This window comes from Apodemus sylvaticus, chromosome 10 (assembly GCF_947179515.1).
Source record: "Apodemus sylvaticus chromosome 10, mApoSyl1.1, whole genome shotgun sequence".
NCBI lineage: Eukaryota > Metazoa > Chordata > Mammalia > Rodentia > Muridae > Apodemus > Apodemus sylvaticus.
The window spans coordinates 23500991-23572757 of NC_067481.1; the positions used below are offsets into that span (position 1 = coordinate 23500991).

At 41.6% G+C, this 71767-nt stretch overlaps 6 protein-coding genes across 7 annotated transcripts; all 6 read left to right on the top strand.

Moving 5' to 3' along the window:
* The first annotated feature begins 3902 nt into the window (after positions 1-3902).
* LOC127695317 (keratin-associated protein 3-1) lies at positions 3903-4199 on the top strand. Its single transcript, XM_052197375.1, has one exon. The coding sequence runs from the start codon at positions 3903-3905 to the stop codon at positions 4197-4199; it is 297 nt and encodes a 98-aa protein (XP_052053335.1).
* Positions 4200-10991: 6792 nt separating this feature from the next.
* LOC127693682 (keratin-associated protein 3-1-like) lies at positions 10992-11291 on the top strand. Its single transcript, XM_052194717.1, has one exon. The coding sequence runs from the start codon at positions 10992-10994 to the stop codon at positions 11289-11291; it is 300 nt and encodes a 99-aa protein (XP_052050677.1).
* Positions 11292-13739: 2448 nt separating this feature from the next.
* On the top strand, positions 13740-14039 carry LOC127695321 (keratin-associated protein 3-2). The gene has a single exon (XM_052197379.1). It carries the CDS (start codon positions 13740-13742, stop codon positions 14037-14039), a length of 300 nt encoding a protein of 99 aa, XP_052053339.1.
* Positions 14040-19452: 5413 nt separating this feature from the next.
* Positions 19453-19752, top strand: LOC127695322 (keratin-associated protein 3-2-like). Its single transcript, XM_052197380.1, has one exon. The coding sequence runs from the start codon at positions 19453-19455 to the stop codon at positions 19750-19752; it is 300 nt and encodes a 99-aa protein (XP_052053340.1).
* Positions 19753-28469: 8717 nt separating this feature from the next.
* On the top strand, positions 28470-34739 carry Krt40 (keratin 40). Of its 2 annotated transcripts, XM_052195782.1 has the most exons (7): positions 28470-28916; positions 30366-30448; positions 30739-30895; positions 31883-32044; positions 32120-32245; positions 33311-33531; positions 34640-34739. In XM_052195782.1, the coding sequence occupies exons 1-7, from the start codon at positions 28470-28472 to the stop codon at positions 34737-34739; spliced, it is 1296 nt and encodes a 431-aa protein (XP_052051742.1). The 2 variants fall into 2 exon arrangements, with proteins under 2 accessions (XP_052051742.1, XP_052051743.1); XM_052195783.1 differs by lacking the exons at positions 30366-30448; positions 30739-30895.
* A 14353-nt stretch (positions 34740-49092) lies between these two features.
* Krt39 (keratin 39) lies at positions 49093-55633 on the top strand. The gene is made up of 7 exons (XM_052195736.1): positions 49093-49533; positions 50415-50497; positions 51123-51279; positions 51908-52069; positions 52163-52288; positions 53577-53797; positions 55387-55633. The coding sequence occupies exons 1-7, from the start codon at positions 49093-49095 to the stop codon at positions 55631-55633; spliced, it is 1437 nt and encodes a 478-aa protein (XP_052051696.1).
* The last annotated feature ends 16134 nt before the right edge of the window (positions 55634-71767 follow it).

The window sequence follows — 71767 nt, forward strand, 5'->3', positions numbered from 1 at the left end:
AAAGACCTAGGTTCAGTTCCCAGCATCCACATGCTGCCTCACAATTATAATTCTGGTTTCCAGATCCAATGTCCTCTTCCAATCTCCACAGACAGCAGGGTTACATGTTACACATACATGCATGTGGGCAGAACAGTCATATACATAAAATAAATAAATCTAATATATATATAGATTTATTTATGTATGTATTATATATATATATATATATATATATATATATATATACATATATACACACATATATATACATACATACGGTTCCCTTCCATCTTCTTTATAAAGAAGTAAAATATCAGTGACCAGGAAGGTCACGTAATTCAAGTAAGACAGACCTACCTAAATGTTCTTTCTCACAGCCACTTTTATTAGAATGAGACACCTCAAAGATTTCTACTACTACGGTGAAGAGATAAATTCCTCCTCCAAACAGTTTCAGAAGTACTCAGTGCCCCACGAGTGGGAAACTGCTTAGTACAGCAGCTGATTCAGGAGATGCTGGAGTGGGAGGGTTCACCCAATATCAACCCGGAAATCCACGGTGTTGTGGGTTAGGCACAGGGAGGCGCACAACAAAGTGTGACTAACACATATAAAAAGCATCATGAGTCTCCGTTTGGAAGGCAGTAAGCAACATTTCCATCTGCGTGCTGGAGCCTCCAGCGCTTCCCTCCAGCCCTGCTGGGTGTCATGGGCTTGACTCTGTCAGCCTCAAACTGAAGGCAGCAGTGACCTCTTTCCCTATGCCCCAGGCAGCTTTTGCTTAGGCCCCCTTCCCGTGAGTAGATCTGAGACCTGAACCTATAGGATCCTGGGGCTCTCTATACACAGCCTCTCAGTCAGCACATGTCACCCCTCCTTTCTAATGTCACCCAAACTCTCCCTTCTCATATCAGTTGCTCAGTGTCTACCCTCTTGCCTGGCCTCTATAATTCAGCCTGTTTCCATGCCAGCCCTGGGCAGATCATTTTCCTTCAAACATAAAACGTATCACTCTCTGCTCTAAATCACCCGAGTAGAATAAATAACTTCTAAATGTTTATGGCCCAGTAGGATAATGATCATGGTCAATTAATTGAGTATGTCACAACAGCTATCAGACGTGAGTTTGAATGTTTCAGACCCAAATGTCATATCTGAGGTCCTAGATGTGTCAATTATCCTGGTCTGGCTATTACACATTGAATGCGTGTATTGAAATGACACAGTGTAACCCATAAACATATACAATTGGTACAAGCCAATTAAAAATAAATTCAAAACATGTAAATCATCCAGAGAAGTTTTCAATATCCTTAGAATACAATCTAAATTCTGTAGACTATCCTCAAAAGCTCTGCCTGACCGGCTGCTGACTGACATCTTTGACACTCTCTCCTATCATAGTTCTTCAGCCGCCCTGGCAAAGAAGACCTCTGACTTCCCTAATCCCAGTGGCCACAGTCCATTGCTATCTCCCTGTCACTCCATGTGTCGTGTTTTCTTTCCTTCTAGCACCTGTCACCATCTAAAGTTCTTACATGTTCAATGGTTTATTTTGTGACTGTCAGGTCGTCATCACTATGATGGTCACTGTAACAAGGGGCCGATCTGAATGTTTATTGATGTACTTATACATATACATATATATATACATACACATATACATATATGTATATATATGTGTATATATATATATATATATATACATATATATATATATTCTGCAATTATATAAAATTTAGGACCAAAGATATAGCTCAATGGTAGAGCACTTGCAAAACCCTATGTTCACTTCCTCAGTGTGGGTATGTATGTATCTCTGTGTGTGCCTGTGTGTTTGTGTGTGTGTGTACACATATGTGTGTATCCATGAACTATGATGTCAGATAAGTCATTCTTCATTAGTTATGTGACTTCATACTCAATAATATATCTATGCTCTTTTTATCACCAAGAAAAGGGGCATAGCTTGGTCTTACAGGATATAGAAAGAAAATGAATATTAAATATTTAGTATGCCCTGGACACTGAATAAATAAGTGCTAGGTTTAGTGGAGGATTGGTGTTGCAGTTATTTTAAACATATGAATACAAACCATAAGAACTGATTGCCACCTAGAAAGTGGTTGCCCCAAACTGAACAGTGTGATGAGAGATCCAAGGTTGTCTTCCTATCCATCCCCATTGTTCAGGTTAGTGTTTGATTGTTGGTCAACTTGACACAAGCTGGGCTCATCTGGGGACAGGGAGCTTCAACTGAGAAAATGTCTCCATCCTATTGTCCCATAGGCAAGTATGTAGGTCATTTCCATGATTGATGATTGATGTGAGAGGTCCCAGATCATCTGAGTAGTGTCACCCCTGGGCAGGTGGTCCTCAGTTGTATGGGAAGCTATGGGAAGCAAGACAATAAGCAACACTCCTCCATGTCCTCTGCTTCATTTGCTGCCTCCAGTATTCTGCCTTGAGTTCCTTCCTTGACTTTCCTCAGTGGTCTGTGCCACGGGCTATGTAAGCCCAGGAAACTCTTACCTCCCCAAGTTGTTCTTGGTCATGGTTTTTATCACAGCACTAGAAAGCTAATTAAGACACCCATCCATACCTCCCTGCTAATATCCTCCTTTACACAAATATTTCCCCAGTCATTTCCCCTACCTTCAATCATCTTGATTTTATAGCATAGTATTTTGATTAAGAAACTAGTATGTAGAGTCAACCTTCTCTTATGGCCCCAGGACTTTCGACAACCTGAACTCACGATTCCTAGCTACATTTGCATATTGAAAGCCTTCCTCATTCTGGTAGGAACAATGCCCCCACAGCTGGAGGACATGTGAAGTAGTAAAGAACTTGGAATGTGGAGACACACAGTTGACTTCAAATGCCAGCATGCTCCAAAAAATACTGAACTATCAAGCAAATCTATGAACATAAACAAAGTAAATGCAGTGGTATGGTCAAGCAGGTTTGAGGGAGATATACATTATATCACCTTACTGAAAATATCCAGAGCCTCTTAGCATATTGGAGGCCCTGAGAAACCCTTAGTATTCCCCACTTTTCCTCAAGACCTCATGTTGTGTGCCCTGGAGCAACAGTTCAAGGACCTCAGTCTAGGAACACAGTACCCTTTCATTCTTAAGTTCCAACAAAACTCATGTTTGAGTGATAAATAATCTAAGTGCATAGTGCAATCAGATGAAGTTATAAGGGTACTTACTGGTCCTTGTCACCCATACAGCTCTTACTGGCCATCCACATGGCCCCTCCAGAGTCATCATTCAAAGCATGTACAAATGGACAGAAAATGAGAGATTTTCTAGAATTCTATAGAAAAGTACTTCTTCACCCATTCCCCAACCTGTTGTTTATTAACTCTATCTACTCCTTTTTAAGTCAATGCCTTGATACCACCAGACATAAATCTAATTTTTTTCTTACATTTTTAGTCAGAGAGTCTAAACTATCTCATAGAAAACCATGGTTGCTGGAAGAAGAGAAATCCAAAATGCCTATGTAGTCTTCGTCTGTAAAGTAGACATGGAGCACAGGGAATACCTGCCATTCCAAGCTACTATTAGTGATGTGGAATGATTAGAAGATAATGGCTCAGAGTCTTTGAAGACCAAAATGATGAAGCTCTCTGTGCAATGACAACTGGCCAATGTGAAGAGTCCTTACTTGACAACAAAACAACCTGAATCCCTTTTATGAGGTAAGGAATGTGTCTTAGGTAATAAACACTTAAGTAATTAGATGGATTTTATGGAAGCAGCCATAAACTGAAACATGGGGAAAATATCTTGGCCATAGGTTGACGCCCAGGGAGGCAGGTATATAAGAGCCAGGGCAGACGACAGAGCATTCAGACATCAACTGACTTTTCCTCTCAACCTTACCACAACCCAACTCCCAAAGCCATGGCTTGCTGTGTCGCCCGCTGCTGCAGTGTCCCCACCGGCCCTGCCACCACCATCTGCTCCTCTGACAAGTCCTGCCGCTGTGGAGTCTGCCTGCCCAGCACCTGCCCACATGAGATCAGCCTCCTGCAGCCCACTTGCTGTGACCCCTGCCCCCCACCCTGCTGCCAACCTGAAGTGTACGTGCCAACCTGCTGGCTGCTCAACTCTTGCCACCCAACTCCCGGCCTGAGTGGCATCAACCTGACCACCTACGTGCAGCCCGGCTGTGAGAGTCCCTGTGAGCCCTGCTGTTAAACAGTCAGTCTTCTTCCCAGGTTCAGTGGCCTGGCTGCTCAGCGTTCTCCCCATCACCTGCCCTTCATGAACTGCTTCCAGTTGCATCAAAGCTTAATCAACCCCAAGGCCCAAGAACAGGGGCCCATGGACATGCTTAAATTCTTAATGCTTTATTCCTTTGGGAACAGATGGACGCCTTCTCTCTTTTAGGCTCTGTCCCTGCCTTTTTGAGGGAGAACCATTTGGACTATTCATTAATAAACTTCATTCTGGCTTAGCATTCATGGCCTCATAGCTGTTTGTGTCTGTGTTTCCTCTTAGGGAAAGTGGAATGCCTATCTTTGGTCGGCAGCAGGTTCTTATACAACCCAATACCCATCCCAGCACAGTGAGAAGTCTTATGTGTGAACAGTTTTCCCCTTTAGAGTGGGAGAATAGCAAATGTGTAAAAGCTTTAGCATTTAGAACTAGTTTGCCTGGAAAAGCTTAAAGGTAAATAAATAGAAATTACATAGCATCGAGCATAAAGGAATTGGAAACCAAAGGCATGTAAGTCAACAATATTATAGATCAAGACGCTTGACATGAAACTGCTTTCATTTTTAGGTATTTTTTTTTTACCACACTGTCTTATGATAGCTCCCTAGGCTGTAATTTACATCAGCCAAACACTTATTACTCTTGTATTTATTGCAAAAAGAAACAAGCAAGAATTCCCACCCTTGAAGGATCCTATAGAAACGGCTTGGATGAATGCGTCTTGCCGAATAATTGGTTTTATGTAAATATCACATTTTTTGTTTCTTGCTCCAGCCAGTCAGGGCTCTGTAAGTTTACAGAATAGCCCCAACTATTCTTAGAAGTTGATTGGTTCAAGAGGCATACGCATGCTATCATGTCACTGAAATATCTGTAATACATTAGAGCAAAACGAAGTATTCTTTATACAACAGAAATAGCCATGACCTTCTGATAGCACTAACAGACATTTCTCTTGGGGTAAAAAACACCTCTGTGTTGACCATTATGTTATTTCCTTAGTTGTGATGGGGAAATCTACGTACAGTAAGATCTTCCAAGAAAATACTCAGAGTGCTACAATCTAGTAGCATGGTTAAATATTTTCTTACCTGGGACCCTCTCTGTCTTTCTATCTATCTATCTATCTATCTATCTATCTATCTATCTATCTATCTATCTATTTCTTCTGAAATCTGTAGCCTGGCATCACAACATCCTAGCTGACCTTGTTATGATCCCATTCTCCGCTTATGTCTCAGAACTGCTATAAGAACTGAATGACCCAAAGGACAGAGACCACTTCATTTATAGCAGTGAGCTGTCCCAGGAGAGCCTCTTGCTGTGACTTCTACCAGATATTCCCAGCTTTCACTCCAAAAGGACATTCTTCCATTTGGAAAAACATGCATTTTTCCCCAGATGAATTTCCTAGATATTTTTTCAAAGTTCTTCATTTTTCATTTTTTGCTCATCGATGTGTTAAGTATTGGTATACATGTGGTGTCAGCATTTATATTGTAACCATCATACCCATTTGTCCTTATAAGGGATAAATGTTAGTCTTCATTATTTTATATTAAAAATAGCCCTAAATGTGTTACTACAATTGATAGCATTTTGTATAGGCTCTGCCCCACAGTTACCTGGCAATAGCCAGGTGTGCCTAACTCACTATAAAAGGGAATGCTTGCCCCCTCCTCCCTCTCTCTCTCTCTCTCTCTCTCTCTCTATCTATCTATCTATCTATCTATCTCTATCTCTCCTTCTTGCTCTTACTCTGTCCTCTTGCCCCTTTGCCCTATCTCCCCATTCCCCTCCCCACACTTTCTGTGTGCTCATGGCCAGACTCTACTCCTCCATTCTCTCTCTTTCTTTCTTTATGTCTACTACCCCTTCAACTCCCCTCCCCATGCCCTGAATAACCTCTATTCTATACTTCCCTCAGGGAGGGAGGGAGGGGGAATGGATGCCTCAGCATTGGCACCCCCTTCCCCCACACCTGACTGTACATCCACCAAACATATTCCTTCTCTATTTTTTAATAAAACGCAATAACAACAGCCACATGGTTTAGGATGCAAAGGCCCCTTGGATCAGTGCAAAAAGCCTGCTGCTTCAGGCTAGGCTACTTCTGTGGCCCTGAACAAGTTTCATAAGCTTTCTGGGTCTGTAGCCTTAAGTTAGTAAAATGGGTTTGTTAACCAGATCACATTTAAAGTATCTTCCAGTTTAAACACACTGCATTGTAGATTTTTCCAGAAACACTTCGGATAACAAATCCTTTGTGATGGTTAATTTTGATTGCTAACTTTACCTAGAAGACAACTTTCTGAGCAAGTAATTAAATAAACTAGATTGGGTTAAGAGGGTTGGAAAGTCCTATCCTAAACATAGGCTGTGCTATTATTATCCCATGGGCTGGGGGGCTGGACTCAATAAAAGACAGAAGCCAACTAGAACCTCAGCCCCCCCCTCTCTCTCTCTCTCTGTCTCTGTCTCTCTCTCTCTCTCTCTCTCTCTCTCTCTCTCTCTCTCTCTCTCTCTGTGCATGTGTGTATGTGTGTGTGTGTGTGTGTGTGTGTGTGTGTGTGTGTGTGTGTTTCCTGACAGATACTCCACATTTCTGACACCACACTGTCCCCACCATGATGTTGTATTCTCAAAACTGTGAGCCAAAGTAAACCTTCCCTTCCTTAAGTTGATCTTATTGGGTGTTTTATCCCAGCAAGGGAAAAAGCAGCACATTGTCTATCCCCCTTGCCACCCCCACTCTGCCTGGCTGCCTTTACTGCTTTCAACTGTAGTTACTAAGGCTTGGTGATTGTCCTGGATGCCCTAGCAGGTAGATATCATCCATGCCAGATCTTATTTGTCTTTTAACAAAAATATCTCTAAAGGATAATAGTCATTCCCCTCCTCCCATGTATAGATGGGAGAAACCAAAGCTAAGAAAGACTAAGCAACTTCCAAAGGTTCCAAAACTCACTAATGACAAAGACATACTTAAATCCATAATCTACCAGAACCCCAAATTCCTTCTTTTTCTACCATGCTAAATCCACCCACCTTCCTTCCAGATAAGAACAAAATGTTCTTGTAGATGGCCCCTAATTCAGCAGAACATATATACCACTTGATACACACCTCTGCAACCCCTTGAAATTGTAGGCTTGGCTCTGTAATATCAAAGTTTTTCAGCTTTCTTCATGGGTATAACAAAACAATATAAGTAGAAAATATAAGAGAAAAGTTTCTAAAGTAAGAACAAAACATATTTTTTTTTCAGTCGGACATAAGGACTGACTGGTATCATCAGTACTGTTTTGCTGTCTAAGTCATTCAGCTTGAGTTAAAGTGCAGACTATTCGGCAAATATGATAGTAACTTTCTTAAGTGAATTTCAAGGACCCATAGCAAGGCAAAAACAAACTGCCCACAAATTAAGTAACTATGTGTTGATGACAACAGAATAAAGAGCCAAGGAGTTGCATCTCTTCTTCAGATTGTCCCTGACACCCAACTTTTCCTTCCATTCTCACTGATTCAAGACTAATCTAGACCTGTTCTGCCAGAGGGCCCCAAATGACCTTGATTTACATAATCAGTGCTCCTCCTACGCAAGTTGTACCTGTACTCTGATACCCTTCTTGTCCTTTTAAGTATTATTTCCACTGAATTGCTCAAAATACTGTGATGACTCAAGATTTCTGTTTTTACTGAACCATGATTCAGCTCTCCGGGGAGACAAATGGGACCCTCTATAGCCAGTGCAATCATTCTCACAGAATCTGGTGTGCACTCTACTCTACTGACTGAACCATCTTCCCAGCCCCAGCCATATGAATTTCTAATAACTAATTTTTCTTTAGATTTATAGAGCCCAAGATATCCAGTGACCTACAGATAACAGTAGTCAATATATGTGTTAATAAATCAGATAACTCAAAAATTATAAGAATTATAAGTACCCGGGTGCTAGTCAGTTGCATATACATTCCCATAACTCCTCACAAAAGCCTTGCTCCTGAAACCCCTAGAACAGTGGTTCTCAACCTGTGGGGCTTGATCCTTTGGGGGTTGATTGACTCTTCTACAGGTGTGGCCTAAGGCCATGATAAAGCACAGGTATTTAAATTATGATTCATAGCAGTAGCAAAATTGCAGTTATAAAGTAGCGATGAAATAATTTTATGTTTGGAGGTCACCACAACATGAAGAACTGTATTAAAGGGTCATGGCCATTTGTTCCAGAGAACCACTGCTCTGGGACAATAGCCTTTCTAGGACAAAATTTCCAGTCTTCTAACCTACAAGCTTGTGACTGGTAAAGCTCTCCCCTCTGCATCACTGCCTCAGGCTTAATGGTTTTTTCAAGTACCCCAGGATCAGAACTTCCATGGTTATAAGAATACTGCCATTCAGCACCCAGAAGGCAAAGCTCTGTTCTGATGCCCAGCCCCCAAATCTCTGTTCAGATAACAATAATACCACGCCTATTCCAGACTTAGAGCTGGTGGCTGTTTCTTGTATAACTCCAACTTCCCCTCTTTGGACGTTTCAATCCTCTGATAGCCACTTAGCAAACATTCTAAATTAAAACTCTCCCTTTTGAAGTACCTCTCACAAGGCTGAACCTTCGCTTGCTTCCTGAGTCAAGGTGCTACACGATCACCACACAACAGCTGCCACTCACCATGGCTTGATACCTCCCTTCCTTTACTATTTACTCACGTGTTCCAGCCTCTACAATCCACCACATCACCTCGACACTCAGCTAGGACTGGAGATAACAAAATGAATAAGATGTCCTTGTTTTGAAAGGGATTGTAACCTAGGGGGGAAATTGTGAACAAACTATGCAGCAAAGCACTATGGGTAAATATGGCATTCAACAGAGGCACAAGAGTAGGAGTGACCAATTTAGTGAGGGTTGAGGGCTGAGGGTAGGGCAGGGCACAGTTTTGATGGGGAAGCCATTGCTTTTCTTTTATGAAATGCACTTCTTTTTAAACACTTCTGATAAAAGGCCTCAACATGGTTCCTCCACAAAAGCCTCTTCAGTCACGCCAGCCCTCCATTATAGAATTTTCACCTATGGGACTTCTCACAGCAGCCTCAGGAGCATCTGCCATGCCTTGAATAATATTTTTCTTGCCACACACAATGCTGGAGGCTTTTATCCTAGTAATGAGACTATAGTGGGTATTTACTATTTTTTCTAGACTTGCGGTTGAAAAACTGAAGTCCAAATAAATTAAATAACTTTATGTAGGTCTGACAACTCTTAAGATATAATGCAATGAGCTCTAAAACTTCCTCGTCGCTTGCTTTGAAACTCCACAGCTTTACCAAGTTCTTGATTAAGTGTCTTTAGGATCATATGCTAAAATATTAATAATGGCTTCCATCAGATTGTGTTCCCTACAAGCACAGGGACCATCTATATCTTCTATTCCCCTGCCTCCACCTCACCCTTGAGGACATTGTAGACATAATGTTATTGTGTACTGTGTAATGATTATCCTTGTATTACTCACATACTGATTTCTCCCGTATCTGGTTGCAGTCCAGGCATGGCATGACAATGCTTACCCCAAGGATCTCCTGCTTGAATGTTGGGTAGACATCGCTCTCCATTTATTCTCTGACTTGTCAATAAAAGCTGAACAGCCAATGGCTGAGCAGAAGAGAGAACATGGCTGGACTTCCAATCCCAGTCAGGGGAGGGAGAGAGAGAAAGAGAGCGAGAATTTGCCACAAGGAGAGAGGGTCAGAAAGACTCCATGGGAACATAGCTGGGGCAGAGAGAGTCAGACCAATACTAAAATGCAAATATCTCAGGGATTTTGCCTGGGAGGTAGCCAGATAAGTTTAGAGGAATAGGATAGATTAATGAATGCTCAGTTACTATGCTTCAAAGATTATCAAATAAATCTTATAGTCTCTATCTCATTTATTTCGGGAGCTAGCCTGAATATAGAAAAGCTTATCATTTTAAAAAATAATTTTACAGGACATACTAGAGATTCAGTGAGCACATGACTTCCAGTGAATGGATTTGCTAACCAATGGCCGTTACTGTGGTCACACACTGACTTAAACCATGAAGTGTTAGCACTCTAGTGGAATTACAGTGGAAGGCACTTACAAAAAGGTGTGCATCTGCCTGATCACTGGCAGCACTAAACATGACTTCGAACAATGGAAGAGACAGGTCAGTAGGTTCGCTTTTGTGAAAAGCAAAACCTTTTCATGCTGGTTTGCAAAGAAATGCAAGCGCACATTTTTCAGACTACATATCATCTCAAAACCCTGTATTTTAATCCACTTCAATTTGTAGTTAAAATAAGCAGCACCTTGTAAAACTAAAGGCTTGTTCATGTTCATATTTGCTTGCATGTCTAGATGATGTCATGGTAAAACATAGAAAATCATCTAGCAAGCTCTGCTGTCTCTAAGCACAATCTCGTTGTGTGTCTTCAATATTCATTTATTCCCTCTGAACCATGCAAAGACACACTATGTGACTGGAAGAAAGAAGAAGAAAAAGCTGCAGCAAGAAGCAAGTTTGAGAGAAGCAACACAACAAAATAAAACTTCAAGAGTGCTTGTCCCGTGGCTGATAAAGAAGACACTGCGTTATTTATGTGGAGTTGTACAAACACCAACAAGGAAGCATACTGAGGGCTGAGGCCATGTTCCCTGAAATAGGTGGGTATAAAAGGCCCTCCAAGGGCAACTTCGTGGAAGAACACCTTCCTCAGCAACAAAACCTGCTTCACTGTCACCATGACTGGCTGCAATTCCTGTCTGCAAGGATGCCGTACCGTCCCCATTGGCCCGGCCACCACCCTCTGCTCCTCTGACATATACTGTCCGTGTGCAGTCTGCCTGCCCAGCACCTGTCCACACAAGATCAACCTCCTTCAGCCCAGCTGCTGTGACACTTGCCCCCCACCCTGCTGTGTGCCTGATTCCTATGTGTCATCGTGTTGGCTGCTCAACAAGGGCTACTCTGCCCCAAACCTGAAAGGGATCTCTGTTTCCACCTGTGTTGAACCGTGTGAGTGTGACCCCTCTTGCTGCTAAATGAAAGCATGTAAAAAGCTGCCCTACCTTGCCCTAAGGATCTACAAAGGTTGCCACTGAGGGCTTCTTAGCAAATGGCTTTAGTGAGGCACCTTGGAACATGCTTTGACCCTGAGACTTCATTTTTACAGAAGTATTCTTTCTGTGTTTTGAACAATGATTTCAGATAAATGGAAAAAGATGTTCTAGATCTCCATATGTTAAAAGTAAATAAACGCCACTACTCCCCAAATCTTGTGTTGTCTCGGCGCCTAATGCTATAATTACCCAAGGACTCTTGACACAGGCATCATGAAGCCATAAACGTGTACAGCAGAATTATACTTTCTGATGACACCAACATAAATCTCCATAGCTGAAAGGAAGTCACACTGGGATACGCAGATACACGCAGAAGACTGCCTGACTCATAAAACACATTCATACTGAGCTTAAGAATTGTTTTTAAATTCCAAAATCAGCACCTACCTTTAACTTTTGTTTTCCCTGAATATGCAAACAAACTCAAATGTGTCCTTGAAGGCACAGCCAAGCTGGTCATTAGACATGCACACACTCACATTCCAGGCATGTCTCAGATGCCTCTGATGCCCAGGTATCTTCCCAAGTGCTTGAAGGAGATAAGCAAGACTAAGGACACATTTCCCAACATGGAAGGGCCCTGTGCAGGCATAAGAAAGAGATATAAGGGAAATGGCAGTGTGTGGCAGAATGAGACAGGTCTACTTGAGACAGCATGGAAAACTATGGAAACATCTAGAAGAATGGATTTATAAAGGAGGATGTGAGCCAGAGCCTAGAAAATGAGTAGATCTGAAAAGCAGAAAATGAGGACAGAACATTAGCAGCTAAAGTAGGAACCTGAGTGGGATGACAGACAGCACATCTTTCTTCACAGCAAAAGCACAGTATACAAACATTAGGCAAGCCACCCGCCCTTCCTACAGACCAAACATGGCACTTTACAGTGGCATTGTGTTCTAAAGCTTTCTCAGTTATCCTTCTTCTGTTAGACATGCGATGTTGGGTAAAACAACACCTCACCAAGGAATCTGTACCCTGCGCTTAATCAAAAAATGATTTGCCATTCAAAAAAAAAAAAAAAAAAAAAAAACTCTGTGCTTTCAATTCCACTGTCTGAGTGGTTTGTGCTGAAGAAATATGTGAAGATGTCAGAACCATTGCACATTAAGCATTGTGTGTCTCGCCTTCAGCCCGTAAGAAGACAAACCAAGGCCAGATGAGGTGAGGGATCTTAGAAGGCCTCTCAAAGGAATGTACTATCCAGTTAAAGCTCCAAGGGGGAAAAACAAACACATATGCAGATAAACATTCCTAACAGATGATTTTTAATAAAGTCCCTCATTCTGCCTTGTCTTGCCTTCTAAAACCCGCTGTTAACTCTGTGTATCACGTGATTTCTCTGATGGGAGCCCATTCTGCCCTATTTTAAAATGCAAGCGTCACTCCTGTGAAAATGAATGATGACCAGGTTAGTTTTCTTTTCATGACATCTGATCAAGGAGAACTGCAGAATTTTTTTTTTATTCTTTCCAATGGTTTTTATACGTAGGCTCATTTTTTAAGAATAAGAAGCTGTGGGAAAAATAAAATGTAACACACCTTTGAAAGGTCTCCAGACAAACAACAAAACAGAACAAAACATGTACTATAGATTTATTTTAAACAATAAACAAAAACAAAAGAAAATCTAACCTCGCAACATTGTGCTCCATTGCTTGCTCAGGAGCCTGAATTCATTATCAATAAATAAAGGAAATGTTTGAAATATTTAGAGACAAGTGGCCATATTCTTGATGGTTTCATTGAGTGGAAAAGTATCCAATTAATCCTTTGAGATAACATCATATAATGCATTCTATTGAAAACTAAGAAGAGCTGAGAAATTTTAAACCCTAAAGTTGTCCATGAGGGGCTAGAGAGTTGGCTCAGTGGTTAAGTGCACTAACTGTTCTTCTAGAGGTTCTGAGTTTAATTTCCAGCAACCACATGGTGGCTCACAACCATCTGTAATAGGATGTGATGCCCTCTTCTGGTGTGTCTGAAGACGGATACAGTGTATTCACATTCATAAAATAAATAAGTCTTTTTTTAAAAGTGCCAAAATGAAAGTTTGTCATTTGGTCAAATTACACACAACTTGGGCATGCCCAGAATTCCGTAAACTATGATGGTCTTATGACAAAATGACAGGTCCATGAGTCAAAACTCCAATTGAATTAATAAGGGCAGGAACTTTTAATAGTCAAGAAAATGCCAAACTGATTAGATAATCTCAATGGGAACAAAAACAAGACAGGAGGGAAGCTTTCTGATTGGACGCACACCCACTGGGGAAGGTATAAAACAGTCCAGACAGAGGGGACACATTTGAACCTCAGAAACTTCACCTTTGCAAAGGACTAAAGCCAACCAGACTCCAGCACCATGGCTTGCTGTGTCGCCCGCTGCTGCAGTGTCCCCACAGGCCCTGCCACCACCATCTGCTCCTCAGATAAGTCCTGTCGCTGTGGAGTCTGCCTGCCCAGCACCTGCCCACACACCATTTGGCAACTGGAGCCCACTTGCTGTGACAACTGCCCCCCACCCTGCCACATTCCTCAGCCCTGTGTGCCCACCTGCTTCCTGCTCAACTCCTGCCACCCAACCCCAGACCTGCTGACTGTGAACCTCACCACCTATGTGCAGCCAGGCTGTGAGGAGCCCTGTGTGCCAAGTTGCTGCTGATCTGTGGCTCCCCTGCTCCGCACCTCATGCTGGAAGACCCCAGGAGCTGCACAGCCGCTGTCCGCTAGTCTCAGCAGTTATCCCAACGCTAAAGTGGGCAGATGGCATAGCCGATGGAAACCCTATCTTTGTTTTTAAGGGCAAGAAATCAAGAATTTGCTTATGCAATCCAGATGAATAGTCATTTGATTGATTTCAACAGGTAAAATACCTTCCATTATGAAAGTGCTACCAAAATCTTTAAGATTTCAAACTATGGGAGTTCAGGCCATGATGCTTCTGGGATCTTACTTTCTGTATTGAATATTTTTAGAGGCAAAATAATCTCCTGATGGGATTTCTAATAAATTCTATTTCCCTGACCATAAGTGTTCTTTATTTATGTTAGTGTTTGGGATATTTTTCTTGTGTTTAATAGGTTATCTTTTATCATCATCATCATCATCATTATTATTATTATTATTAAAGGTTACAAATGAAGGCACCACCAGAACTAGCTTGCTGGCATACCTTCCTTACTTGTGGTCTGTCTTTACTATCTGTCTTCTCTCCTTTCTCTCAAACTCATCGAATCCTCAAAACAACACTACATAATGATATGGGCAAAACTGTTCATTTGTCATTAAATGTTCTCAAAATTACAAAGTTAGTTACTAAGGCAAGCAGAACTTAACCGCTGGCATGTCTGATTCAAAGGGCCAATTTTTTCCCACATCATAAGACCCCAAAGAGATGAAGAAACCAATCAGCAGCTTTGACACATATTCAAAACATGCTTGAAAAAAATGTAAAAAAGAAAAAGAAAAAAAAGTAAGATTCTTCAACAAAGTCATAACATCCAATTTTGACCAAAAGGGGGTAAATTGGCTCTAATCAAAATTGACAAATATTTAGCTATAAGAGCTAGATCACTTCAATCTTATTTTCAACTCTAGCATCAGGACAGGAACACATGCCACCTGTTATCACAGAAGTGATAGTCTATTAGTCAACAGGATGACAGCTGCTTTGGGATGACAGACTGAGAGCTAGAGGAAGAACTTCCATCAAAGCCTGGACCTCCAAAGATCGGGAGCCTGAGGCAGGAGAATAGAGAGGTTAAGACCAAGCTGGGCAACACAGGAGAGTCTATCTGAGAAAGAAAGAAAGAAAGAAAGAAAGAAAGAAAGAAAGAAAGAAAGAAAGAAAGAAAGAAAGAAAGAAAGAAAGAAAGAAAGAAAGAAAGAGAGAGAGAGAGAGAGAGAGAGAGAGAGAAAGAAAGAAACGAAGGAACGAAGGAACGAAGGAAGAACATTGGCTAATTAAATCCATTAGCTGATTGTATAAACATATATAAACTTATATGATAGAGAAAATCCTTTTTCTGGGCCTAAAAAGAAAGTGTGGATGGATATCACACATGTATTGGGTGTGTAAACTTATACTATACAATATAGATACACATACAGACAAACAACACATATAGAAAGACAGATGTCAAATCTGAAAAAGCCCTGAGACAAAGCCAAAGGAATGTTTGTGTGAGAAAAAAATCCTTTATTTTTACAAATAAAATTTTACAGACATGGCAGCTCGTTGCCACTGGCTCCTATATTTAGTCTTTAGCGAGTGAGTCGGCAGATGATCTCAGGATTATGTCACCTCTCTAGGTCTCACTGGCTTCGCTGACAAGTGTAGTAGTTGCCATGTCTCTAGGCCACTGAAGAGAAAAGACTTTCATAAACTTCTGCATCTCTCCTCAATAAGAATGGTGATCATCATATATTTGTTATTTAATAACTGTTTTGTCTATTAAGATATCTTTAAATCTCATTTATGACTAGAGAAGCATGAAGTCCTACATTCACAATAATAAGTCTTTTATCATAGATACAAAATACATTCTGAATACATGAAAATACATGCCAAGAGATTGGCATCTTTCAGCCATGAAAATCTGATGGCCTACACACCATTTTTTTTCTGTCTCCAGAAAATGTCAGAGTAGCATCCTGCCCTTTGTTATTTGCACTAAGAACATAATCTTTCCTTCCCCATTATGATTTATAATATCAGCAGTTTAAAATATATGTGTCATAAGTCTTTCCAACAGACTGTAAATTCCACAAGGACAGAGATAAAGTTTATTTTGCTTACTGAGCCTGGCATTATTCTTCAATAAATAACTAACTATGTCATTATTTTTTTAATGAATGAGATAGAGCTGACAAAATAGTTTAGTTAGAAAAGTATTTGCCTTGCAAATACAAGGATTTGAATCTGATTGCTAGAATTCACCTGGGTGTTGTGGCACACGCTTGTAATCCCAGTGCTGAAGAGGTGGAGACAGGGGGTCCTTGATGCTCACTAACCAGCCACATGTCCTCCTTGAGCAGTTCCAGACCAGTGAGGGACTCTGTCTCAAAACCAAAAGGTTGAAGCTTGGAGAGACAGCTCAGAAGATAAGTGGACTGCTATTCTTGCAGAGGATCTGCGTTCAGTTCCCAGCACCAACGTGATAGTTCACACACATGACCAACTGTACTTCAAGATGTCAAGGACATCAGATGTCTGATGCCCTCTTCTAGACTCTGTGGGCACAAGACATGTGTATAGTACACATGCATACAGATGGACAAAACACTCATGCACATAAAAATTAAAATAATAAATCTTTTTTAAAAAGAAAGAAAAGGAAAGGAAAGGAAAGGAAAGGAAAGGAAAGGAAAGGAAAGGAAAGGAAAGAAAAGAAAAGAAAAGAAAAGAAAAGAAAAGAAAAGAAAAGAAAAGAAAGGGTAAATGATGTGTAAGGAAAAACAATGGGATTTGTCCTCTGGCCTCCACATGCATGTGCACACATAAAACCAAATACAGGCAAACACTCTCTCTCTCTCTCTCTCTCTCTCTCTCTCTCTCTCTCTCTCTCTCTCACACACACACACACACACACACACACACACACACACACACACACATGAAATATTCATTTTCCCTAAGAAATCCATTATACAATTTAGCAGCTATCAATTCAGTGACAAATCTCTACAGATTCTAGAGTACTACAGACTGTCAAATTCTCTTTCAAAGAAAAATATAGATAGATAGATAGATAGATAGATAGATAGATAGATAGATAGATAGATAGATAGATAGATAGATAGATGGATAGATGGATAGATGGATAGATGGATAGATGGATGGATGGGTGGAAGGGTGGGTGGGTGGATGGATGGATGGATAGACAAACAGACAGACAGACAAACAGATAGACAGATACATAGTTTTTTAACTTAGTGTATATGACACCCATTTTCTCTGCTCTCAGATGTTAACACTTATTTTTATTTTGTTTACTTACTTAACTAGCATTAACTTAGATCAGCACCCGCTGTCTCCTTTAAGGTGTCTCTCTTACATGTGTTCCTCTTCTCCTTCCCCCTTCTGTGACTGTTTCTTTTATCTTTACTTTGCCTTGTGTGATCTGCACATTATTTCAATAATCATGGTGCTCATCTTTGTATACCATGGACTTTAAACTCTTTTCAGCTCACATGAAGCTCACAGTGGCCTTTTAAGTATGAGAATGTATGTGTTACTGCCCTTGCTTTGCAGAGAGGAATTGCAAGACTCCCAAAAGTGAACTGCCTACAATAACAAGGGCGGGTAACCAGTACTCTTTGAACCAATAATACAGTTCCCCTGCCTCCAAAGATGGTCCTCTTGGTTCCATATGCCTGCTTCCCAAGTATACCAACACATCTATCATCACAGACTGATGGACAGGCGGCCTTAGAGTGGGAGGGGAGAAGAGTATGAGGCTTAAAGGCTGCATGAGTCTAAGCTGAGCAGAAATGCTCTAAGCCACAAGCATGACCCTGCCCAGGAACACACCTAGCACTTGCTCTTAAGGACTGAAGTGTATCAGAAGTCTAAACGGTACACTGGAAGGAGACCTGAGTCTTTCTGCAAACAGGACAAGAAATCAAAATCCATCACCCATAAGTTTGCTTTCTATCGTGATCGCCTTTACATGGATTCTAAATTTGTGGTCTCAATTTATTCTTTCAGTTAAGGTTTCGTTTTCATTCTACATAAAGATTAAGGACTCAATTGTGCTGTTCCACATTGAACAGTCAAGGAAACGAAGCAATAGATCAGAATAGGGGCTGATTCGTGACAGGAGGCCAATGGCCAGGGGAGCACAGTGGGAGCACAGTCGGAGCACAGTCGGAGCACAGTGGGAGCACAGTCGGACAGTGGGAGCATGGGTCAGCCTAACTTGCTGTGGGAGAGACACAAAATAAAATGCCATCTTTTGTCTTGCAAATTGGAAAAGACTTTGAAAATGTTTACAAACCAAACACAACTGGAAAAGTACTGGAAGCCAGTAGTGCAATGAATATTAAAGGCTTTGAAATTATTGGACATTTATATTTGTCCCTTTAACTCTATCTGGTAAATAGATATTCTACTTCGGAATAATTAGAAAGACATGCAAAGATTCATGTAGAGAATCTCTATTGCCACCATCATCAAAGAAAGTGGCTGAGATTAATAAAAAGCAAATAATTAATAAAATGAAATTTTAAAGTAACCCAAAAGTTTAGTTACTGACAAATACTAAGAAACATTAAGAATCAGCAACATGAGATAATGAAATATATGAACTTACGCAAGAAGGTACATTATAGAATCTACATAAAATGATTCCAGAAATATAAAAATGGATCATTGCTACAGCCAAAAATAATTCTATCATATTTGTATGTATGTTGTCTAATATCAATAGATATTTCCAGATGATATCTTTATGCTTTTTTACATTTTCAATTTTAATAAATATGTAATATTTTATATAAAAATAATAACTATTTGCAAATAATAATATTTGTCCATATCTCTCATCAAACCACTTTGTGCAGTGTTGAATCTCAAGTGCCTCAATGCTCATAGGCAGCAACTAAGATACAGTTCATCTCTTCAAAAAATGAACAGTTCATCAAGCTGATAGAGAAAGGGGCAAAGAGAACTAAAAGCTGGTTAACAACAGCAGGGAGAGAAGCATTCTGCAGATTACTGTAATGCCCTTGTGGTCCCCTGTAGCCTGGTGGTGATGGTGTAATTGCAGAAGCCTTTTGTGGTACCTCATAAAGCTTGTGTCCTAGTGACAAACAGCAAGTGTAATCAGTTAAGATTTGGCAATGAATTCAAATAAAAGGTAATTAGCAAAATAGGGACTCTTACAGCCATCTAAATGGCAGGCCAATTACAGGATAATGGGGACATGAACATAAACAAGAACCAGGAAAGAAGCCCATTGGTAAGGTCAACGCCCACTGGAGAGGGTATATAAGAATCCCAGAGCAAGAGGAGACATTTGAACCTTAGAAACTTCACCTTTGCAAAGGACTAAAGCCAACCAGACTCCAGCACCATGGCTTGCTGTGTCACCCGCTGCTGCAGTGTCCCCACAGGCCCTGCCACCACCATCTGCTCCTCAGACAAGTCCTGTCGCTGTGGAGTCTGCCTGCCCAGCACCTGCCCACACACCATTTGGCAACTGGAGCCCACCTGCTGTGACAACTGCCCCCCACCCTGCCACATTCCTCAGCCCTGTGTGCCCACCTGCTTCCTGCTCAACTCCTGCCACCCAACCCCAGACCTGCTGACTGTGAACCTCACCACCTATGTGCAGCCAGGCTGTGAGGAGCCCTGTGTCCCAAGTTGCTGCTGACCTGTAACTCTCACGCTGGGCACCAGTCTTTGAAAGAGTCAACCCGGGATCTCTATGCATACATGGCAGAACCTGCAATTAGTTTATTCTGATTTAGAAGTTGGAGCTGAGTGACTTTGTCATAACAACAGCCTCTCCTGCCTCAACAAAAAGAAACCAGAGTCTTTGGTAATGCAGCATTTACCATGTGCACTTCAGACAGTCGATGCTTCAAGATGTCTGAAGATGTTGACTCCTTCATCTTAATGTGTGCCTTTCTTTGGGTGTTTGGGGCTTCTGTTTTCAGTCTTGGGGGGTATCTTTCTGCAAATCAAGGAATTTTCTCATGATCTTCCTAATAAATGTTGTGACTATGGCATAGCACAGATGTCTATAACTTTCATTTATTTCTATGACTTTGTTAAATGTGTTTCTTAACTCCTGATGTCGTTTTAAGGAAAACCTGAGAGCCATGGAAATAGTGTCAGTAAAGCAAGATGTACTGGTTTTGTTGCTCTTGCTATTCTAGGGAAACTATGTTGTCCGGTGTCTTAGTTGGGGTTTCTACTGCCGTGGATAAAACACCATGACCAAAAGCAACTTGGGGAGGAAAGGACTTGTTTGGCTTACACTTCCTATCATAGTCATGATCAAAGAGATCTGGGCAGGAACCTGGAGGCAGAAACTGAAACAGAAGCCATGGAAGAAAGCTGTTTATTGGCTTGCTCCCTGTGGCTTGCTCAGCCTGTTTTCTTATACAATTCAGGACCAACCTCCCAGGGGTGGCCCCACCCACCATAGCTGGTCTCTCCCACATCAATCGCTATTCAAAACACTACCTTACAGACTTGTCTAAGGGCCAGGCTTACAGAGGCATTTATTCAATTAAGATCCTTTCATCTCAAATGCCTCTAGCTTGTGTCAAATTGATTTTCAAAAACACCAACCAGGACACCTGGTGTGCTGGTTTGAACAAGAAATGTTTTCCATGGTGTCTGAGTATGGCCCCACTTGGTGACACTGACTGGGAAGACTATAGAACCTTTAGGAGATAAAGTACATCACTGTGGGCTGCCTTTAAGGTTCTACAGCCTGGCTCCACTTCTGTTCCTCTCTCTCTCAGAGTCTCTCTCTCTCTCTCTCAGAGTCTCTCTCTCTCTCTCTCTCTCTCTCTCTCTCTCTCTCTCTCTCTCTTTCTCTGTGTGTGTCTGTCTCCATCTCTCTATCTCTACCTCTCTGTGTCTCTCTGCCTGTCTCTTTCTGTCCATATCTCTGTCTGTCTCTCTATCTCTCTGTCTCTGTTTCTGTCTCTCTGTCTCTATCTCTCTCTGTCCCTGTCTCTCTCTTTGCTTCCTGACTGCCAAGCTGAACTCATACCCTGACTGCCTTGTCTTCCATATTATGGAGTATATCTCTCTGAAACTGTGAGCCAAAGACAAAAAAAAAAAAAAAAACTTTTGGCCCAAATTTGCTTTCTGTCAATGTATTCTATCACCACACCAGAAAAAATGGAAGAGACCAGTACATAGATGTACATGAAGTTAGATGTCCCTGAATTGTCCACTCAAGCCCCTCCTTACTGCTGAACTAATTGTCATACCCAGGAAATAGAAGCATCCTAGAAAATCATCAATAGATGATCAGCTAAAGAAAAATACATGTAAAAATTGTTCCATATAGTTAATTACTAGGGAGATATAAATCAAACCTCAACATTTACAAAGGGCAGAGTGTCTGAAACTGTTAACTTCTGATAGGACCGACTGGAGAAGACTGACCAGTCAACTTATCCATTATTGATGGCAACATGTGTTATAGGACCCCAATATGGTACGAATATTAAGTGTCCCCCAAACTTAGGTGTTGAAGGTTTGGTCCCCAGTTGATAGCAATGTTGGGAGGCAGTATAAACTTTAGGAAGAATGGCCTAATAGATGAAAGTGGGGTCCTTTATAGAAGCTAGGTCTGGTTCTTCCTCCTAGCCTCATGCTCCTAGAAACAAGACTCAGACTCAAATATATTTATAAAGACCTTGGCCATATAGCTAGGCTCTTCTCTGACTAGCTCATAATTTAAAATAACCCATTTATTCTAACCTACATTTTGCCTCCTAAGTTTGATTCCCAGCACCCAGCTAATGCTCACTCTAGCTTTAGTGTCTCTGACACCCTCTGCTGGCACCTGCTGGCACCTACCCTCATACATACGTATCCACACACAAATAGATACAATATACATAATGAAAATAAAAATATTTAAGAAAGAAATCTCAAAAAAGAAGCTTCTGGACTTTCACCCTCAAAAGAGTTATATTAGTTTCCCATAACTATAGCAAAGAAGCAAAGGGCAGGAAGTGATCTTCACTGCTAAATTACCTCTGTAGTCTCTGATCTTTCTTACAAAAAAAATATAGAAATATATACCTACTCACAGTTCGATAATTTTACCCTTAATATTGAATGACCCAAAAGAAGAGGAAAAAATACATCTACAAAATCATTTGCACATGAATGTTATAAATGTTTTATTTATAATATTCATCCACAGAAGACATTTTTTTAAACTTCATCAGAATGACAAAATACTGATATAACACCAGAAAACTAAAAGATATAATAGTAACTGGATGAAATCAGACATAAAATTATGCACACTATATGACTCCATTCATAAAATTCAAGAATACTGAACAGTAAGTAATTCATGGTCCTTGGAATCACTATATTATCTACCTTTGGAACCAAGAAAAATGGGGGCACAAAATAACATCCCAATGTGATGTCTTGGTCAACATGATGGCTACATAGCTTTGTCAAAACTGCACCTAGCCATTTAGAACATTTTCTTAATAAAGTAATTTGAAGAAAGAAAGTGAACATGTTAATAACTCTGCAATCATTAGGGGCCAAAATGCCCCATTTAGCAGTATTAACTTTTATAAAGTTAAAACACAGGTAAAAAACACAGGTATTATTTTCTCATTTTTATGATGAAGACAAGTAAGGCTCAAAGGGATTATATTCCTAGAAAGAAAATACAGCTAGTGAATAAAATGTTACACCCAATTGTACAAATCTAAATTAATTACATGAAAATGGGACCACAAGGCCAGGATTCTTTGCCAGTTCTCCTTGCCTTCAATATTAATTTTTGTGAAGAATTATCTATCAAAACAGAAGTTCCTATTAAGATAATTAGATTTATCTTTAGCAAACATTTACTAATGACCTCCTATATGCTAAGAACCACAGATAAGACATACTTGTAGGGAACAGATCTGATGCTAAGGTTCTGTTCCCCAAATGGTTCTTGAAGTGAAGAAAGAATGGGCCAATTGCCGGGCGGAAAGGACAGGCAGCACTTCCAGGTCCCTAGAAGGAGAAGCAGTGAGATGCAAGGAAGGAAAACTGGGTTTGCCGTGTTTTGGAGAAATGAGAACTGGGCGACCATGTGAGATCTCAAAACGCAGTGGTCACACAAGCCATAAGCTGCTTCTATAGGCAGGTGGTCAGGGAGTTTAGCAACTGAAGTTTAGGGAAGGTGGGAGAGACAGAGATAAGAAACTGAGGAGGGCATGCATTTCCAGGCAGGAGATAGTAGCACCCAGCAATTGTGCCAAGAAGGCAAGTTAAAAAGGAATAACTCTGTGTGTGTGTGTGTGTGTGTGTGTGTGTGTGTGTGTGTTATCCATGGATTCAAGGGAAGCTGGGCAGGGGCTGATAGCTCTGTCACCTTCCAGGGCTAAAGGTAGATAGCACAAAACTACATACAACACATTCTGTTTTAAGAGACTCTGTCCAAAAAAGAATAATAAAGCAACAAAAGAAAATCACATATAAACTTGGCATCTGAGGGTTTTTTTTTCTTTAAGAATTTCACACAAGGTCTTTTGATGATATTCATGCCCTTACCCAACTCCACCCAGATCTACTCCCACTTTCCAGTTCATCCAACTTTGTGACCTCTTTTTATTGTTTGCTTTTTAAACCAAATCCAGATTGTACTGCCCATATATCCTTATGTATGTCTCCTTCCACTGGAATGTAGTCAACCTACCATGGATAACACGCTTAAAGAAATTCAACTTTCCCAGCAGCTACCAATTGCCAATAGCTGCTCAACTATGGGTGGGACCTTGTGCTCATCTCCCTACTCAGTCTGGTTTGAGCTTGCGTGAGTTGGGCTTGCTGTCACAGCCCCTGTGAGTTCCTCTGTGCTCTGCCCTGCTGTGTCCTGTAAACACTGTTTCCTTGTTGTTTGCCACCTGTGGCTCCTGCAGTCTTTCTGCTACCCTCTCTTCCGCATGTTCCCTGAGCCTTGACGTGAGGAGTCTGATCGAGATGTCTCAACCTGAAGCAGCAGGATGGCATTTTCACTGGGTTTCAGCATGAAAGTTGAGCCATGACATGAAGGGCAGGAGAAACAATATCCATAAGCTGGTACAGTGGATGGGGCTTGGGTTTGTGAAGCAAGTATTAAACCACAAGGTGGTTGTCAGCAGGGGAAGGGAGATCCTGTTTGGCAAGGTAGATGGTTTGGATTGTATCAGTGAAGAATAAAAAGTAAATAAATAAAATCATACTTTTGAAAAACTATTCTGGCAGTAGGAGTCGATGGATGTCCCAAAGTCATAATGGATACCATCCAGGAAACAACCATACTTGCCATCAGGACCTCTCGTGATGCCTGTTTCTCTCTGTTCCCAATGGCCTCTGCTTATGAGAATCATAACCTGCAGATGTGTGCCCTGGCCCCCTCCCATGTACTGAGAGTTCAGCTATCCATTACTCCGCAAAGCAGTACAAGACCAATTTAATCAAGACCAAACAAATAGCCGTGCCCCACAGACACGGTTCTTACCAGCAGCCAAAATTCTTCAGTCGAAACTTACTTTCAAGGCAAAGGGAAATATTCCTTTTTTTATCTGCTGTTAATGTAAAATAATAACGTTATATTATAACACTTTTCAGATGGAATTTTTAAATAGGATCTTGATATGTAGCCCAGAAGATTCTCAAATGCCTGCTCCTCCTGACTCAACCTCCCAAGCTGGAATTCCAGCTATGCATCCCCACAACCTGCTTCATAGTATTACATTTAAATTACTTGGGCCTATGACAGCTGGCTAGTGAAGAAGAACATTTCTCTTCAAAGCAATTGTATGTTAGTTATCAGTTTACTCCTGAGTTGTGGCTTTATTTTAGGTATTACTCTTTTCAAGTGTGTCTTTGAACCCTCAGCCCCACTTCCTTCACAGAGTAGTATCAGTGCACCATGAATCACTCTAGAATATAGAACAAGGATTCAAATAACTTGCTAATAAATCCCAGGATATTATCTTACATATTTCTTCTGATTTCTATTATTTTATTTCCATGACAGATACCTGGGAAGCAATTTTTGGGGGGTAGAAGTTAGGGTTATGGTTACAGTTGTTAGGGTTAGGGTTAGGGTTAGGGTTACAGTTAGGGTAAGGGTTAGGGTTAGGGTTAAGGTGAGGGGTTGTGTTTTGTTTCAGATTATGAACATTTTTTTATTTTATCAGATTAGTGGATTTTTTTTTCCTTTAAAAGTGTCTTAAATGAGCTGGGGAATAATGGCTGAATCAGTAGAGTCTGCTGCACACACAAGCATGAGGCTTTGAGATCAAGCTGAACATGGCAGCACATCTGTAACCCCATTGTTGGGGGCAGAGGGAGAGAAGAATATCCTAGAGTTCACTGGATAGCCAACCTACCCTGCATAGATGAACTTTGAGTCCATGAGAGACTTTGTCTCAGAAGTTAAGGTGGTACATCAGCGAGAGCCTCCTTGCCTAGAGCAGGTTGAAACAAGACACGGGATTGGATTTAAAGCTTTAAAGACTGACGGTATCTCTGGATGTTCTAGTTCTCTAACTATACTGAATGCTGATGATAACTTCTAAAAAGCCCTAAAACCTTTCTTGCTAATTCTGAATGTTAAAAACTACTGGTTTAGGTGATTAACATCTGTAGCCTACTTGGGTGAGGGGTTAAGTAACTACAAAGTTGTTCTATCTCTGCAGGAATTTCAGGGCTCTAACTTTCAGCCTGCTAGTTGAAGTCACAGAAAGAAAAGGGGCACTTTGTAAAGTGATTTTAGCATTTGTTTCTAAGTTGTAAAAAGTGTCCTATGAAATGTCTCTAAGAAAAGGGGGGAAAGGCCTTGTAAGAAAAGGGGACTAAGGGGGCTAAGGAAAAGGGGACAAGAGGGATGTTCTTCTCATTGTCTTCAGCACGTATACATCTTTCAGAGTTCATGATCACATGGTAAAATGTTCATCACAAGTTTACACATAAATTCAAATCATAAATCAAATAAGTTTACAACAGAGACTGTTTTCATGCATATCCGTTAGGAGTAACTATCTGACTAAACATCTGTCACAGCTCTACAGGTTCATGGAAAGTTAAAATCTATAGCTAAGTTATTAGTGAAGTTTTATATAAATGAACCCAGTCAATATTTTATCTTCTGTCCTAGCACCTATAATAAATCATTAGTTCCATTTTTATGACCTTTAGTTAGTGGTTTTACAACTTTTTTGAATGTGCTGAGTAGGTGTCTGCTTGGTATCTCAGAAGCAATTAACTCATGACACTAAAGACTGGCAGAGTTCTCAATGAAGTTTTGATTATCAGAGAGACCTAAAAGTAGCTCTACTACAAAAAAGCTTAATAAATATTAATATAATTTTAGGAATTCTTATAGGATCATCATAAAGAATTGAGAAAACATCTATTTGTCTATATAGCTCAATACAAGACAGTATATATTTGTATTCTGCAGATATCTGCTCATAAGGGCTGGCTAATATCTATTATTATTATTATTAAATAATGTATATTTAATAATAACAGGAAAAGCATAATAATAGCAGGAATCTTTCCTGAAATTAATTTCTCCTAGGTCTTGCTTACTGGAGCTCCATCATAGATTTTAATCCAAGGTGGACCCATCTTAGGAAGATCACCTGCTGCTAATTTTTAGCTTCTCCTATGTTGGCTCCTGACAACACAAGCCTTTTATCATACCATTCCAGAGGATGATTCAGGTGCATCAATATGAGTCAGAGTCCAGCCTGGTCTACACAGTGAGTTCCAGGTCAGCCAGGGCTATGTAGAGAAATAATATCTCAAAAATAATAAGAAGAAGATAAAGAACAATTTAAGACACTCAAAATTAATATTTAGCTTCCACATACACACATATATGAACATGCATACACACACACACACACAGGTTGGGCTCTTACTGATGCTGAAAGCAATTTTCTCTGTGTAACTTTGAAAGTGAAATTAAAACTACAATTAAAGTCAGACAACATGAAATTCCAGTTTATAGTAGAGGTGAAATTCCTAGAACCCATACAAAGAAGTTCTCTCTCAAATGCCTGTCTATGTAGTTCTGTACCAGAGGTTTTACTCAGTGGAACTGTTCGTTGAAATAGACATCACAGAATTATATTCCCCAGGTCCCAATATTTTTAATTTTCATGAAATTGAGATGTTCCTAAATAAACAAAAGGAGACAGACTCTATATAACCATAAGTAAGATTTTTGCAGCTTCCTTGGCTATATTCCCAAGTAGAATGGGTGAGATTTCCCAAGGAACTGAAACATTACAGCCAAACCCTCATTGCAATTTCTATTTCTGCTCTCCTTAATATAGGTAAGGACTGGGGTTATAGGTTGGGGTAAATAGTTTATATACCATGAATAATATCTTATGATTGATCAAAGATCAATCCAAAAGAAGGAAGGAAGGAAGGAAGGAAGGAAGGAAGGAAGGAAGGAAGGAAGGAAGAAAAAAGAAAGGAAGACTGCTTTTTTAAAGTAACATAATGCATTTAAAACATAAATATGAGAGAGCAAAGTTTACATATCTGACTGTCCACTCAGAGCATACATATCCAATCCCACCAACTAAACAGGGTTAGGCATGCTTAGTGTTTGGCTACAGACTGCAAATTCTGGATGACCAAAGATCACAATTCAGATCTTTTGATAACCAGTTCATATTTTGGCTCAACTATTCTCATCAGTCTATAAAATGAATACACACACTTTACATTCAAGTAAAAACATAAAAAAAAGCATAAACCTTTTCCTTTGCTATGTAAGTATATGCTTCAAGCACACGCACGCGTGCGCGCACACACACACACATATGCAAAGCACTTCGAGATTGCTAACCACAATGACCATTTTCACAGCAGTTGGTAGCACAAACAAATACATGCAATTTAATAAGCTGTGTGGTCCATTTGTAAAGTAGACCAGAACAATTTTCAAAATAAAAACCCAATGGGAATATTATTTTCTGTATCTTTAATGAGCTCTACCTATAATTACTGATGGCTCAATTTTTCTCTTTGGTTCTGTATTCGTTCAAAAGGATAATGCTTCCTATGGCCATTTGCTGAAATAAGAATTTTTATCCAAGCAGCGTATGGAAATGGCGTTAGTCCTGATTTAGTAACCTGAAGTTATCCTCCTTTTACGAGGCATAAAACTGCCTCCATAAATAATCAACACTAATGAGATGTTTGTAGGAAAACTGGCACCTGTAGCACTAGAGAAAACATCGGTGTGTCCCGTAAACACCTATTTGAAGGGAGATATAAAAGTCTCAGGAGGCCAAAAGTCCTAGACCTTTGGAGAGTAGGCGAGACCTAAGCTCTACTGTATCCAATCTGTTCGTTCCTTCTCAGAAGATGGCTTCCGATGGCTCCCCTAGCTGCTGCTCTTCTGAAGCCTGTGCAGGGGCATCGGGCTGTGCAACTGCCTCATTCTGCCCCACCAACACAACTTGCCTCCCCAGCACCTGTGCCGCATCCAGATGTCAAACGCCGAGCTTCCTCTGCAGGGCTCACCTCCCAGCCGGTTGCCTCTCACCGTGCTACTTGGCTAGCGGTTGTAATAGTCCTTGCCTGGTAGGGAGCTGTGCATGGTGTGAGGAAGGGACGTTCAACAGTAATGAGAAGGAGACCATGCAGTTCCTGAATGATAGACTGGCCAGCTATCTGGAGAGGGTGAGAAGCCTGGAAGAGAACAACGCAGAGCTGGAATGCAGGATCCGAGAGCAGTGTGAGCCCGATGCCCCGATGGTCTGCCCCGATTATCAGCAGTACTTCGACACCATTGAAGAGCTCCAACAAAAGGTTGGGTGTCTCACTGCCTAAATGTCCTGTTTCCTGTTTCTGATTTCTCTCGTAGCTATACTGCGACAGGTTGCTTTGTAAGGGTAAAACAAAGGAAAGAGGGATTCCCAGAGCTAGGTCAAATAATCAGTCCCATTCTCCCTGAATTATTGGGTGACTGTAGAAATGTCACCTTGCTATAGACTGTCTACAGAGTGAGGGAAATGGAATTATATCTTCTAAAATCTGTTCTGCATGTATCATTGCATACTTATATTCTTTATCAAGCAGATATTGAATGCCACCCATTTGAGTTCACCTGGTAATCGTTCTCTATGTGTGTGTATGTGCGCACACATGTGGGGTTTGTGGGCGACATGGTGTATGATCATGGAGGGAGGGAATGCAGGCCTGAGTGTGTGTGAGGAGGAGGCCTGGGATCAGTGGTGTTTTCCACTCCTTGCCTTGCTTTTGAGACAGAGTCTCTCCTCGGAGCTGGAACTCACTGATTTGGCTGCAGTCCCTGAAGACTGACCAGGGAGCCCCAGGGATCTTACTGTTTCCACCTCCCTGTGGGGGTTGGGGAGGAGGGGGTGGGGGGCAGTGTTTAACAGACACTGCTTGCTATAACTTATCTTTTTTATGTGAGTTCTGTGGGATTGAACCCAGGTCCTCCTACTAGTATTTCAAACCCTTCACCAACAAAGCCATTTCTTCTTTATAAATGTTTTAATATCTAGACCACAAACATGCAATTCTAATAAACACTAGCTATTCAGGAAACTTTGACAGAGCTCAACAGCCAGTGATCATGGTAAAATGCCCTACATCACTTAGGAAGGAAACGCTGAGCCACAGAGATGGCTCAGCAGTGGTTAACAGCACTGTACCTTAGGAGCACCTGAGTTCAGATCCTAACACCCATGTATGGCAGCTCACAACTGCCTAAAACTTCATCTCCCAAGGACCCAACACCCTCTTCTCACTGCACAAATCTACACTCTTATCAACACACATACACACATACATACACTAACACACATATATTCATATGCAACTACACATACACTCATATATACACACTCACATGTACTCACACATACACACACTCCACACACATCCACATGCACATGACAGACACATACACTCTCACATATACACTCTCACATATGCACACAGACACACTCACACACATGCTCACATGCACATATACATATACATCTGCACATAATAAGAAAAACAAGATAAAATCTTTCATTTTAGGAAGTGAACCTCTTTTATTTCTGTATTTTGTTTCTAAATTGGCACTGATTTTTTTTTCTTCATGTAGTGGTATAGTTAATAGGAAACATGAATTCAAAGAGATGTTATGTTAACTTGGAAAGACTTCTGTGAACTAATGAATGGTATGGCTATTAAAATAGGGTTTCTTCTAAAGAGCTGCTCATTAAATGATGACTTACCTCTTAGATACTGTGCACAAAGGCAGAGAATTCTAGACTTGCCGTACAGGTGGACAACTGCAAACTGGCTGCCGATGATTTTAGGTCAAAGTAAGTCCAATTATGTTTATTTTTTTAAGCCACGCTGTATTTTCTGTGTCCAATTTACATGCTAAATTTTAATTAGAAAATAATAACTAATAATTAATGGATCCCAATGTGAGAAAAAATATTCTCTGCATAATATATTTTTATAACTGAGAATGCATGAACCTTTAACTCACCTTCATTTGGAATGCAAGGGAAGTGGAGGCACATGGCTCCCTGGAGGACTTGTGTCATCTGCCCCCAGCACTTATATCCAATTAAGCCACTCCCCTCCCTTTCTCCTGCTCTGAAAGGTACGAGAGCGAACTGTCCCTGCGCCAGCTAGTGGAGAATGACATCAGTGGCCTTCGTGGGATCCTGGGTGAACTAACCCTCTGCAAATCAGATCTGGAGGCCCACGTGGAGTCTCTGAAAGATGATCTGCTTTGCCTTAAGAAAGGCCACGAAGAGGTGAGTGAAGTGGCCGTTGGGCCAAAGACTCTAGGAAGAGTTCTGCTGAGAGATCTCATGTGTATAAACTGAACAGACACTGCCGGAACTGGAACAAACCTAGAGACTTCTCACTGCGTAGCATGATGGCCCCAGTGTCTCTCAAGGTAGCCATGATGTACAGCATGTATCATTATGTAACATAACCCACGACAGTGCCAGGGAGCCGAGGTCACTCTTTTTCCTGTCATTGCTTGGGCAGAGAAGTAACTTGACTCATGGTTTTCTCCATAAGTTCTGTTGTACAACAAGAAAGTTGAGCTGATTAAATAGGCTGTGTATCTCCTTCCAAAAAAGTGATAAATAATCATGTAATACTTGAAATCATGTTTTTAGGTATTGTGAATTTATAATATTGTTTCTGTCATAAACTATTAAGAATGAAAAGGAGAGTGACGTAACAAAGTGAAACAAAATTTGCTCTTTGAATATTTTGATGGTAACAATAGGTAGTCATCATGGATACCTGAGCATGTGCAATCAATTTTACAGATTTATTATGTGGGTAGTAACTCTTCCCTGTCTCACAATAACCCCCGGGGAAGGGTACAATATTACACCCATTTTGCAGATGAAGAAGCTGAGACATTTAAACCTAGGAGAAAGAGGGGATAGGAAGATGACTCAGCAATTAAGAGTGCTGATTGCGCTTCCAGAGGATCCAGGTTCAGTTTCCTGTACCCATCTCAGGGAGCTCACAACTGCCCAGAACTCCAACTCCATGTGGCATACAGACATACATAAATGTAAATTTTAAAAATCTTTCTTAAACAGAAGTAATAAAAAGAGATTTAGCCAAGAGACTCTGAGCCAAAATCCTAGACTTTTACCCAATGTGCCAAAAATCAAAATTTTTCTCATCACATTAACATTACATACACACACACACACACACACACACACACACACACACCACCTTGACATTCTTTACTCCATTTCCACACTCAGGAGGTCAACCTGCTCCGTGAGCAGCTTGGAGATCGGCTCAGCGTGGAGCTGGACACTGCCCCCACTGTGGACCTCAACAAGGTCCTGGATGAGATGAGATGTCAGTATGAGAGGGTGCTGGCCAACAACCGCAGGGATGCGGAGGAGTGGTTCGCTGCTCAGGTCAGAACCCCCGGGAAAGGGCAGGCTTTGGGCAGGCCGCCTTGCCTGAGTTCCCTAACAAGGCCTTTGTTTCAGACAGAAGAGCTGAACCAGCAGCAGATGTCCAGTGCGGAGCAGCTGCAGGGCTGCCAGACTGAGATGCTGGAGCTGAAACGCAAGGCCAACACTCTGGAAATTGAGCTCCAGGCGCAGCAAACCCTGGTGCGTGGGATGAACAGTGCCAGCCTCTGTCAGCAGCAGCCCAGAGATGCTATGCTCTTTGACAGAAGTCCAGGGAGGTACTCACAGTTCAGCAGCAGGTCTGGGCATCCAATTAGCCTAGTTGGTATTTCCCTCCCTTTCTTCACATACATTACTTGTCCATAATGGAAGCAGAGTGGCAGATCAACAGCCTTTGTGGTCTCACCAGTGTACCTCCCTGGTCCTCCTGAGCCTGAGCATGTCCTCCAACACCATCCGCTAGAGGCGAGAAAAGTCTCAGAACACAGTGGGACAGGGAGAGCTGAGCCTAAGGCCCTTAAGCTTAGCAACAGACTTTCATTTCCTTTAATCTATGAACAGTTTTCCAGTTTCACCACAGTGTCTAAAACAAAAGACACTTAAGTTTCAAGTGTTCATACTACGGCTAAGATCTGCACATCACCACAGCCCTCCTTACCCACACAACAAGAACACCATGCAGTGAAAGTCACCTATACCAGGTCCTGTCAGGCACTGTGGTACATGTTGGGCTGCGTCCAAGGAGAAGCCCAATGTCCAAGGAGCAGCCCAACATGTACCTGAGCATTCATCCAGGAGAGGCCTGGTGTAATCTGTGGCAGACATCTTCACTAGCCTGGCTGAACAGGTGGAGGAAGGCTAGGGTCAAAGGACGGAAGTGCCAGGATGTTCTCAGTAGAAACGGAATCCTCCTGCTGCTTGATCGTCTCTCGTTGTACTGACACTGCTCAGATGCTCAGGTTCAAGAGTTTCTTCCCAAATGGTGACAACCCTCCTTGAGCTACTCAAAGAAGTCCTGGGTGACCATTGTTATAATGATAGAGATGACAAAGCCTTGAGCTGCTTCCAGGTGTCAGATGCTCCCCATGTGTCAGTTTGTCTCACCTTCCCAGTCTCCCCATGACATAGGTACTTTGCATTCTCCATTGACTATAGACTAAAACAGGCTCAGAGAGACTAAGTAACTTGCCCCGAGGTCTCGGAGCTGGAAAGGGGTACATCAAGGCTCTGTCATAGGGTCCTTCTGAGAAGGTCTTCCTCTTGCAGACAGAGTCTCTGGAGTGTACTGTGGCAGAAACCGAGGCCCAGTACAGCACACAACTGGCCCAAATGCAGTGCCTAATTGACAGTGTGGAGCACCAGCTGGCTGAGATCCGCTGTGACCTGGAGCGTCAGAACCAGGAGTACCAGGTACTGCTGGACACCAAGGCCCGGCTGGAGTGTGAGATCAACACGTACCGGGGCCTGCTGGAGAAGGAGGACTGCAGGCAAGTTACACAGACTCTAGAGTCCCCAAGGAGAATCCTGTTTCCTCAAGGCTGACCAAGGTCAACTCCATAAGGGGGTGTGGGGGGAGTCTTCCTTTTCAAATAGTGAAGGAAAGGCTAGGTGGCTCAGTGGGTGTTTTAGTGACGTCTTTGTTTCTGTGAATATGATCAAAGACAACATGAGGAAGAGAGTTTATTTTGACTTACAGCTATCAATGGGCAAGAGTGTGTCATAGCTGTGCAGCATAGCAGCAAGCCGCAGGCCTGACAGCAGGAAGTTTAGAGATAACAGGAAGTTTCCAACTGCAACATGAAGCAGGAAGAGTGAACTGAAAGCCCACCTCCAGTGAAGTACTTCCTCCAGCAAGGCTGCACCACCGCCCCAGACATTTCTCCAACCAGGAACTAAATGTTCAAATACCTGAACCTAAGGAGGGACATTTCTCATTCAAACTACCACAGTGGGGGTAAAGATACTTACTGCAGAGCCTTAGGACCTGAAATCAATCCCTGGAACCTACTTGGGGGAAGAAAAGACTCTATAGGGTCTCCTCTAACATATGTGATATATATGTGTGTGTCACATGTGTCATGTATGTGTCAAATATGTGTCACATGTGTGTCGTGTATGTGTCACATATGTGTCATGTGTGTCACATGTGTCATGTATGTGTCACATATGTGTCACATATATATACGTATATACACATATACACACACAGTATAAAAAGAAAAATTTTAAGTGAATAGCTGAGACTTAGTTATAAAAAAGTTCTAAAATATATCGAATAAAAAAAATCAAAAAAAAAAGTTCTAAAATATCCTCAAATTCTGAAACAGAATGGTTTTCATAGATCACATTTCCACATAAGGGAAATCGGGAGCATACTCAAGATAACATTTCACAAGCTAAAAAGGAGTTAGTTGTTCAGCAATGTCTGCTACAGTGAACTAAAGCTGGGGCTGTTCTGGGGCCGGAGTTGGAACAGGCTAGAGTCAAAGGCAAAGCCTCTACTGAGGACAATTTGTAAGGCAATTTCTAATGTTTCTGAGATGTCATGCTACCCACATTCTCTTCCTAAACTTAGTCTGGATTGGTTTCCCCCAGACTCCCCTGCAATCCAGGCTCCACAGCGTCAATATCAAACAGCACGTGTGAGCCGTGTTCAGCCTATGTGATTTGCACAGTTGAAAACTGCTGTGCATGACAAATCTCCAGCACAGCGGGTGGAAATCAAAACTGCTCAAGAAAGAAGTGGAGGCCTGACCCAGGCTACACCCAATCTGGAAACACAACACAGACCTGTCCTGGAGTTGGGACTTCAACCAGGCTCCACCCAGTGCAGAAACAGAGATCTACTGGGATTTCAGATCCTGAAAATCTGCACGAAGCATCCTGGGTCTGTTGACTGTGGCTTCTGCCTTAAGCTTGTTTTTGGTATTCTGGAAGCCCATAAAGTATTCTTGCTAATCTTCAAAAAAATCTTGTTTCACTTCCTTAGGGTGGTAAATACAGTTTAGTGGCCAATGGCCTTGGCTGTAACGGCCATTTAATGGAAGAGAAATTGTCTAAACCCATGATTGCAGTTTGAATTTGCCTAAACCCAGTCTGAAAATATCTTTATTCCTCAGATTAAACAGTCCATAAGAAAACTAAACTTTTTAGTTGGATATCTAAAAAGATGTACGTGTGTATCTTTCTCAGAAATAAAATAACATGTACTTTATTTTTAATTCTAAATGAACAAGGTTCTCCAATTTTTAACTTTTGCTTATTAAAGGAAAACATACAGTACCAGCCCACACATGGCCAATATTTAGAAGGGACTTCTCATTTTCATTCTTATAATTGACTTTCTGCATAGAGATAATTGTACTTAACAATTTATACAGTTACATAATTTTTTCACTTATGTTACCTAAGCACTTTAATCCCAACTTAAAAGAAAACATTTTCTGTGTTCATCATTTTAGTGGTTGCATTAGTTAATATATCATAAAGTATACCTAGGTTGTAAAATAATTTTTCTCATACAGATGCCATCATTTGCAGCTGTAATTTTAGCACTCAGAAGAAAAAAGCAGCAAGAATACTTTAAGTTCAAGACCAAGTTTGTATAGTAAAAACCTGAATCTGGTGTCCACCGTGGGCTTCCAGGCTATACAGCAAGGTGTTCATAGTGGGATTCAAGGTTATAGACTGCGGTTTAATAAAGAGAGGGAGGAAGAGAAGGGAACTTATAAAAAGATCAAATACATATACATGTCTTTATACTTCCTAACAAAAACCCCCAGAATTCTTTTAATAAATTAACTTACTATATTAATGTAATAATTATTTTAATATAATTACTATATTAATTTTTGAGCATTTCATACACATGTTTTGATATATGTCACCCTAACTCCGCACAGACCCTTCCCACCTTGATGTTTTCTATTTTGTAATCCACTTAATCCAATTTATATTGTCCATATATTCTTGAGCATGGGGCCATCTACTGGAGCACAGTCTACCTACCAAAAGCCTAAAAGGAAAATGTCTCTGCCTCCTGAATAAGCCATTAATTGTCCATAGCTGCTCAGCTGTGGGCGGTGGCCTGTGAGTCTCCCCTCACCCAACAATGAAATGTTGACTGGTGTGATCTTGTGTGGCATCTGAAACTGATTCCGTTCTCAAGTACATCAGTCCTTTTGTGCTCAGAAAACACTGTCTGCTCCTGGACCTCTGGCCCTTGCAATCTTTCTGCCCTCTCCCATAATTCCTGAGTCTGGGGGCAAATGCATATTGTAGACATCTTATTTGTAGATAAGAATACCTCTGAGATGTAGCCTCTGGACTTTGACAAGGTGTGTGTTTCTCAGTTAGCCTCTACATATACCACACAAAGAAACTTCTCTGATGAGGTCTGATAGCCGTACTTGTCAATGCGTATACAAATATGAATCAAGGGGGTGGCTTAATACTAGATCTACTCAGCAAAATGACATCAGTAGCTATTCAAACTAGCCAGCAAGGGTAGAGCTTCTGGTCAGTACCAACATGATTTGTCTGTGACCTGAGAGCAGTGTCTAATGTCTTTGGCAATAGAATCTTTTTATTTTATTTTATTTTATTTTATTTATGTACTTTATAAATGTGTGATTGTTCTGTCTGTATGCCTGCATGCCAGAAGAGAGCATCAGATCCCATTATAGATGGTTGTGCACCATCATGTGGGAGATAGGAATTGAACTCAGGACCTCTGGGAAAACAACCAGTGCTCTTAACCTCTGAGCCATCTCTATAGTCTGGTAATAGAATCTTATCATCAAGTTTCAAGGAAATACTGGGAGTTGACATGAAACAAATGTAATATGCTAAAAAGCAGAGGAAGCCAGGAATAGCTGAAGATTAAAGTGTCGATGAATGGCATTGTGGTGGGACCCTTGGATTTCTTTTTCTCCTCTTATATCCCAAAGCAGGAGCTGAGGAGATCAATGTCCCTGTAGCATCAATAAGCACAAACCAGAAAAAGATGTCTCAGGGAAAAACTTGGTCTCTCTAGATAAAGAACCAGAAAGGAGACCACCTAGAAAGACAGAAAACCTTTAGACACTAGCCACTCAACCCAAGCAAATGCCATTGGGGTAAAAGATCATTTTGTCTGTCACCATGCCCACCAGGACAGGCCTTCCCATCTTTCCAGGCTATAAACTCCCCCCTGGGAGTCAAGTCAGAGAAGGCTGAGGAGGGAGACCCAGGACTTTCATTTCCACTGGGTAATACTGAGGCCTCCCCCTAATGCAGTAAAGACTATGGAGTGAGTTTGGACTTAAGACCTTATTCTAGCTATGAGAAATCCTCTTCCAGGTTGGTATCCAAGGAAGCCTAGAGGAAAACAATAACAATGGCACACAGAAAAGGAGTAGCAACACAACACCACACACCTAGCCAAGTAGTACCCAGGGAAGGAACCAAAGCTCAGCCTTCCGGCACTAAGAAAGAGACCTCCCTTCAGGTGTTAAAATAGGAAGTGGAGTACCTGAGCCTCCACTCTTCTTTGGCAGCATGAGGTAGCATCTCCCTTCCCTTCCCAAATAATGTCAGGGAAACCTGTTTGAACCAGATTGGAATGACAGCCAGAGTCTCAGAATATAATATCCCAATGTTCCAGTGTCTATCAGAACTCACTTGTCCTTTCAGAAGCCAGAAAAACATCAAGTCTAATGAAAAAGTGCAAACAATAGATTCCAAGGCGCCCATGGGGATGCTCCAATAAGCTGGTGAGGGAGTCAAAGGAAGCTGTGGTAGAAAAGCTTTCGTGATCATAATCTAATTAGCTCCTTCAACAAATGAGGAACACGGGGATGCCTCGGTAGAGAAGACAGCACAAAGAGCCCAGGGAAAATTTCAGAACTGAAAAACCACCACAAACCCAAAATGTGAGTATCAGTGGATAGACTCAGTCACAGACCTTGGTGTGGTGAAGTGCTATCCATAATCACAGAGCAGAAAAATGTCACCCAGCCTGAACAACAAACAGAAAATAATCCAGAAGCCCTGGAGCATTCTGGGAAACTTTGGGACTGTTGTGTTTTTTTTTTTTTAAAGAAGATAAAGATGCCAGGGATATGTTATGGTGCATGGGGCAGGGTGGTCGGTACCTCTGTGGGCCCATGCAGAGGCATTCTTTCCCCCTGAGGGGCCAGCAATAGTTTACTTAGGGCATGAGGAGGGGAGTTGAGGAGAGTAATAGAGACAGAGGAAGGCAGAGAGAGAGAGAGAGAGAGAGAGAGAGAGAGAAGAGGAAGAGGAAGAAGAAGAGAAGAAGAAGAAGAAGAAGAAGAAGAAGAAGAAGAAGAAGAAGAAGAAGAAGAAGAAGAAGAAGAAGAAGAAGAAGAAGAAGAAGAAGAAGAAGAAGAATAGAGGCTAGCCATGATCACTTGAAGAGAGAGAGGAGGGAGGGAAATGGGGAGAGAAGGGAAGAAGGGACAGAGGGGGAAGAGGGGAAGAGAGCAAAAGAGAGGAAAAGAGAGGGGAGGGGGCAAGCAGCCCCTTTATAGTGAGTCAGGCATACCTGGCTGTTGCTAGGTAACTGTGGGGCAGAGCCTAGAGGAAATGCTACAGGAACCCTATCAGAAGCTCTAAGCTTCATATCCTGGAGAAGATGGAAAGTGCTTAGCTAAGTGTATTTAAAAAAATAAAAGTTTAAATTTTCAACGTCTTACAAAGGTCAACCTGAAAGATTCAAGAAGACAAACCGACATCCAAAAGGTTAAATTTAGAAATTAGAAATCAGAATCCACACAGGAGATGTGTGTGTGTGTGTGTGTGTGTGTGTGTGTGTGTGTGTGTGTACATATATAGAGATATAGATAAATAGATAATGATGAGAGACCTCTGAAAACCAAAGAACAAACATTAAAATGAGAGAATCTAGAGAGAATAAAACTTTACCTATTGAAGAAAAACTGTTTAAACAGCAATAAGTTTGACACCACAAACCACTGGGCTTGTCATGGAGACAAATACCTGAGAGGTACAGCTTAAGATAAGAAAGATTAATTCCTGATCCCAGGTGCAGAGTTTTCAGGCCATGGTCAATGAGTCCATTGCTTTGGGCCAGTAAGGCAGAATCCCATATCAAAATAAGTATGCAGCAGAGACTGGTCAACTCACCGGGACCAGGAAGTGGAGAGACAGACAAACAGGAGATGCCAAGGACAAGATACTTTTCAGAGGCACAGCACCACCAGGGACTTCCTGTAACCAGACCTTACCTGCCTCTTCAAACTTGCCCTACTTCTGAAAATCTTGAGACCACATGGGGCCAAGCCTTCATCATCTTCCAAAGGTCAAACTGGGGACACTGCTATCCAAACCACTACAACCATGAAGACCAGTAGGAAGTGACAACTTTCAAATGCTAAAAGAAATGATCGACACATATGCATTTCTTATGTTTATGAGCTTCTTTAAAAAAAAAAAACTGTAGAAAGAGCTCCTCCTGACCCTGTAGCAATTGGGATTCTTGTCTGGAATCTTTTTTTTCCAGCCCCACTCGCTCAGGCCATGTTTATTTCATATATGTAGGTACACTGTCTTCAGACACAGCAGAAGACAGCATCGGATGTCCATTACAGATGGTTGTGAGCCACCATGTGGGTGCTGGGAATCGAACTCAGGACCTCTGGAAGAACAGTCCGTGTTCTTAACCGCTGAGCCATCTCTCCAGCCCATTTATGTGCTTCTTCACTCACTCCCAAGATGACCACTTTGGCAGCTGCCCATGTAGCACAGTTGACAAAGCACTTGCCTTGCATGCTCAGAGCTCTGGATTTGATGACAGTGCTGGGCGTGGTGGTGCAAGCCCATAATCCTGGCACTCTGTAGGTGGACAAAAAAGGGATCAGGAGTTCACATCAACCATAACTACACAGCGAGAATGAGGTCAGCCTGCTATATATCCCCTTCTAGCTCAAAAACAACAAAATTTACTTTAGGTGTACAAATTAGGATCTCATTGGGACATTTTCACTCATACATACAATATACTTTGATCACATTTGACACCTCTACTCACCCTTAAGCCCCTCCTCCCACATCCCTCTCCTCATCCCTGATGGCTCTCCTTCTAGTTCCATGTACACTTACTTCTAGGTTTCATCTATATGAGAAAAGCATGAGTACCCCCAACACACACACACACACACACACACACACACACACCTGAGTCTGGCTTATTTGACTTAATACGACAATCTCTAAGTCCACCTGGTGTCCTGCAAATGACAAGAACATCGCACACAACCAAAATGACCCAGTGTTTGGACGTAAATTTCCTGATTTTGCATCTGTAGTCTAGTTAAAGCAGATGTAAGAACCAGGGGGAAACAGGGCTCTCAGATCCCTGGTATGCATGTCGGGGTGGGAGGGGTCTTTCTGGGTCTGGCTTACCGCTCTCAGGTTGATATATTCTAGTTCCATCCATTTACCTGCAAATTTTTTGATGTCGTTTTTAATGGCTGAGTAGTATTCCACTGTGTAAATGTACCACATTTTCTTTATTTATTCTTTGGTTGAGGGACATCTAGGTTGTTTCCAGTTTCTGGCTATTAAGAATAGTGCTGCTATGAATATACTGGAGTAAGTATCCTTGTGGGATGGTAGAGCATCCTTTGGATATGCCTACCCAAAAGACCCAGGAATGGCAGAGCCATCTTGAGATAGAACTTATTCCCAATTTTCTGAGAAACTGCCAGATTTATTTCCAAAGTGAGACCTATCCCTTGGGAGAGAGCCAACCCCTGACACTATTAATGATACTCTGCTATGCTTGCAGATAGGAGCCTAGCATAACTATCATCTGAGAAGCATCATCCAGCAGCTGATAAAAACAGATGCAAATACCCACAGCCAAACAAAGGGTGGAGCCTGAGGAGTCTTGTGGAAGAGTAGGAGGAAGGAGTGAGGGACCCAGAGGGGTCAAGGACACCAACAAGAAGACCTTCAGAGTCAACTAACCTGGGCCCATGGAGGCTCACAGAGCCTCAACCACCAACCAAAGAGCATGCAGGGGCTGGACCTAGGCCCTTTACTATATGGAGCAGATGTGCAGTTGTACTTCATGTCAGCCCTCTAACTATTGGAGTTAATTAAATCACACACACACACACACACACACACACACACACAGTGCGAATCAATTGTGCTATTGGCACTCCACTTCTTTCTGTGTCCCACTATATTTCATACAATAGTTTTGAAATCTCCATCCTCTCATAAAAGTTTCCCAAGTAGTTGGTACCGTAGACAGCTACCATCACACCGTGCCTGAGGTGGTGGGGACATTAAAGGGTGGGACCTCCTGGGATGGAGTCCAACCTAAATCTAGCTTTGTGAACAAAGTAGCACTGTCCCGGGGGAAATGGATAAAGTCATGTGAAATTAGATCCTGCCACAGTTATAAGCAGGCTAGGCACCTCCTCTGTGTCTTTTTCTATCCACACCATGAAGCATGAAGTTTCCTTGTAAAATCTCTTCCTTTTGAGGCCATCTGAGGAAAAAAAAAAAAACTTCATTAAAGCTAAGCAGGCAATGTTACCATCTCTTAAATCTTAATGTGAGTCAAATAAGAGTTTTTTCTTTGCAGAGTACACAGCCTAGGTTTTTTGTCACAGCTGTAGAAAATGAACTCAAGCACCAAGTTCAGCAGTAACTTGACCTCTTCCACACAAAGTTTGACTAATTAGGATAACAGCCCAGGATGAGTATCGAAGACTGTGACCAACTTCCAGATCTGAAATAACCTTGCCAGTGGTATTCTTAAAACTCCAGTCCCTTGGGCGGTGGTGGTGCACGCCTTTAATCCCAGCACTTGGGAGGCAGAGGCAGGTGGATTTCTGAGTTCGAGGCCAGCCTGGTCTACAGAGTGAGTTCCAGGACAGCCAGGGCTATACAGAGAAACCCTGTCCTGAAAAACCAAAAAAATTAAAAAAATTAAAAAAAAACCCTCCAGTCCCATTTCCAAGTCCAAAAGCACAGCACAGACATGACTCAAACCCCAAGGATTGTGTGTGATCAGGTGTATAGTCTTTCATGTATCTATCGCACTGTATTGTAGCCTCTGGCTTTGACACAAACCTGTCAACCTATGCAAGCAGAGAAGCTAGTGGAGCTATCTGGTTACCAAGAAGTGTGTATTGTTACTAGCCTTATTCTTGCAAATGAACATTACTATCTCTACAATGTATTACCTGTCTCTATGTCTCCTGTTCAATCTTAATAAAACACATGAAAGATTTTTAAAAAGATTATAATATATATTTTATATATAATATATTATTTTCATATATTTATTTATATATTATAAATATGTGTATATACACACACACATATATATGCATGCATCTATTCTTTTTCAACAATTTTTTGAGTACCCATAAACACTTCTCAGTGAACTGTATCCACGTTTCCTATCAGAAAAGATAGTCATGGCAGTCTCCCACCAAGCAGGACAATTTGTATGGTCAGCAAATCTATTTGTCTTTGGAAAAATAGGGGTTATTTGTAGCTTGGGCTCCTGGGAAGCTAGGGAGAATCAAAGTAAAAAAATCTTTATCATGGGTGGCCACTTGGGGGACCCCCAGTTACCCTTAACCCTTCACAGCCTTGTGCATAGTATGGAACTGACATTATTCTAATGGTACAGGTTAATCTCAAATCTAGTCTGCTCTTCAATTATCCATCCTGTTCTTAGTGGTGTTAGGGTCATTGGAAAAACAAGAGTTTTGACTATAGTCCACTTGCACAGCCCAAATGGCCGTACCTTTCTATCTCCCAACAATGATTCAAAACCTCTAAAACTGCAAGGCTATTACGCAGATTTTTTTTTCCTTATCTCACAGAGGTATAGTATATTTGCATAGAAACTCAAATATGCTTTTATTAACACTAAAACTTTATAAGCTAATAGTATGACTGATATGAATCTAGATCACTACGTACTCTACAGTTCACCCAACACCCTACAACAAACTAATAGATGCCAATGATGCTGATGCTGATGACAATGCTGATGCTGATGACGGTGATAATGATGATGATAAACCATGAGCAAATTACACACAAAGGGCAGGGATGTCAGTTATGGAAAGCTTGACATCTCAAAACAGTTCTGACAGGCCTTTCTTCGGGTTCATTGCAGCATTGAACACATGCACACACACACACACACGGGGGGGGGTATTTTTCTGGCTTGTCAAGCATTTAAATGACAATTTCATTCTGAACTGAAGAATAGAAATTCACCCAGTAAAATGTAGAAGGTTCCTAATTTTGGGTTAAGAATATGATGCTTTCATGGCATTAATAATTCACTTAATAGGATGCCTGTAATTTTAACACCTAAAAATTATGATCACATGAAAATTATGGTGATCTCTCATCTATAAACACAGAGAGAGAAAGAGAGAGAGAGACTTGCATTCTATGGTCTGTAGACAGCATTCCAGAAGGACTTTAGGGAAAACATTGTCTCTGAACCTCGCCTGCAAGAAGTACTCATGACTCATGGGCTGCCGCTCCTCGCAGTATGTATTTAGGACAGTCAGGTCTTTCTTCACAACAGGAGTATGTTCGAATAATATGTTACTAGGCAATATTTTTCATTTTGTGAATGTCAGAGTATAGTTATGAAACAGGTATAGTGGCTACTCAGACTTCTTGATGCAATTAAAAACTACGGAAAATCTGAGGTATGTGAGGCTGCTGTGGTGGAACACAGCATACTGCTTTATTGGGGTTTCACCTTTGTTTTGTCTTTGAGACAAGGTATAGGCATGTAGCCTAGGCTCCCCTCGGACTCAGAATCCTCCTACCTTAGCCACCCAAGTGATGGAATTACAAGCATGCACCATCATTCCTCGTGAGCATAATAGTAAGATGTTCTATAAATAGAAAGAATGTACTCTAAAATGGTCATTAAAGGTACATCGTAGTAAATCCCTGAATCGGTTAATAGTTTATTATCATATCCGACATATCATTGACTGTGCTATATAGTGTAGGCAGCTAGTAGCACTGTGGGTTTGCACTAGCATCAGCTCAAGCACTTCATAGGACATTACAGTGGCCACAGTGTCACTGAGTGAGGGGAATTTTTCAGTTCCTGTAATCCTACCCTGATCTAAGGTGTCTATTGTTAATTGATAATATTTTTATATAAGACATGATTGCATTTACAATTCAAGGAACCCTTACTAACTCTATAGAAGGAGATAGACCCTGCCTAGCCCTCAGCTACTCACCACAAGCTGGCTGTTAAGCCACCTTCCCCTGCACAGCCCCATACCCAGAAGGCTCTGCCCAAAACAAAGCTGTGGGGATAATGCCGTCATCGTTTCTCTCAGATTTACTCTTATAGGTGAGACATTGAACATACACTTTTACTACTCAGAAATCCCAAAATGATGTGACCAAATGAAGAGAAAACACACATCACTTCTGTACTCAGAACATACACCATTTCAGCATTCCCTGTCCCAGAATTTTGACTCATAAATCAAAGGCTTCCAGAGAGATGACTCAGTGGTTAAGAGCACTTGCAACTCTTTCCAAGGATTGGGGCAGGGAGTTTGATTCCCAGGACCTACATGGTGGCTCCCAATCACTTGTAACACTGTTCCAGAGGGATCTGATGCCCTCTTCTGCCCTCTGTGGGCACCAGACACACACATGGTACACATACATATGTGCATATATCAATAAGCTGAAGCATGGTATGTAATGGTATAGTACCCAGAAGCCATAATGAGCTACTAGTTATCAGAGCATGGGTAAATCTCAGATACCTGATGAGATGAAGGAGTCATGGACAAGGAAATATAAACAATATGATTCTATTTATATATGCTTCTGGGGCTGGAGAGATGGCTCAGTAGTTAAGAGCATTGGCTGTAATTCCAGAGGTCCTGAGTTCAGTTTCCAGCAACCACATAGTGGCTGATAAACATCTGCAACGGGATCTGGTGCCTTCTTCTGGTGTGTCAGAAGACAGAGACAGTGTAATCACATAAAAATATATATATACACAAACACAAACAAGCTTCTGGAACAAGCAAGGCTCACCTACAGTGTTGCGTCTCTGAAGTGGTGACCACTATAAGGAGGGTGATTTTTCTGGAAAGAACATGAGGGCAGTTACAGAGCTGGCATCTGATATTCTTTGTATCTCTAGATCTGGGTGATGAGTGTGTGTGTGTGTGTGTGTGTGTGTGTGTGTGCCTTCAAACCTCTGAGAGCTGTATATTTTCAATTGATGTGTATGTGTTTTCAAATCTCCACAGGCTGTATATTTTCAATAGATATATTTCATTTTAAATTGAACTCTAAGATAACACAGTTAAAATTAGAAATTAAGATGTGCTACAACTGTACACAGGAACCTTTACTACTTTCATCATATATTCAAATTCCAAATAGATTGAGCTCTCCAATATAAAATTAAATTACAAACATGCCAAAAAGAACATGCAGACTCTGTTTTACAACTTCAGAATTTGGAAGAACTTTGTGAGAGCAACTCAAAATTATGAATCTGTAAAATACTGATAAGTTTGTCTATAATGCTTAAGACAATTTCTAACTTCACAACTGTATAAAGAAGACTGGAAGGTAACAATACTAACATAACATTTTGTGATTTGTAGCTCTTCGTGATAAGTATTTTTTTTTAGTGTGCTTTTATATAAATTCCACAAATTGAATTACTTTCAGGACCAAGAAAGGCAAGCCTGGGACTCTCAGGCAAACCTCCCTGCTCCCGTCCTTTCTGTTCCTCCCATGAGTCACTTCCTCATTTTATACTATTGAACTGATTCGCCTTTGATTCCTGTAAAACCACAATCCATCCATTAACATCTTCTTCTGGCCTCTTCTGTGTCTTTACTATGCGGTCAATTTTCCTTTCCCTGTAAGCATGTTTGTTTCCTGCCCATAAAATCACTCTTCCTGTAGCCAAGAGACTCTTCTTCCACAGGGGCATCATCCTCCCTCTCTTCATTGTGATAGAACAGTGGGGATTTGTCACCACCATTTTCCATCATCACCAGCTAGAGCATCTGTTCACTTTCAGCATTCTGGCTATGCCATGGATATTCTACATAACCCACCTTGATGTGTTTCTTTGACCATCTTGAGATAGTCAACAAACATAAAAGTTATAGGAATGTTAAGATAGCCGGCAAGCATACTAGTTTAGTGTACAAAACTACTTAATGATTCCTATGAAACAAGTTCAGGTTCTTAGTTGCCTAGCAATGATTGTCTGCATGGCCTGACCCTAGCCAACCTTGTCCTGTAACTCCCCCCCAACCTACCAAAGCTGTATCCTCAGCCATCATCTGTACTTTCCCTGCCTAGTCCTTCCATTGCACTTTTTTGTTGGTTGGTTGGTTGGTTGGTTGGCTGGCTGGCTGGCTGGCTGGCTGGTTGGTTGGTTGGTTGGTTGGTTGGTTGGTTGGTTGGTTGGTTCGCTGGTTGGTTGATTGGTTGGTTGGTTGGTTGGTTGGTTTGCTGATTGGTTGATTGGTTGGTTGGTTGGTTGATTGGTTGGTTGGTTGTTTTGGGGGTTGGTTTGGTTTGGTTTGGTTTGGTTTGGTTTGGTTTAGTTTGGTTGTTTCATTTGGGATAGGATTTCTCTGTGTGGCCCTGGCTGTCCTGGAACTCCCTCTGTAGACCTGGCTGGTCTCAAACTCACATAGATTTGCCTACCTTCTGTACTTTCATTGTTAGGAGTTTCCACCGTCTCCCTTCATCTGTGAGCTTCTCGTCTGCTATGGAGGAGACTGTATTCATACTCTCTGCATGGCAATCAGAATTGTCCCCAGAGTGCAGCTAACAGCCTACATTTCCCCTATTAGTTTTAAGCATTCTGTTTATTGTACACTAGATCCAAATCTGTTTAGGACTCTCTCCAAAGGCTAGTCAGTCTATTTTATTAATCTGACTACTCACATCAATAACAAAATAGTAATAATTTTAATTACTAAAGTTTGCATTTTGTTGTAATAATCTTGAAAGGGCTATTTCTCTTTCCTGACTAATTTCTCTCATAAAACATCAAAATATCATATCTAGCTGAAGAAAAACTTTTATTCTTTGAGAGGATCTCAATACAGTATTGGGATGTAGATTAAATTGACATAGATACAACCTAGATTTTATTTAATGATGTAAACTGTGTTGCCATTCAAGAACACAGCATACCTTTCTGTTTATCCTGGTTTTCTGCCTTTGAGTGTAGTTACACATTTTTATGCAAATGTATCCTTTTAAACAAAATTTATTCCTATAACTTTGTTGGTTGCCACTATTATGAATTATGTGATTCTTTGCAAATATGCTCATACCTGCTGATGTTATGCTACATGGCAAAGGGGACATAAAGTTGCTAATTATCTGATCATTCTGGGTTATTAATGTGGTTCCAATGTAATCACAGCAGTCCTCAAACAGGCAGAAGCTGTGTAAGACTGGCTTAATATTATCAAAGCTCAAGGGAACCCTTTGGGTTTAGAAGATGTAAGAAAAATGCAAATCTGATCCTCTAATAATGTTACATTCATTAGGTTTCCATCACAGTGAGGTGGGATACATATATGAACCTCCTTGAAGAAGAAAATGTTTATTCTGGCTTATCCTTTTAGAGGTCCATGGTGAGTTGTTTCCATCATGATAGAACTGTGTAGTGGGGGAAGCTGCTTTCTCCTTGGCATCCAGGAGACAGAAAGAGTGTGCTAGTGAGTATTTGTTAGCCTGACCACTATCGGCATCCAGAAAGAAAGAACCTCAACAGAGAAGGCACCTCTGTCAGACTGTCCTATAGGCAGTTTATGCCTGAGATCCTTGTCCCAACTTCCCTTCGCGACAGACTGTAAGATGTAAGATTGACCCTTTGTCCCTCAACTTGTTTTTAGTCATGGTGTTTACCACAGCTACAAGAAGCAAACTAGAATAGACAGGAAGGCACTGGGGTCCCAATATCCCCTTCACAGACATCCATACTGATCTTTCTCCCTGCCTCCAAAGAGTCTACCATCTCCCCATGGCAACTACACTGATTGACCAAGCCAATGACACATGGGCCTTTAAGCGACATCCATCCAAGCATACATGTGGGTCACCTCTAGAAGCTGGGAAAAGTGAAAAAATCATTCTCCCTTGCAGGCTGTATGAAGAGTCAGAGTCGGGTAACTTTTTTAAAAAGGTGAAAAGCTCTTTTCCTCCGAAATAACATGCCCGCCTTTCAACATCAAATCAAGCCCAACAGGTTCATGCACCACACAAACACTGGGCAATATGAATGCTATAAAATTATAGACTGGGCCATCAGAAAGTAATCAGTGTCTTTCCTAAAGAATGCTCTGTTAGCAGTCAAAGCCTATCAGAAACGGTCAAACATGATCCCAACAACTGGACTGGTCAAGCTCTGTCTAAACATTTTAATCCATATTCACATCTCCAAGTGGTGAAAATGGAGAAATGAGTTTGTCAGATCAAAGTCAAAATAAAATGCTGATTTCTAAGTTCTCCGATAATTATCAGATATTAGTAGTTTCCCTTTTCTAGAAAATAAAGGAAAAAAGGTTAGACTCATTTCAGGTCAAGTTAAATGTCAGCCGGAAAGGTTGGCAAAGATTTAAAGGTCGTAACAGACTCACACCTGCTTAATGATGGATGCTGTTAAAGAGTGTGGCGGGAGTTCCTTTTGAAGACCCAGTGTGAAGCTCTGGACCGGATGACAAGTAGCAGTTGCGACGGGTAATAACTTAGTAACTGCCTAAATGCACATTTTTATGAGACAAGTAACTCTTCTCAGGCGCATTAATGAGGTGTTCCTGTGGGATTCGATATAAACATGAGAAAGGAAAACACCCCACCTCTGTGTCACCACCTGGAAGGAAGGCTATATAAGCACTTCAAAGGAGAAAAGCCACAGGCTTGGCATTTAGGCTCGGTGGAGGGTGCTTCGGGTGGTGACCTCAGACTCTGAGACAACGTGAAGCTGGACACACACTATGGATACTAAGGGCTCTATTTCTTCTTCAACCCCACCCCAAAACTGCTCTGGGAATACAAATTTTAGGACTAACTCTTCTAACAAGAACTGTTGTCATTATGGTCAGTCAACTTGTCATGTTCTACCTACTCCCCAGGGCCAGGGCTGTTGCCCCAGCCCTTGCCTTTATCGATGCCCTAACTACTTGATAAGAACCTACAGCTTCCATCCCTGTCCGGATGACGGCAGCTGGTGCACTGAAGGCATTAACAGTCATGAGAAAGAGACCATGCAGATTTTGAACGAACGCCTTGCAAGCTATCTGGAAAAGGTGCGGATGCTGGAAGGAGAGAACGCGGACCTAGAGGAAAAAATCCAGGAGGAGTGCAGCAAGGGACTCCCCGTTCTGTGTCCTGACTACCTGTCCTACTATGCCACCATTGAGAAGCTACAGCAGAAGGTAAGAGCTCAGCAAGGTGCTGAATCAAACTGTGGAGGATCAGTGTTCTCCACACCATGGTAATCTAGAACCTTTGTTCTAGATACCTTCTATGCTTCTATGGTTTTAATTTTATTTGTTCTAGAACTTTCTATGCTGCTATGTTTTTAAAAATAAAAAATGAAATCTTGAGATGGTACACAAAGTTTTATAGCCAAACACAAAGTTTGGCTTATCAAGAGTATAAAAAAAGAGTATGTTCTGCCATTTTATAACCAAATATCTCTAGACTGGAACCTAATGTGTTGCTACCACAGCTTAAATAAAAATAAGAGAACAGGGTTCTGAGAAGCTACTTTGATTTTTAAAATTCTCCAAGTAGTTTTAGTGTTTATCCATGTTACAATGACTAGTGCTTTTCATACCCACATTGTCATTGTCACAGTATTAAGTAGTGTATGTGTGTCTATATACCAAACCTGTTTCCTGTCCAATCATCTACTACTGCATTCTTAGATTTACTTAATTTTTATTTTTTCCACAAATATTTACTAAACTAAAAAAAAAAAATTCAGTTACCACTCTAGGTTCTATGAAAAATATGTCTGGCCTCAAAATTGCATTCCAGTATGCCATGGTAAATTTGGGAAAAACTAGAAAAGACACACTATATTTTAATAGAAAAACATACACAAATGGTATTTGCATGGCTTTTGATAATCTCTTAGGAAACTAACAAGAATTTGAATTCTCCAATGTTGCCCACATTTCTTAAGCATTGCTCTGAAGAGTCAGGAAAATTCTAACTAGTCTTCTGCTAACTAGAACACAAGGTCCTTTGGTTCTTAAAGTATGGGATCCTGGTGTTTGTCTCATTTGTGTGTGCAATCTCTTAATTCTAGATCTTGTGTACCAAGGCTGAAAATTCCAGACTGGTCTCACAAATTGACAACACCAAACTGGCTGCAGATGACTTGAGAGCCAAGTAAGCCTGCCCAGCGCTGTCACTGGTGGTAGACTTCATCCAAGTCTGACTTAAATATCCCCAGGGAGGCTGTCCCCACCTGCACTAAGCCTCTCTCTCTCCAGAGCCTATCAGAAGTAACCCAGAAAAGACGTTCAAATTCAATGTGATTATAATTAATAGCCCTAACCTTCACATAGCGCCTCTGAGGATGACACGGGACCCATATGATTACCGGCCCCCCAGTGAGATAAGTAGGGTCAATATGTAAATGTGCTCCAGGCAGGAAAACCTTGGTAAAATGAGAAAGAAACTTACACTAAAGTGTGTGTGTAATACAAGTGAGAGCCAAAATGCAGACCCACTCTTCCAGAGCCCAAACCCAATGGTTTTCTTACACTGGTTGCCTTTAGGAGCAAAGGAAGGAAAATGAATTCCCTCATCATAAAAGACAGTATGGTGGTGGCATGCTAGTAGACAAACTCAAGCTTAACAGCCAAATTGAGATATGGTTTCACTGCTACAAATAACGTCTTCCATAGAAACACAGAGGGCCCAGAGGAGAAAGAAGCAGAAAGTTCTGCTGAGCCCACCTTGTGCATCTGCATTCTAATGCCTTGTTCTTTTCCCTTTCTGGCATTTAAAGCTATGAAGCTGAGTTGTCCCTGCGCCAGCTTGTGGAAGCCGATGCCAATGGCCTGAAGCAGATCCTGGATGCGTTGACTCTGAGCAAGGCTGACCTGGAGGTGCGAGTCCAGTCTCTGACAGAGGAGCTTCTGTGCCTCAAAACAAACCATGAAGAGGTGAGAAAAAGGCCCGAGAGTCAGTACAGGCTGAACCTCTAAAATGAGCATTGGTTCCTTTGAGTTGTACATGGCAAAGTATATTCCTACTAGATACCTCGCCCATAGCTCTGGTCATACTACTATCGCCCATACTGTGCTATTTACTATATTACATCTAATGCCATGTGGGCAGGATATTCTCCATGGTCCCAATTTTGTCATTTTCATTGGTATAGACATCCTTCAACAGATTCTGCCACATCCTAATCGAAAAAAAAGCCAATTCTGGCACGAACTCATATGAGCAACCTAGAGATGGTGGTCTTTCCATAAAACCTCAACTCTGTGATTACTGCCTCCAATTTTTTCATGTAAAAATGGTCTTAAATTTTCTGGAATTCTGATACTGTCAGTCAATATTGTTAGTCAATTCCCTCTTCTTCTTCCACATGTTCAAGCACAGCCATACTTAAAATCACCTTCAGTGACTGTAGGGCATCTCAATAATACCTACACGTCATGAACCTCTCTGTTGTGCACCATATTCCAGACCCAACTAAATTATTTCTGTTAGATCGAAACAAGAACACAGTAGGGAATGGTCATCTGTTCGCTAAACAACTTTACATTCTTTTCATTTCCTCAGGAAATTAATTCCTTGCAGTGCCAACTGGGGGACAGAGTCAACATTGAAGTCATGGCTGCCCCTTCCTTGGACCTAAATCAAATCCTACAAGAAATGAGATGCCGGTACGAGTCCATCATGGAGACAAACCGTAAAGACGTAGAAGAATGGTTCAATACACAGGTCTGAAGAATCAAAAATCAATAAGCTACATATTTCTAGGTGTCCTTGATACATTATGCTTCTTTGCAAATACCTGGTATCTCTGTGTTTCAGATGGAAGAACTGAATCAACAAGTAGTGAGTAGCGCTCAGCAGCAGCAATGCTGTCAGAAGGACATCATAGAGCTGAGACGGACCAAAAGTGCCCTCGAGGTTGAGCTGCAGGCCCAGCACAGAATGGTATCCAACAGGCTGACCAAGCCTCACCTTATACTGGTAGAAACAGTCCCCAATGTCTGAGTGTTACACTGTTTCCCAAACGGTGTCAATTGGTTAAAGGGTCTGTGGCTAAAAAAGAATTTCATGGTCAAGTAAGTCTTGGAAATGTTGGATTACACAATGGTTAGACTTTCTGAAAGCTAGTCCACAAAATGGCATGTGCCATGGATCTGCAAGGAGGTGTGCAGGACTCAGCATTCCAAAACTTATTTGATTACAGATGCTTTTTCCCCCTCCCCAGAGTATGTCACAGTGATCATGACCCATGGAAAATACTTTTGGAATCACCAGGAGTTCACTAAATTTCTCTTATGCAAAGCATTATTGTAAACTCTCTTATTGAGATTATGAAAGAGGTGATGTAAACCATTCACCAATTTTACTGGTGACATTCTAAGAACCAGGGTGGTTTTCCCAAGCCAGATCCACACTACGAGCCATCACATCCTGTTCACAGATGGAGACGCCAGGATCCCAAAACTGTGAGTGACCTTCTCAAAGTTACCAAAGAAATTAGTCGGGATTGGATCCCACTACCAGCACCATCTCTGCTTCTAGAGAAAATTTCATTCAGAAATAAGCCAGTATTCAAATGTCCTGCTAGGAAAGACAGGCATTAGCAAGACCTTCCCCAGGTTTCATCATCTGCTACTCACGTGATATTGGACAACTCACAGAACCTCATTTTTCTCATCTATAAAAGCTGAGATAACCATGTGAATAACCAAGGTTATTAAAACCTAAAACCCCACCATTATCTGTACACTTACAAAATAATAGAACAAGAAAGAACTTGGCCCAGTCCAGTTTCAACACTCATGTTTTACTTATAAAGGACTTGACACACTGCGGGAAAGGCTTCTAGTTAAGCATTGCTCAGTTCCTTCAAAGGCTCAAATGCAGGCTGAATGAGGTGTCCTGGTGTGATTTTAATGCCTGAGCCTTCAAAGAAGTGAGATGGGATTTTTTCTCTCTCATGAGCCAGAGGCTAAGAGATTAAGTGGTTAAAAAAAGACAAAGAGAAATAAACACAAGAGAGAAAGAGAAACAGAGACAGAGACAGAGAGAAGGGATAAATGGAAAAAAACATCATTTTTCTTTTGGATTTATTTGGTTAGGAAGTGATAAAGGACTTAGAGAACCCTTAGTACTGTCACAGAGAAGATATTATTTAAAATGGCTTTAACCATGGCCTTCTGGGAATTTTAAAGGAGTCATCATTAGAATCTGTTTTCCTCCTCTTCCATAGAGAGATTCCCATGAATGCATCCTGGCAGAGACGGAGGCCCGCTACACAGCCCTGCTGGCCCAAATCCAGAGTCTGATCTATAACCTGGAGGCTCAGGTGGCAGATGTCCGAGGTGCCCTGCAAAGACAGAACCAGGAATATGAAGTTCTGCTAGACATCAAGTCCCGGCTGGAGTGTGAGATAGCCACCTACCGCAGCCTTCTCGAGAGCTTGGATGGCAGGTATGTAAAATTAAAGCAACATAAATAAAAGATGTGTGTCTCACCACACACACACAGGGAATAGGGCATCCATTCGAGAACTGTGCTTTGATTTTTCTTGACATTAAAGGAGATATCTAGATGGAGATTATCAAATATTCTCTAAAGATCTTCAGTTGTAACATAGTCCTAACTTGAGATGTGGGTGGAACTAAATTGGTTTGAAGAGAAGCATACCAAGTTAATTCCTCATAGGTTGCATCTCACTAAGACACGGGTTCTCAACCTGAGGGCAGCATCCCCTGTAAGGTCAAAGACCCTTTCACAAGGGTCACCTAAGACCATATGAAATATTAAATGTTTACAGTATGATCATAACAGCAGCAGAATCACAGTTAAGAAGCAGCAACAAAAATAACATTATGGTTGGGGGGGGGGGGTCACCACAGCATGAGGAACTATATTAAACTAGAAAGGTTGGGAAACAGTGACCTAAGTTGAACGTGGGACTTCGCTGACATAAGAAAGGACAACCCTAGTCCAGTAAAGGACCAGGGCTGAAACCCCCAACCCTTCACCCCAACAGCAGCATACTGACACGTGTTTCCACATCCTTTCCCTTACAAATTAAGAAGTGGGTTTTTTTTTAATGATAATAAGCCAGTCATCCCATACTGAGTTCAAATAAAGCAGCTCAGGCCAAACCAACCCCACAAAACCCTCATTGAAGTTGCAAAGGACATCAACTGTGCCACAGTAATCAATAACCTCAGTTCAGTGTGTTCTCTTTACTGTTATGCGCACACAGCTAGTATTAACCGGTGCTGTTCCTTTAAAGAACTGGAGTATACCAAGGCTGCCAGCTACCCAGTAAAAATCATGTATTGAAAAAGAATGTTTGCTGCAAGCTACTGGCTACTCCAATTTTCTGGTGTGTGTGTGTGTGTGTGTGTACGCGCGCGTTGTGGATGGGGATGGGGGGGAGTGGGGAGCATTTAGCTAGACATCCAAGAGGCACTTTGACACTCACTTCCTGGTGATATGCCAAAGATTCCTCTTTAAGTAGGGTTCAGACAGCCTCTAATTGTAATGCAAACTCCCTACACACCAGAAAATGATCTAACTCGTCTCCCTTCTCCAGACAGAAAGTCCCTCCACTCTGTGCATACCCTTGTTGATCTGGAAGTTTAGTCTCTATTATGTCCATTCTGATGAAACAAAGCTAAAGATTATGAGAGCTTGGTTGGCTCAGCCATGGTGGCCCACTAGCAAACAAGAGCACTGGGCCCCGCCCCCATCTTTGATTGCTGGTGCCGTATGTTTCCAGTGGAGCTAGAATAGCAGTTTAACCCAGGTAATACTTCTCAAGCCAGGAAGCTATCTTCCAATGGATCTGCTCTAATTCTCGACCTTCTACTAACCACAGCACAAAAATGAATGAATACACATTTAGAGGCGATTGTATTTGAGTGATATTTATTGAAAACTTAGCCACGCCCATCTTCTCCATGGTTATCACTGTCCTTCCTCATTCACTAAATTCTGTTGCTGTTCTTGTTGCTGGTGCTGGTGCTATTGCTGTTCTCATTGTCGCTGTCATTTCTACTTAGGCTTCCCTGTAATCCATGCGCCACTAAATGGGAGCCGTCCTGCCAGGCCAGAGCTATGGAGTATCTTACCCCAGTTTTTACATCGTCGTCACTCCCTGGGATTCACAAGCCCTGCCGTGCCTCTGGACCCCCATCCCGGTTACTGGTTAAGATATGCACCATCACCAAGGAGATCAAGGATGGAAAGGTCATTTCTTCTCACGAGCATGTGCAGCCCTGCTACATCACCAGAGCTGCCAAAGTCTAACATCCCAAGGTGATAAGAATGACCTCCATTCATGAAAGAGAGGCCAGTGCATGCTCCTGCCAGAAAGGCTTAAGAAACCCCCAGTCCCTTAAGGTACCTAGTTTCTTACTATTACAGTGGGCCCCCATATTTTCTTCTTCCTCTTCCCTAAGTCACTGCTACCAGCATGATAATAAGTCACATTTCTCTGGAAGGACATTTTGTATTGTCACAGGGATGGGAACTGATTAGTTAGTGCCTACTACATTGCTTACCTAGCCAGGTGATGGACAGGCAGGTTTTCCTTGTGTTTATTCAAGCCTTGTTTATCTCTGTACCTCTGTAGAGCCAGTCAGACAAGTTCTGGGGTTGGTTTTGGCAGTTGGCACGTGAACGTAAAAAGCCACAGCCTTGCCTTCTGAATTCCTTCTTTGGATGTAGAATGAAGCCAGCAGACACAGAAGCAGAATAAATAAGGAAGACCCAGATGACTAGTCTCCAAGAATGAAACAATGACATGCCTGGATCCTGCTGACCTTCGCCACCTCAACCGGTTGATTCTCTGTACTAGTACATTTTCCTGTCACCAAAACATAACTTGGGGGGCACTTTCTGCATGTTCTAGATTCTTCCCCTACTCTGATTTTCCTCTTCTATTTTCAGGCTGGATCTTACTAAATAGCCAAGGCTGACCTTGAACTCACTCTGTCTGAGCTGGGACTTAAACCTGTGACCTCTGCCTTCACCTCCTAAGTATTTGGGATTGAAGGCCTGCTGGGGCCGTCGCATAGGGCAGATGTCCACAGTCTCTGAAACGTGGGGAAGCACAAGGCTCTTCTCCAAATATTTTCTTTAAGAATGAAGATTAGTTGTATAGTAGGAATCCAAGGGTCTCTCTTTAGAATCATGTTGAAGCAATAGCCTGAATCGTCTCATTAAAGGTTGGCTATTTCTCTTCCTATTCCTTGGGGTATGGGAGTTTGATCTGCTTGTTTGACAAGGGGCATAGAGATAGATTTCTCAAGACATAAGACCTGAGGGGTAATAAGGACAAAATAGCTTAGATCCCTGCATCAATCCTTCCATGAGAGAGAAATGGAATTAAGAGCCCCAAACTTTCCAAAAGAGTATTAGTGAGTAATTTCTTCTTGCCAACAAGAAGCTACTGCAAATGCCAGCAGCCACCATTTGGCGCCAGCCAGTGTCACAAATTTTAGAGCAGGTCCACAGAGTAGGAATGTCATTCTTTGAAAAATAAAAATTATTGGACCTCTTCAGAGATGTCAGCTTAAAAAAAAATCTAAATCAAACATAAATTGTAGAGTTCCAAGACCTGATTCTTAAACTTGCCAATTTCCTACCATGACTGCATAAAGCATCCAGCCTTCCTCACAATGACCCCCTTATTTGCTCACTGAGGGTCACACCTACTTCATACGGCTGCAATGGAGAGCACACAGAACCCATTCTGTACCTGATCCTTGTGTACGTCTTGCCGTCAGCTAATTAGCTAGACCTAATTTTATCATTACTTCATTTTAAAATTCTTTCTCTGTGAATTTAGTCATCCAGTCATGATTAGGAAGTTTTTAACAATGTTCAGCATTGGGTGGGGGGTGGGGGGGAAGAAACATAGAACATCTTCTGTGATTATATTCATAATTATACTGAATAAAGCATTTCTAAATTCTTAGAGTGTGTGTCAGATACCAGTTGATGCTCACATCAAAGACATTTATTTGCCTTGCTGGACTCACAGCTCAGCCGTACGCTTCCTCCAGAAAAGCAATGGCTTACGCAAGCAGGTGGAATGCATGTCTCCAGAAGAGTCTCTTCTGTTGTTAATTTCTCAATGAAATATGCAGATTACCTCCTGCCAGCCCCCCACTACGTATTGGCTCAGTCTGTGAGATGGAAATCCGGACAGAGTAAAGACCTGGTGCTCAGAAACCGTGAACAGCCTCTACCCAGTCTGTCTGTGACCTTGAGTAACAGTGATTTAACAGCATTGGCCTTGCCTGGCATATAATGGAAGGGTTCAATGGGCTAATGAAGACTTGGTAAATGATGTGTAGTGCTAGGGAGAAATAAGTTCTTAGTCCCTAAATTAGGAACTAGACATATGTCATTTTTAGCCATAGTAGTCTCCTTTTGGTTTGACTCAGTGCTAGGCCAGGTAGATCCTGCCTGGTTCACACCATCAACAGTCACTGGAAAACTATTTGCTAAGAGGTGAGAGCTACTTATCTTGCTCTCTTGATTCCATCTGAATCTAGGATTTAGGAACCTCTAACCTTGGGCTGATGCAACAGTGACATTCACCATTTATGCCCCAAAAGAAGACACCTTTCTCCTACTCTGATCAAAATATCTCCCATGCCACCCCAGGCTAAAAATAAGATATTATGACCTGCATAATAAAGACAGACTCTGGTACTCAAAGGTCTTTGTATAAAAGCATGTAAAACTATCTTCAGAATTTTGTTTGCCTATGGCCAAAAACATAAAGTAAATCAAAGCAGTATGGAGTCTAGATGTTTCTAGAAAAATGAATAAGTATCCTATACAGCCACAGGGGGGAAGTAAAGGGTTTGCTTGTTTGTTTGTTTGTTTTCCATTGTTTGTGTTTTCCATGCTTCAGCAACAGGTCAGCAGAAGAGAACCTGAGTTGGGATCCACAGAACCAATATGCAAAGCTGATCGCAGATGCTGGAGAGGCAGCGAGGAGGATTGACAGAGCTGGCTGGCTATCCAGTCTAGCCAATCAGCACAGTAGGGGTTCAGTGAGGGACACTGTCTTTAAGAAATGAAATAGAAAATGCAAAAAATGTGGTATATCTACACAATGGAGTACTATTCAGCCATTAGAAACAATGAATTCATGAAATTCTTAGGCAAATGGATGGAGCTAGAAAACATCATACTAAGTGAGGTAACCCAGACTCAAAAGGTGACTCATGGTATGCACTCACTAATAAGTGGATATTAACCTAGAAAACTGGAATACCCCAAACATAATCCATACATCAAATGAGGTACAAGAAGAAAGGAGGAGTGGCCCCTTGTTCTGGAAAGACTCAGTGAAAAAGTATAGGGCAAAACCAGAACGGGGAAGTGGGAAGGGGTGGGTGGGAGGACAGGGGGAGAGAAGGGGGCTTAGGGGACTTTCGGGGAGGGGGGCTAGAAAAGGGGAAATCATTTGAAATGTAAATAAAAAATATATCGAATAAAAAGAAAGAAAGAAAGAAAGAAAAGAAAAGAAAAGAAAAGAAAAGAAAAGAAAAGAAAAGAAATGAAATAGAAAGCCGGGCAATGGTGGTGCATGCCTTTAATCTCAGCACTTGGGAGGCAGAGACAGGCAGATTTCTGAGTTTGAGGTCAGCCTGATCTACAGAGTGAGTTCCAGGACATCCAAGACTGTAAAGAGAAATCCTGTCTTAAATGATCAAAACAAAAAAAAAAAAAAGAAAGAAAGAAAGAATGAGTGGTAAAAGAAGACAGCAGGCATCAATAACTGTGCACACATACACACACACAACCACTATGACTTCATCTTTTTAAGTTAACACAGTAATTGTGCATTAATGAGAATCCACTGTGATGAGGCAGCATGCACTGATCATCTCACATGTCCCCCCTTTTAGCTCTTTCTTGTAGAGTCTGACATTATTAGCCTTATAGATGACCACACTCACAGACATCTCCTCTTCCACAGGCCTATCTACATGACTCTAAAATGGGATAAACCAATAATAATCAATATATCAGTAAGTTTTTGGACTCATTCAATGATCACACAACCATCATAAAGTAGTTACTACCAATAATCACACTGAACCCTTGGAGAAACCACTGGTTAGAGATGCTAGCACTCAGTGTCACACAATGATGAGTGATGAATTCTCAGTGCTTTAGATTCCCTGGTTGTATGATATTTTATGCAATCTCCCCTAGCACAAATCCACATTAGCATTGGTGTTTTTTTTTTTTTTTTTAGTTCTTCAGAGTTCCATTCCCACTCACTGTCTCTAAGGAGAAACCACAATGAACCTTGTGTCATTAGCACCCAACAGTCCTCTTTATCCAAGTTCATGAGCTAGCTGAGCTTTAACATTAGAAAAGTGTTTTGATAGCAGCTGGTTGGCTTCTTCATGTCAGAGAGAATCTAGGATCCAGAGGAAAAGGCAACTGGACAATGAGAAAATCCAACTCTTTCTATTTCACATCCCAACACACCCACACTAGACAGCAGTAAAAACTAATCCCTGAGCTGAGCCAACTACAAGACATTCATCTCTCGTTCAGTCCCAGAGGCATCATTTGCCTTCTCTCCATATGTTCTAGAGTGTTCATCATAGACTCTTCAAATCTAATGTCCTTGGCTTCTCTTATAAACACTGATGTGATCTGACTCACCTGTTATGTCTAGTCATCTGTATCTATAAACAGGATGTGATGCCAGAAATAACAACCTCAAACCCCTCCTCCAAGTATCTTTTAAAGGCTATAAATGCTGTTGGTGATCTCTATATGATTTTTAGGAACTAGATATGATAGTGTCTTACTATAAGTCCCTTGATTCCCATGTAGCTAGTAATGGAAAGTGTATCTTACTCTAGGCAGAAAAATGAACCTATTTTCTTGACTAAGTTTATCCTAATCTGCCAATTTTATTTAAAAAGCAAGTTTTCTCTAAGAAAGAAGCATTTTAAAAGCAAATGTCCTCTTCAGATGAGAGGGAATTACAAGGGGAATAAGGTTCAGAAACAAAGTGTGTGTCACACACACACACACACACACAAGATAAATGCTCATTTTACGAAGGACTTGTAGGCTAAGACAGAGCCCTTGGTTAGCATCAGCACAGACAAGACTAGAATGTGTTCATTGTTTCAACACTGTAATCAAATGTCTTTTATAGGAAATGAATCCTTCACCTATTTGGCTAGCTGGAAATACCTGGTCAATGTGCTCATGCAGGACTCACAGCTTCGTGGGAACTACCCACGCATGCAGGCAAAGGGGAGCAACCCTGTTTGGCAACATCAGGAAGATTTGCTTTAATTGGAATGATCCTTTCAGGTTGAACATCATGCTTGGAGGGTTCTTCTTAGGCAATGCCTCCAAGCTATAGGTTACCATTTCCAGGCACAGAAAAACAACATAGAAAATTGCCAATTTTCTAAAACATTGCCATAAAGGTGTCAGAGAAGCAAAGTTTCTGAACAAGTTTTCTGTATCATCCTTTCTCAAAGTCTTTCCCTTTCCTTTTCTCTCTCCAACCTGTCCACTCCCTAACCTCCTCCTCCTTCTCTGGCTTGCATGATGCAAGAGCCTAGGAGACATACTGGTATTTCCTGAAGAAATTATCTAAGATCCTTTCTCTGTGTCCTTGTCAGAAGAAAAAAAAAGATAATCAAGTAGACCTTCCTTCTAAACCAGAAGCAAAAAGCCTGCTATCAGAGCTCCTTGTGATAACCCAATGGGATTAGCAGGTGCTTCAGAGTCATGCTGGAGATGGCTTTACTTCATTTGGTATCTGAGGCCCTTAGAGAAACCACTTAACCTACTGACCCAGAAAAGTCAGGAAGAGACAGCATTTGTTCTGAAGCTGTGTGCTTGTTCATAGACGACTACCTATCTCCAACTGTAGGTGAGAGTACAAGAGTCCTGTCTACACTTGAGTGGGAATTGTTGATAGGTTTATGTTTCCACTGACCAACCACAAAAAAGAACTGTGCCCGCTGCTTCACTGTCACTGCCCGAGAAACACCTGCCCTGCATTGCAGTGTGACCTTGATTAAAAAGAGAAGTCACCTGGTGGAAGGCAAATAAAACTACAGCCTATTCAAGAGGAATTGGAATCCTGAAGAGAAAAATAAGACTAAGACAAAGATCCAGAAGAAGCGCTCTAGAAAACTCCAGAAGTGAGACATTAGCAAAAACTAGAAGAGAACATGCTCGTGTCTGGTCAAGAAGCAGAATCATGCACTGAGTAAGAACAAATACTCATCAGATATGGTGGTACACGCCTTTGATTCTCTGTGCTCAGGAGGAAGAGGCAGAAAGAGCTCTGTGAGTTCAAGACCAGCCTGGTCTACATAGTGGGACCCTGTCTCAAGAACCAAACAACAGAGAACAAATATTTGAATTTAGACAAGCTGGATCTGACTGCCCAGCTGTGAGATCCTATGGGAGTGACTTAACTTCTCCACTCCACTTCCTTGTCTGTATAATGGGGCTATTAATAGCATGTACTTCATAGTGTTGGGGTGACGACATTAATTAGTGTATGCAAAGCACTTAGAGCATGTCAGACACCCCATAATATTATTAGTAAGGTGTCCTTCTGATGTGTTGAGGAACTTACATTCCATTAGTAATACAAACACACTAGGACTTACAAGTTATTTCACTTAAGCTAATTGACAACAAGACAGCATCCAAAGTCATCCTAACTACTTCCTTCCACTAGAAAGTGGAACCATGGAATGGCCCAAAGGAAAATGGAGCACAGGTTCCTCTCTCCCAGGATGTCATAGGATTCATTTGCAAAGGTCTTTCTCCATAATAACTAACCTTCAGGTTTCCTACAATCAACAGGAAGAAGATGACCTCCCAAAAGAGGGGGACAAGCTTGAAGTTAGTCCTGCACATATATAATCAGTGTTGTGGAAATGAGAAACATCAGAGCAGTTCACATGGGTCTGTCAGGCGGCCCTTCCCCCAGCAGTGTCTAGTGTCCTTGTTCTTCCTGGCCTCAGTGTTCATTGAAACCAGGTTACAGAGAAATCAATAGGAAGAATTCTGCGAAACTTTCCATGCATGATCTCACTTACCTCTCATGATTTCCCTGTAATGCTAGCAATATTTACCCAGCTAACAACTGAACCAAGGCTTTGAGAAGTCAACTAACCTCAATGCCTTGCAATTAGTACATGGTAAAACCAAAATTTAAACTCCAAATGACCTTTTGGTGGAGGAGTGGATGAAATGCTGAGTGAAGGTATATTGTTGATATGAACAGAGCCACATTAGGGACCCCAGTGTCTCAGACCCATGGGAATGACAAGGCCTTGGTCCAGGGAAGAATCTTGACAGTCAATGAAGAAAGTACCCACTGGCTTCCTCCCCTGAATGACTGAAGCCTGAGGCTGCTCCTCTACAAAGACTCCCTACTCTGACAAGATTAGCTGACCCTCCTCTTAGTGTAGCCTTCTGAAATAAATGTGTTCAGCATGTGCCTCTGTCAGAGCACATGACCCACTTGATCCCAGCTTTCCTGTATATATTTGACTGTCCCTATAGCCCTAGTCAGGTCAGTTCTATGCCTGTATAGGTCATTTCATAAAATGACTCTGATGATTATTAAAGCTTGCTACTGTAATATTTGTAGATTAATTGAAGATGTGAAGGTTCCAGAAATGTTTTCCATTAAATTCTAAAAAAAGCAAGCCCTACATACATAATTCAACAGTATTAGTATATGGTTCAGTCCAGGAAGGAATGGGGCTGAACACAAGCATTGAAATATCAACGCTCCCCATCAAAAATCCCAACTCAGTTCTTCACAGAGTTAGAAAAAGCAATTCTCAAATTCATCTGGAATAACAAAAAAACCCAGGATAGCTAAAACTATTCTCAACAGTAAAAGAACTTCTGGGGGAATCAGTATCCCAGACCTCAAGCAATACTACAGGGCAATAGTGTTAAAAACTGCATGGTATTGGTACAGTGACAGGCAAGTGGACCAGTGGAATAGAATTGAAGACCCAGAAATGAACCCACACACCTATGGTCACTTGATCTTCGACAAAGGAGCAGAAAACATCCAATGGAAAAAAGATAGCCTTTTCAAATGGTGCTGGTTCAACTGGAGGTCAGCATGCAGAAGAATGCAAATTGATCCATTCTTATCTCCTTGTACTAAGCTCAACTCCAAGTGGATCAAGGACCTCCACATAAAACCAGAGACACTGAAACTAACAGAAAAGAAACTGGGGAAAACCCTTGAGGACATGCGCACAGGGGGAAAGTTCCTGAATAGAACACCAATAGCTTATGCTCTAAGATCAAGAATTGACAAATGGGACCTCATAAAATTACAAAGGTTCTGTAAGGCAAAGGACACTGTCCAAAGGACAAAACGGCAACCAACAAATTGGGAAAAGATCTTCACCAACCCTACATCCAATAGAGGGCTAATATCCAATATATACAAAGAACTCAAGAAGTTAGACCCCAGGTAACCAAATAACCCCATTAAAAATTAGGATACAGATCTAAACAAAGAATTTTCACCTGAAGAAATTCAGATGGCTGAGAAGCACCTTAAGAAATGTTCAACATTATTAGTCATTAGGGAAATGCAAATCAAAACAACCCTGAGGTTTCACCTCACACCAGTCAGAATGACTAAGATTAAAATCTCAGGAGACAGCAGGTGTTGGAGAGGATGTGGAGAAAGAGGAACACTCCTCCACTGCTGGTGGGATTGTAAGATGGTACAACTACTATGGAAATCAGTCTGCCGGTTCCTCAGAAAACTGGGCATGACACTTCCGGAGGACCCTGCTATACCTCTCCTGGGTATATACCCAAAGGATTCCCCGGCATGCAATAAGGACATGCTCCATTATGTTCGTCGTAGCAGCCTTATTTATAATAGCCAGAAGCTGGAAAGAACCCAGATGTCCCTCAATGGAGGAACTGATACAGAAAATGTGGTATATTTACACAATGGAATACTACTCAGCAATTAAAAACGATGAATTCATGAAATTTTTAGGCAAATGGTTGGAACTAGAAAATATCATCCTAAGTGAGGTAACCCAATCACAAAAGAATACACATGGAATGCAGTCTCTGATAAGTGGATATTAATTAGCCCAGAAGCTCTGCGTACCCAAGGCACAATTAGCATAACAAATGACTCCCATGAAGAAGTAAGGAGATGGTCCTGATCCTGGAAAGGCTTGATCTAGCATTGGAGGGGAATATAAGGACAGAGAAAAAGGAGAGAGGTGATTGGAGAATGGGTGGAGAGAAGAAGGCTTATGGGACATATGGGGGGAGGGGGGACTGGGAAAGGGGAAATCATTTGGAATGTAAACAAAGAATATAGAAAATTAAAAATTTAAAAAAAAAGAAATATATAGAGTTGTTGGGGCAGGAACTTGTCCCTTTAGATCTGGGTGCTCTCTGTCTCCCTCCTGCCCTCATTCTCATAACTTATTCACTTTACATCCTGCTCACTGACCCCGCCCCTTGTCAGCCCCTCCCATAATCCTTCCTCCTATTCCCCTCCCCTTCTATTCTGAGCACATATGACACACACACCCCCAAATCTCGTATCCCTCCATCCTGGCTCATCAAGCCTCTGGGAGGCTAGGCACATCCTCCTGCATTGAGGCCAGACAAGGCAGCTGGACTCTCTCCTATAGCTCCAGCTTTGCCAGTTAATTAATGTATCTATGTTCAGCTGTAATGAACAAAGTGCTCCCAGCTTCTGATGAAAACATGGTTGCAGATGCTTTGCCTCTAGGTGCTGATGAGCTTGAGTTCTAGTTCATGTGGCATTTAAAAGGTGCAATTGTGAGTTGGCTCTTGAGCATCCCTTTGGTTCTCAGGCGCTACTATAAATAGCACTCTGAGTTCACCTGTGTGAGAACAGATACAGGTTATTGTAAATAGATAAAGGCTACACTGTGGAGACCCAGAGAGCAGAAGACTGCGCTAGACAGCATTCATCCCACCTCATTCTCAATGCATAAGTCGAGTTGCTGGGCTCACATCGGTGTATTGTTCAAGTACTGATTCTGCCCTACCGGCTGCAAAACTGAGAGATCTTAATTGGAGGAACGAGCAGGAAAGGGGAGCCTCATTTCCAATCTCGTTCATAATGAGTGTAGTGTTAAAACAGTAGCTTCCAGACAGCCACGTTTGCAACACTCCACTTGTGGTTTCATCAGCAATTGTGGGTTGTAAGAGCTGTACAGGAGCTTGTTGGTTCTGACCTATCTTACAATTAACAGGACACAGGCTAATGGGATGGGATCCCCAGAGCCCAGTCCCAGGATCTCTTTAAGAAAGGTATAAATTGGGCATCAGGGACAGGAGGGGTATGAAAATGAGCAAAGGCAAAATTGTTTGCCCTGTGGTCAGAGAGTGAGGAGAGCCAAGGAGTTATCTGGAGCTCACCCAAGCAGGACAGAATGTCCAATGGCTCTAGGTCACCGAGGACCACATCCATTGTCTCAATTACAATGCCATCTCTTCATAGCAATGTTAAGCCTGTGCAGTAAACAGCAATTAGTGGTGAAGAAACCCTGTGGCCGGGTGGCCCTGCCTGAGGAGAAGGTCCATAAAGGATATTGGGAGCTGTGGACAAAGGATGACACTGGGAGGAGACAAGCCTGAGTCATAATAGAAGATAACATATTCACTTAAATCCTAATTGTGGGGCCTGAGGGGACTAGATGTTGAGAAAAGGCCACGATTCTGTGTCATTTCAACCTTTCCTATACGAATTAATTAAATGTGACTTGAAATTCAACAGCTGTGCGAAGTCTTATAGAAATACATATTCTAATTTTTTAAACACCTATAAACTTGGTAAGTTCAGATTTGGAAAGTAAAGCTACTATGATCGTTTGTGCTGTTACACCGATAAAGAGTTACACTCAGCACATGTATTAAAATGTTTATAAATAACACTAAAAATATTCTAGTTTTAATTGACTCTTCAGAAAAAAATAATCACTAGAGTTCCTTTTATATGTGTGCATGTGCACACATACACATACACACACATATGCACATACATATACACACTGTAGTCTCTGCTTGGACTGTAACAAGTTACCACAGATTAAGTGGTTCAAACTCACAAACTTAACACCTTCCAGTTGTCTGTTTTAAGCCCAGCAAGGACCTCCACACACTAAGACCAAGGTATCAGCACTGCTATGTTTCTTGCTAAAGGACCCAGAGGAGCACACAGTCCCTTACCTTTTCCACCTTCCAGCTGTTGTGTGCCATCCTTGGCTTGTGATCTCCTTCCACATGCAAAGCGTGGGAGTGGATCTCTCTCAACACTGCTGTCCTCTCATCTTCTCCAACACTGAGTGACTCTTCCTTTTCCCCTTCAACATTAGAAATGGCATTGGCCCACCTAAATGATTGAGGATAATCTCCTAATTCTAAAACCAGTTGATTAAGAATCTTAATTCTATCTAAAACTCTAAATCCCCTTTACCACCTGTCTTAGTCGGAGTTTCTATTCCTGCACAAACATCATGACCAAGAAGCAAGTTGCAGAGGAAGGGATTTGTTCAGCTTATACTTCCACACTGCTGTTCATCACCAAAGGAACTCAGGACTGGAACTCAAGCAGGTCGGGGAAGCAGGAGCTGATGCAGAGGCCATGGGGGGATGTTACTTATTGGCTTGCTTTCTCTGCCTTACTTGGCTTGCCTTCCTATAGAACCCAAGACTACCAGCCCAAGGATGGCACCACCCTCAAGAGGCCCTCCCTGCTTGATCACTAATTGAGAAAATGCCTCTCATGGATGCATTTCCTCATCTAATGCTCCTTTCTCTGTGATAACTCCAGCTTGTGTCAAGTTTACATAAAACCAGCCAGTACAACGGACCTCTTGTCAACCTGACACACAAACACATCACTATTTAAGCCTTTACTTTCTTATTCATACCCAATATCTAAATAACTTTAAAAGTCCCACAGTCTTTGCAAGTTCTTAAATTTTCAATCCCTTTAAAATATCCAATCTCTTTTAAAATTCAAAGTCTTTTAACAATTAAAAGTCTCTTAGCTGTGGACTTCACTAAAATATTTCCCTCCTTCAGGGCACAGTCACAATCAAAAGCAAAATTAAACTCCAACTGCCCAATGTCTTGGATCCACTCACAAGCTTCTGGATTCCTCCAAGGGCTTGGGTCACTTCTCCAGCTCTGCCCTTTGTAGCACACACCTTGTCTTCTAAGCTCCAGATGCCTGCACTCCACTGCTGCTGCTGTTCTTGGTGGTCATTCATAGTACTGGCATCTCCAAAACACTGCTGTCTTCTGCTATAACTAGGCTTCACCAACAGCTTCTCATAGGCTCTCTTCATGGCACCAAGCCTCAGCTCCTTTGCATGACCCCTTCAGTCCTGGGTCATCAATTGCAACTGAGACTGCACCTTCACTAAAGTCCTTCCGCAGTCGATCACAGTGCGATCACTCAGCTCCTCTTCAGGACCCCTTTATACCTTCAAAACCAGTACCACATGGGTGACTCTTACACATTGCCAAGTCCTGCTCCAGCATGAAGTACAATCTTAGCTATCTCTGGAACACAGCCTCTGTGCTCTCAGAAAACACTTATCAGAAGATGTCACCTCAATGATGCTGGTCTCTTCTTAATCACTGCTAATTTCTTAGCTCCAGCTAACCAGTATCAATAGGCTCAGTAATGCAAAGTTTTCAATTTAGTAGTTCTGGTATCTTGTTAATCACAGCTGATTCTTCAGCCCCAGCTATCCAAAAACCACAGAATCTTTACAATCAAAACAGCAATGGCCCTGAGAAGAGTCTTTAATCTTCCCTGTGAAACTTCACAAGCCAGGCATCCATCTTCTGCACTGTTGTCAACATTATCTTCCAAGCTCCTACACAAGATCCCACAGAGCTCTTAACATGGAATGGCTCTTCTAGCCCAAAGTTCCAAAGTCTTTCCACAGTCCTCCCCAAAACATAGTCAGGTTGTCAGAGGAATACCCCATTCCTGATACCAATTTGTCTTAATCAGGGTTTCTATTCCTGCACAAATATCATGACCAAGAAGCAAGTTGGGGAGAAAAGGGTTTATTCAGCTTACACTTCCACACAGCTGTTTGTCACCAAAGGAAGTCAGGACTGGAAGTCAAGCATGTCAGGAAGCAGGAGCTGATGCAGAAGCCATGGAGGGATATTTCTCACTAGCTTGCTTTCCCTGGTTTGCTCAGCTTGCTTTTTTAAGGAACCCAAGACTACCAGCCCAGGGATGGCATCACCCACAAGGGGCACTCCCCCTTGATCACTGATAAAATGCCCCACAGCTGGATCTCATGGAGACATTTCTTTACCTGAAGTTCCTTTCTCTGTGATAACTCCAGCTTGTGTCAAGTTGACACAAAACCAGCCAGTACACCACCTAATACATCCCATTCACAGGCTCTGGGTATTATAATGTGGACATCTGGGAGTGAGTAGGATCTGCCTATTATACTTACACTTGCTTGTAATAAACCAAATGAGGGGAAGGGAAAGAGGAAGAGAGTAGACAAAAGGAAAGAAGAGAAAAGGGAGAGGAGGGGAGGGAGGGGAGGGGAAGGGAGGGGAGGGAAGGGAAGGGAAGGGAAACTGAGACCCCATTGTTGTCTCTCTAAAACACCAGCACTCAAACTGAATACTGGTATATAAAGTGATGAAGACGTGTGGGCTTGAACCCTCTGACCAGTCAAGATTCAATGCAGTCCTTCAAGCCTCAGGGAGCACAGCTAATACAAGGATAAAACATGTTTAAGGCCACACCATAACTAATAGTTTGCAGGTGTAAACATATTCCATAGCCTTTAGAGACCATGTTTTTATAGCAACAACAACAACAATTAACCTTTATTGAGCATTTACAATGTGCCAAAAGGCTAAGTGTTCTCCCTGTGTTTTTTCTAACAACGTCTCATTTTACAGACAACAAGCAGGAGGCAGTTGTGGCTCCTAACTCATCAGAGTTCAGATAGTAACAGAACTGAAATTCAGTTCCAGGACTGTGGGTCTCCCAGCTGTGCACTTCTAAACACTGGGCAAAATCTGCCTCTTCCTTTTAGGTCACAATATCTACTTCAAAATAACTGACTCTAATGGACTGGTAAATAATCTTGAGGCAAAACAAAGGGTACAATTAGCTGAAGGAAGTTTATCCCATGGTCAGTCTTGGCTGTTATCCCCTGACCTCTCTTACAATTCTTAAAAGAAAAGGTCATATCCAGGCAGTGGTGGCCCATGCCTTTAATCCCAGCACTTGGGAGGCAGAAGCAGGCAGATTTCTAAGTTCAAGGCTAACCTGGTCTACCGAGTGAGTTCCAGGACAACAGCCAGGACTACACAGAGAAACCCTGTCTTGAAAAACAAAAAACAAAAAACAAAAAAAACAAAAAACAAAAAACAAAAAAAACAAGAAAAAAAGGAAGGAAAAAGAAAAGAAAGAAAAGGTCATAACCATTTAAGAATGACAGAGACTGGAGATTAGAAGGAAACTGGAAATCTAACAGAGGAATGTAGGAATGGCTGTCACTTGCTCAAAAGGCATATGGAAAAGTTAAGTCCCCAAGGAAGAGCAGTAAGACTGGTTTTTTTGTGTACCACCCTACCCTAAGCCCTAGTTGTTATAACACAGCAAAACATATAGAATGTTCTGGAAGCTTTTTCAAAGGGGCAAAATGTGTTTATCCCAAAATATAAATAGTTCTGAACAGGTAACACAGTAAAGGTGAGAATAAAATATAACAAAATAAAGATGTTGGGAACTGGATGTAAGATATCTACATCTGAGAGAGAGGGGGGGAGGAAGGGAGGGAAGGAGAGAGAGAGAGAGAGAGAGAGAGAGAGAGAGAGAGAGAGAGAGAGAGACTCAAAGGCACCACCAAGGTCATTGAAATGAATTCTCTACATTTAAAACATAAAGTGAAAACATTTTTCCCAGCTAATGATATTCAAAGCAGAACACAGGAGGCCCAGTCAATAAAATGCTTGCCTTACAAACAAACATGAGGCCGTCAGTTTGCATCACTAGCATGCTATGAAAAGGCAAACACACATCTGTAATCCCAGTGGTGTGGTCAGTGAGGAGACAGGCAGACAGATCCCCAAAGCTATCTTACCAACAAGTCTCACTGGAGTGTGAGCTCCAGCTTCAGTGGGAGACATTGTCTCAGAAAAAAACAAAGGTAAAGTGTTACAGAGAAAGAGATCCAGCATGAGCCTCCAGCCTGTAGAGAGAAGCTCTTATAAGCATCAACTGTCAATAAAAAAGCCTGTGGCCAATGAGCTGAGGCAGGAAATAGGAGGTGGGACACTGGCAGGAAGAGAGAGGATTCTGGGAAATAGTGAGCAGCTCCAGAGATTTGCCTGGGACCACTGAGGAGACAATCCCGGCAGGTAGCTAAATTCAGGACAGAATAAAGAGGAAATTCACCCCGACGTGAACACATGAAGTTGAAGAGAAGTAACTAACTATGCAGGAGACATAGAATAGTTTGAATGGATTAGGTAAGTTACAAGCTAGTCAGGGAATGAGCTGAAGCTTATAGCCAAGGCATTTTTTAATAATTAGTCTCAGAGTCATCATTCCAGGAACAGGGGTTAGGAGGAAAATTTGATTTATTTTTTTACATGGGCCTCCACATGCACGCGCGCGCGCGCGCGCACACACACACACACACACACACACACGTCCATGAGCATGTAATATCCATATATCACACAAACACACAAACAAGAAGTAGAATGAAGCTATAGGCTTTGTCTTCTTACTTGACACTTAATCACATGTTGTAGGATACAGTGCAACATTTCAGCACCTGTATGCCATGTGTGGTGGCCAGAATTCCCACCACACTGTTGCTCCTTTCTTCTTGGAAACTTGGAGCTGTCATCTTTCCATTTTCCTCAGATATGTATTATCTGATCAAGGTCTTGCTATGTAACCCTAACTTGTCTGAAGCTCAATAAGTAGACCAGTCTAGCCTCAAACTCACAGAGATCCACCTGCTTCTATCTCCCAATTGCTGGCATTAAAGGTGTGCACCACCATGCCTAGCCATATATGTGTTTCAATAACAGTACTATGTGCACTTCTTATGGACAATGCTGTGTATATTACCCAGTTTGACTTCCCACAAGAGGGCTGTCAGTTCACTTCAGTTCAGTACAAAGCTGTGGGAACTGATCAGAGAGTGGCTGGAATTCAAGTGGCAAAGTTGGAAAAGCCTGGTGACCAGAATAGCCATCTGCGTCTGGATGGATTGTCACATGTCTACGTTTATAAAATGTAAACCTGGAAGCTAACGCTTCTCTTTGAATTCATAGATGAATGCATTTACATTAGAATTT

Excerpts from the sequence above, each read along its gene's own strand:
- LOC127695317 (XM_052197375.1), top strand. The coding sequence starts at position 3,903 with ATGGCTTGCTGTGTCGCCCGCTGCTGCAGTGTCCCCACCGGCCCTGCC.
- LOC127693682 (XM_052194717.1), top strand. The coding sequence starts at position 10,992 with ATGACTGGCTGCAATTCCTGTCTGCAAGGATGCCGTACCGTCCCCATT.
- LOC127695321 (XM_052197379.1), top strand. The coding sequence starts at position 13,740 with ATGGCTTGCTGTGTCGCCCGCTGCTGCAGTGTCCCCACAGGCCCTGCC.
- LOC127695322 (XM_052197380.1), top strand. The coding sequence starts at position 19,453 with ATGGCTTGCTGTGTCACCCGCTGCTGCAGTGTCCCCACAGGCCCTGCC.
- Krt40 (XM_052195782.1), top strand. The coding sequence starts at position 28,470 with ATGGCTTCCGATGGCTCCCCTAGCTGCTGCTCTTCTGAAGCCTGTGCA. Across the intron at positions 30,449-30,738 it reads GCCGATGATTTTAGGTCAAA|GTACGAGAGCGAACTGTCCC; the intron begins GTAAGTCCAATT and ends CTGCTCTGAAAG. Across the intron at positions 32,045-32,119 it reads AGGAGTGGTTCGCTGCTCAG|ACAGAAGAGCTGAACCAGCA; the intron begins GTCAGAACCCCC and ends CCTTTGTTTCAG.
- Krt39 (XM_052195736.1), top strand. The coding sequence starts at position 49,093 with ATGGATACTAAGGGCTCTATTTCTTCTTCAACCCCACCCCAAAACTGC. Across the intron at positions 50,498-51,122 it reads GCAGATGACTTGAGAGCCAA|CTATGAAGCTGAGTTGTCCC; the intron begins GTAAGCCTGCCC and ends TGGCATTTAAAG. Across the intron at positions 52,289-53,576 it reads TGCAGGCCCAGCACAGAATG|AGAGATTCCCATGAATGCAT; the intron begins GTATCCAACAGG and ends CCTCTTCCATAG.